Raw genomic sequence first — 72089 nt, forward strand, 5'->3', positions numbered from 1 at the left:
ATCGATGTTGGCTTTTGAGGAGCTTTGTTCTTTGTGACTAGCCATCAGTGCTAGTCTGGCGTATGCTTCCATTTCTGACTTAGATGACGAGCTTTCTTCCCAAGTGACTTTGAGATTCTTGTGTTTGTTTTGCTTGGGGCCTTTGCCTTTTGCCTTTTTGAGCTCCGGACAATCCTCCTTTATGTGTCCTTCTTTTTGACACTAGTAGCATCTAACCTTCCTTATATTTATTTAATTTGTTATGTTCTATAATTCTTTAAATTTATTATACTTAAATATTTTTTTTTAACTTTCTTACCATATACGCTTCTTGGTCTCCTTCCAGATTTGAGTCTGACTCGGGTTCATCTTTCTTGGTGGCTCTAGTGCCAGATTCTGACTTGACTCTACTGTTGTATCTGTACATCGAGTCTCATGTAATTCTAAAGTTGAAAATAATTTTTTTAAGGTACTTACCTCTAGGTCCTTCGAAATGTAGTAGGCGTTTACAATCGAAGTCCATTCAGGGATTCTGGGAAAGGCGTTTAGTGCATAGAGTATAGAGTCCTGATTCGTTATTGTTTCACCGAGGTTGCCTAGCCTGGTGATCAACTCCTTGATCTTCGTGTGTAGTTCGGCTACCTTCTCACCTTTTTCTAGACGGATGTTCATCAGTTTGTTCCAAAGAATGTCCCGTCGTGCGAGTTTCGCTTCAGATGTTCCTTTGTGGAGTTCTAGGAACTTCTCCCAGAGGTCTTTTGCCAATGTGTAGCTTCCGATACGATTTACTTTTTGAGGCGGTAATACACTTTGATCCGACGGTTAGAACAGGGGACCCCCATTCTCAGGGGTCAATGCCACGCGGGAGTCAAAAAGCCAAGTGGCCGATCGGAGAAGGAGGGGCCGACCTCCCGGCCGGCCGACCGGTGAATAGCCGATGGTAAAAGTCGCCCCAACAGAAGTCGAGGTTCCGACGCTCAATTGAACAGTAACGAGGGGCCGAGCGGAAGTCATGCTTGGCCGAAGATATAAGGTAACATAGTGCTAACAGTCCTTACATAGCACCCTACCGAAATTCTCCTCAGCATATCGATGCAAGTGGTAGTCCGGACGTGATGGGGGTTCCGTCCGGCCGGCGCGTGAGATGAGGGCCGTTCGGATGGAACTCCCCGTCCAGCCGGACGGACGGACGTCCCGGCCTGTGGTGGGTATAGAAGGACAAGAACATCTTCTGACAGCTGCCAAGTCTTATGGCTAGGCCATACTTCAAGCCTGACAACGAGGTGTTCTATTGTCCCATCGAATACGTGCTTGGACTGTAGCAGTATGGCGTCAGGTAAGCTTTCTGACAGACACATACCGAGGTATGGGCTGCGGACACGTATGCGCCTCGGTGGACGTGCAGGGGCTCTCTCACCACTCTATATAAAGAGCCTCATACTTCGCCGGAGGTACGCGTGGGACAACTTTGGAGCCATTGTTTTCACTACTACCTGACTTGAGCGTCGGAGGGTTGCCGCCGGGAACCCCTTCCCAGCCCGACTTCTGTGCAGGTTTGCCGGAGGTTTGTGCAACCAGTCGAAGATCCACGTCAGCAGCCGGGGAGCGCCACGTGCCCAGCGTCCATTGATTCAACATTCGGACATGATCAATTTGGCGCCGTCTGTGGGAACGCTCCTGCATCCGAACGGAAACAATAGACGAGACTGGACGACAACACACGGTGACGCTTTCCTCGGAGGAACTCGACGCTCTGATCGAGTTGAGGGCCGCCAAGCTTGTGGAGCAAAAGCAGAAAGTAGCAGCCGAGCGGCCGGAGCAGCAAGCAACGTCCGCATCTGGTGGCCGAGCAGAAGCACCGCAGGCCACCGTTGCATTTCATCGGGCCCTATTCCACACCCCCGAAGCTGCAGCAACCAATAGAGATCGGGGATCTTCTTCGGATGAAATGCCTAGGAAAGATAGAAAAGGAAAAGCCCCTCAAGCGGACTCATCGCCCGAGCGGATTAATCGCCAATTTTCAGAGACTATTCTACGAGACCCTCTGCCCAAGCACTACATGCCTCCGACGATCGGCGAATACAATGGAACCACTGATCCGGATGATCATTTGGGCAAGTTTGATAACACGACAACCCTGCATCAATACACAGATGGGGTGAAATGTCGGGTTTTCCTTACCACCCTCTCTGGGTTGGCTCAACGGTGGTTTCGAAGATTGCCAGACGGATCCATCTCAAGCTTCAAAGACTTCCGAACGGCCTTCCTCCACCATTTTGCGAGCAGTCGGCGCTACCAGAAAATGAGCGTGAGCCTGTTCGCCTTCAAACAAGAAGCCCGTGAATCGCTCTGAGCTTACATCCAGCGGTTCAACAAAGTGGCCATGGACATTCCAACGGCCACCTCGGAGACCATGATGAATGCCTTCACACAAGGCCTCGTGGATGGGGATTTCTTCCGATCGCTCATTCGGAAGCTGCCCCGAGACTACGATCACATGCTACACCGGACCAACGAATACATCAACGTGGAAGAAGCGCAAGCGGCCCGGAAAAAAGAAACTCCAGCCGAGCGGGCTCCCCCTGCTGAACGGAAGCCGCACGCTGCTCATCAACCACCCAGAGGACCGCGGGCCGAAACAATTCGTGCTCATCCAAGACCTCATGCTCAAGAAGTATCAGCCGAGCGGCCCAGGACAAAGAAGAGATGGACTCCGATGTTCTGCTCCTTTCACCGGACGGACACACATAACACCAGGGATTGCCGTAGTCTTCCACTAATCGCCCACCCCATTCCCAGAGGTGGCGGGCGTCGGTCGCCATCAGCCGACAGACGACAGAGGCCTCGCGAAGCCGAACGGACAGTAGCTGACCGGCAACAACAACGGACTCCCGAGCGGCATCGCTCTCCGAGACGGGAGAATCTCCGGATGTCTAGGGAACGTCCCCGTTCGTCCGCTCGAGAAGAAGAAAATAGAAGCAATGCTTCCCGAGGCGAGATCAACATCATAGCAGGCGGACCGACCGGAGGGGACTCTAACCGAGCAAGGAAGGCGAACGTCTGGCAGCTCCAAATCCATGCAGTCGGCTGCAGCCAAGAGCGAGCGGGCGGACCCGAAATCAGTTTCGGGCCTGGGGACTTGGAAGGAGTTGAAGTACCCCACGACGACGCTCTCCTCATCAAAGCGGTAATAGCCAATTACACTATTCACCGCGTATTTGTTGACACAGGAAGCTCAGTCAACATCATATTCAAGAAGACGTTCGATCAACTACAAATTGATCAAGCCGAGCTGCTACCCATGACAACCCCTCTATACGGGTTTACGGGTAACGAAGTTCAGCCGGTCGGACAGATCCGGCTGGCTATCTCGCTGGGAGAAGAGCCGCTCAGAAGGACGAGGACAGCAAACATCGTGGTGGTCGACTCTCCCTCGTCCTATAACGTCATTTTGGGACAACTTTGGAGCCACTGTTTTCACTACTATCTTACCTGACTTGAGCGTCGGAGGGTCGCCGCCGGGAACACCTTACCGGCCCTACTTCTGTGCAGGTTTACCGGAGGTTTGCGCAACCAGTCGAAGATCCACGTCAGCAGCCGGGGAGCGCCACGTGCCCAGCGTCCATTGATTCAGCATTTGGACAGAGTGATGGCGTTTACCTCGATCCGGGGTGTCTTCCGAGCGGAATTGGCTTCTGCTCGGACCATCTCGACGTAGCATCGCTGAGCTGCTAGTTGATCTCCCTGTACTTCACCCACTTTATCCTCCACGGGGAATTTGATCTTCTGATAGAAAGTGGAAACGGCCGCTCGAGGAGACGCATAAAAAAGAAATGCTCCTTCCAATGCTTATTGGAGCTCGGCATGTTGGTAAATAAAACGAAACCTGACCTAGATTGAAATATGAAGGTCCCCCACTCGGATTGTTTTGGGTAGAAGAAATAGTGGAAGATTTAGGGGTCCAAGGGGATATCGTTCAATTTGAAAAGGACTATCACCCCGCTCAGCAACCTAATCGAGTTCGGGACTAATTGGCCGAGCGGGAGGCGAAAGTGGTTGCATATTTTGACGATGAACGGATGTGGAGGAAAGCGCAGCCCGACCAAAAATTGATCACGGAAGAAGCAAATGGTGCCGGGCGGCGGATCATTAGGCCAATCGGAAGGAGTGGCTACAACTATTTCGTGGTCGGCCGGAATTTCATACGTCCGAATGAGACGCAATGCGTCTTCTTCATCGAATCGGCTCTCCATAGTCGCATACCAGAGACTAGGAGCGCCGACTGTAGGCGTAGAAGTACTCGCCATGGCCGAAACAGAAGAGATATTGACAGAAAAACTAAAGGAAAATGCCAACAGAATGAAAAGGAAAGCAATACAGGATATGGGGAGCTGAAAAGGAAGGCTTACGGGTGCTAGAAAGATCAAGGAAAGGAAGAAGATGGCGAGCGCACCAAACATGCAGGGAATGAGGATCGTCGGAGCAGAGAGAGCAGCGTGAGGGCGAAGTCGATGAAACAAGAAGGCGGCGGAGAGAAGTGGCCGCGAGATTTATAACGTTAGCGTCGAACGGACGTGGCCGTCCGATTCAGGTCACGAAGAACGAGGTCATCATCCAGCCATTCATTTCAAACGGCTGCTGTCTCATCGGAGGTAACGCCACCGCCATACGCTGACAAGAGCAGGGCCACCACGTGTCAGCAAGACACAGGTCGCATTTAATGAGCGCACCTTACCGTGCGCAGCGCACGTGATTGGCAGTAAGGGAAAGGATTTGATAAGAATTTCAAGGGAATACAAGGCACGAGCAAGACACCGCCGACCGGATGTGCATCTCTATGCCTAGCCGAGCGGATTAGTATAGCGGTCGTTATCCAGTCAGATCGGCAGTCCAGTCAGTCGGACTTCGCCTCCCTCGACTAGACTTGAGGGGGAGGCAAGTGATCCGGCGGTTAGAACAGGGGACCCCCATTCTGAGGGGTCAATGCCACGCGGGAGTCAAAAAGCCAGGTGGCCGATCGGAGAAGGAGGGGCCGACCTCCCGGCCGACCGACCGATGAATAGCCCATGGTAAAAGTCGCCCCGACAGAAGTCGGGGTTCCGACGCTCAATTGAATAGTAACGAGGGGCTGAGCGGAAGTCATGCTTGGCCAAAGATATAAGATAACATAGTGCTAACAGTCCTTACATAGCACCCTACCGAAATTCTCCCCAGCATATCGATGCAAGTGGTAGTCCGGACGTGATGGGGGTTCCGTCCGGCCGGCGCGTGAGATGAGAGCCGTCCGGACGGAACTCCCCGTCCAACCGGACGGACGGACGTCCTGGCCTGTGGTGGGTATAGAAGGACAAGAACATCTTCTGACAGCTGTCAAGTCTTATGGCTAGGCCATACTTCAAGTCTGACAACGAGGTGTTCTGTTGTCCCATCGAAGACGTGCTTGGACTGTAGCAGTATGGCGTCAGGTAAGCTTTCTGACAGACACATACCGAGGTATGGGCTGCGGACACGTATGCGCCTTGGTGGACGTGCAAGAGCTCTCTCACCACTCTATATAAAGAGCCTCATACTTCGCCGGAGGTACGCGTGGGACAACTTTGGAGCCACTGTTTTCACTACTATCTTACCTGACTTGAGCGTCGGAGGGTCGCCGCCGGGAACCCCTTCCCGGCCCGACTTCTGTGCAGGTTTGCCGGAGGTTTGTGCAACCAGTCGAAGATCCACGTCAGCAGCCGGGGAGCGCCACGTGCCCAGCGTCCATTGATTCAACATTCGGACAGGATCACACTTAAAAGGTGATATTCTACTATGTTGTTGGCTACGAAATTGCTTTGTTCCTTTTTCATCCAGAGGTACTTTTCTTTCTCTATGCCTTGTTGATCTTTTGGAACTGCAAAATCATACTTAATTATTAATAGAATTTCAAAGTCAATTTTTAAGAATACCTCCATTCGGTGTTTTCAATGTGCGAACTCCCCCTCAAACTTTGGTGGGATGAGGCTTGGTCCAACCATTGATTTTGCTTTGGTTGGTAGTTAGTCCTTCTGAAGCATCCTCGCTCTAATACCACTTGTTAGGACTCGTGCGATCGACAAGAAGGGAGAGGTGAATTACCTGTAAATTACAAATGAGCCTTTCTCAATCTTTCAAACAAGATTAGAAAAACAATTAACTTAAAGTAGTTTAACAACTAATAAAATAAAGAGGTATAGAAAGTTACTTGGTTATAATCTAGGTGGTTGTTAATCCAAAGTAAAATAAAGCACTAAAAGATCTCTTTCAGTGAAGGCGGAGAAGCCTCTTACACTCGTTGAACGCTTAGAAAGTTACTAGAAAATGAATACTTGAGTTGTTGTCTATTTCTTAGGTTCAGGGGTCTTTTTATAGCCCTTGAAAAATCTTATCCAAGACTGGAAGCCATCTCCAATAAGGTGAAAGGCGCCTCCAGCAAGGCAAGCGAAAATAAAGTTTTATCTTCGCCAACGATTATATTTTGCCTAGTCTAAGGCACCTTCAAACGGTTGAAGGCGCATTCCATGGGTAGTTAAAGGCGTCTTCCCACAGAAAGATACGGAGGTGCTTTCAGCCACATTAAGGGCGCTTCTAGTAGCTCCGCAGTTCCCCCTTTGGCTCTTCCACTACTCCGATCGCTTGGGTGATTTCGTACATCTGGAATTGGGCTCACCCGAACCCATCTTCTCTCCTTCTCCTCGAGCAGGTTTCCTTCCCGGCTTCTTGTCCCTCGAACGTCGCTCACGTCCTTCTCAGCTACTAGTGTACTCTTTCGCATCACCTCATCCCTCGGATGCATCGAGCCCGTTGGCTCTCTCCCGTGCCGTCCTTTTCGCTAGACGCGTCTTTCGCTCGATTTTTTGTGTTCTTAAGCTCCTGCACACTTAGATATAAGGATCAAATACAACATGACCTAACTGAACTTGGTTGACTATATCAAAACTATCTTAGAGTTCTAACAAATAACTCATTAGTTGATACATTATCTAGACTACTGCATTAACTATATGTGATTAACTTTGGTGACTCCTGATAGGATTATGTACAGACCAAGAAAGGTTTGTACTTTCTCTACCAAAACTATGCGGTTTGGTAACCAAGACTTGCAATTATTTACACAACCTGAGGATTAATTTCATTTCATTGCAAGAGATAAACTAGACCAAACTGTCTCCTTGACAATATTTGGCATATTCTCACTTTACCTAGAAGCTTCAGATACAAAATTACTACCATTAATTCGGTTTCCAACTATTTCCTTACTACTATACAAAAACCAGCAAGAAAGAAGTTCTCTTGTTACATGGTTTTCTCAGGTCCAGCGGTCTACTCTACTTTGGAAGAAATTAACTTGGCTATACAAGACTTGGAACGTCCCTACTTTAAGGGTTTTTACTCTTTGGAAGAAGCTTTTACAGCTGCCAGGGTTCAACTTGGTCCACACTTCTTTATCAGTTCCTTACTTAAAGTAATTCCATTACAAGCTACTAGCTCAGACACTCACACTCTACCAATTTATACTCAAATATTAGGAAGTGAGCTCGAAGACAGTTCTGCTCACACATCAAAAGGTGCTATAAAAATCCATAGTCCTGACTATTTGACTTTAGCCCAACTCAAAGAAAAAATAAGGCTACAGCCTTACAAAGGCCTTTGAAACTCGTTTAGTAGGTTTTCTAAACACTATTCCTGAAGATATTACCACATATGTATGAAGTTTGGCTGAAAGCTTTTTACAAAACTCCTCCTAAAGGTATGATAATAGTTTATGAGGCTGAGTTCAACTCCAAACTCAAATGCCAAAAGAAAGACCCACCTTGTATTGGCTCTGACAAATATGATTGTCAATGCCAATTTATTTACTCTTTTCACAGAGCCAATGTGGATTATGAAACTTACACAAACACTGCCTACAAAGGTGGATTATTACTTCTTTTACTTTACTAGACTATAGTCTCCTGCATAAATTATAGATCCATGATCCCGATTCAGTTAAAGACTTTCCCAAGAAATTGGACATTGCTATTTCTACAGCATTAGAAGAAGAAGACACATTTGTGATATGCACATTTAATAGTACTCCACCTGAATGGCTGGAACTGAAAATCGAACCCGCTCGATATCTAGCCAAAATTGACGTTAATGAGGTTGGTGGTTACCAAGAAGAACTAGAAGACTACTCGTCCGACCCAAACTTTGATTGGGAAGCTCTTCCCTCTTTTATTGATCAACTCAAATATTGGCGTGCCTCTGTGAACACATTGGGACTAGGACAAAATTGAAGACTCAGATACTTATTTTCTTATAGGAGAATCTTTCACAAAGAAAATTTACTGGGCAAAGGAAATGGGTACTAGATTCTGTTGGTGCGGTTAGCACTAACGATTTAACCCAGGTTTTGATGAATGACAAATCAGGTTAAGTTAGTCTGTTGTTGTCTAACACTCTGATCAAGTGTGCAGGAGAAGCCCAGACAGGTCGACGGGCTGACCGGATGTCTGGCACGAAGCCCAGCTAGGTCGACGGGCTGACCGGATAGCTGGCGAGAAGTCCAAGCGGGTCGACGGGCTGACCGGACGCTTGGCGAGAAGTCCAGCTAGGTCGACGGGCTGACCGGATAGCTGGCAAGAAGTCCAGACGGGTCGAAGGGCTGACCGAACGTCTGGCAGGTAAGTGAGGTAAGTCACTGGAGGGGAGTGACTGCGAGGACGCGTTCCCAGGAAGGGAACATTAGGCGTCGATCCGGCTTAGATCCATTTCGGATGTCTAAGTCGAGATCGTGACTAGATTCCGGTCTCGGAAAGACAGAATCTAAGTCATACTATTTGTGCTAATTCATACTATTATAAAATGTGCTAACAATCTATGTTGCAGGATATATATTGCCTCGGACTAACTTTGTTTTGCAGGAAAAGAGAGTTTTCTGGAACAATGTGGTCCGGGCGCCCGGAGGGGATCCGGGCGCCCGGAAGGCAAATTATATCCAGCCAAGTCGTCGCCACGTGGAGCATCTCGGTTTGAGCAGCTACGTCACATTCCAGGCGCCCGGAAGGAATCCAGGCGCCCGGAGCAACATATAAAAGAAGCCCCAGGCAGGAGCTTCAGAATCAATAATCAATCTAAGAACTCAGAATCCAAGATCTGCTGCTCTGTGCTCTTACGACGCCACGAAAAGCTCTCTGACTCAGTGCTGGTTTTGTTTTAATTCTATTGTCGGTATTTTCTTTATCTGTCAATTCTTGTACTTAACTCTGTAATATTCGAATTGATAGTGATTGCCCAACGAAAGTGGTCAAGGACCACGGGCCTTCGAGTAGGAGTCGTCACAGGCTCCGAACGAAGTAAAAACAATTGTGTTCATTTACTTTTCCGCTGCGTATTTTTACTCAACTTTTCGAATCGATATTCACCCCCCCCTTTATCGAATCTAACGGTCCTACAAGTGGTATCAGAGCAGGTACCGCTCTGATTTGGTGTAACCACCAATCAAGCAAAGGGGGGTCGTTTTAAAGAAAAACATTAGATATTGTTTGTCTTTTAAATACATCGTCATCTTTTCACCATTGTTTAGTATTTAAAAAATATTACATTTTCAATATTTTGAAATAATATTTTTTAAAATATTTTATTAATATTTTATTATTTTTTCCGAAAATAGTGAAATATTATTTTTTTTAGCACTGCTAATCCAAGACCAAGTCTTGGGATCTTTTGTTTGTTTCTCTGTGTGCAAGAAATTATGACTCTTCTAGAAGGACGGAACCCCTGCGAACCACCACCATACGATCATGAAGACTTCAACTACTGGAAGCGATTAATGGAATGCTTCTTAGGAAGCGTAGACATCGATTATATGCTAATTTTGAGGAAACCTTCTCAAAACTCGGAACTGAACAAAAAGGTAAGTAACATTATTTGTAATGTTTTACCTAACAATATTTTATGCAGATTAGAAAAGTACAAGAATGCATATGAGCTGTGGACCCAGTTGATCAAGCTTCACGAGATGCCGATGGAGCTAGAAGATCAAGTTAAAGTCAAATATGGACTCGAATCAAATCCAACGGAGAAGCCTACTGAATTAGGGGTTGCGCTCAAGGTTAGTAATATTTACCAAAATACCACTGCTAATAGTAGTTTAAATAATCAGCATGATGATAAGTATGAAATTGGTCCAAGTATGGTGCATGATAATCTAGATTTAAATTCAAAATCACAAAATAATCTAGACTCTGATCAAGTCAATCAAGACTCTGATCAATTTGGCATCAACCTTGACTTGGTCAAACAGAACAATGACCAAATCAATTCAAATAATTTAATTAATTCATAAAATTTGAAATTAGGTGAGCATTTAGACATAAATAAGTCAAACATTAAAATAAATTTGAATTTAAATACTAAAAATGAGAAAATGGATAAAATCAATAAATACCTTGATAATCAAGATAAAATCAGTCTAGAGAATGCTATCCAAAACCAAGATAATTTAATTAATAAAAAATTAAACTTTAAAGATAAAAATAATCTAATAAATTTAATTAACAATATCAATTTAAAAGGCAAAGAAAATATAAGGATAAAATCAAACACTTTGATAAAATCAAAACGGAATTTAACAAACTTAAAATTAAATGTTAAAGATAACATATTAAACAAAAATAAACTAGAAATTTCAAAATTAACAATTAATAAAAAGCTAAAAGATAAACCGTTAAGAAAATATAATTCAAACAGTTTAGTTAATTCAAATTTAAAAATAAATAAAAATTTAAACTTTAAAAATAAGCTATTAAAGAAAGATAATTTGACCAATTTAATTAATTCAAAATTAAAAACTTAAATTTAAATCACAAATTAAACATTAAAACTTAACTAAAACCAACTCTAATTATACAAAAATCTTAAATTAAAGGAAGATAATTGAGGGGGAGGCTCCAGAATAGCTGGCACCTCCAAAACTAACTTACCCGACAGGATAACCCAAATAAACTAACCCGGCAGGGTAATTAGGATTAGTTAAAAAGGGACCCAGTTTAACTTGAATCATGGTACTGGTGAAGTTTTTGGATGATAGTACGTTAGGGAAGCTTGGGCATCGCATGTCTAGAAAGATATGGCTTCGATCTGGTGCATTTGGCCAAGTGGAACTGACCGAAGCTACCCTTAAATGGATCCTAACTAGTTAGACCAAGGTTTAGTACTAAGCTCCGTGGATAGGACTATTCGGAAAACATCGAAAGGTTGGTTACTTCTAATGACGTCCAGGTGACTCACCAAGCTTAGAAGTTTATCCGAAGAATGCCTATTTGTTGAGACCAAAGCTAAACCTGAATCTAACACAAGCTAAACCAAACTCTATAATTAAATCTAATTCATCTCACAAAATCATAGGATTCCCTAATTGAAAACTTAGATCGGGTGAGATGAATAAGGATTAAATTAATTAATTTTTAAATTAAATTTTGAATTTTAAATTAAATTAAATTAATTAAAATTAAATTTCAAATTTCAAATTGAATTTCAAATTCACATTAAATTTCGAATTAATTAAAAATTAAATTAAAAACTAAATCATTTTTAAAAAAAACTTCTTTTAAAAATTATTTTAAAAACTCTTTTAAAAATCATTTTAAAAAAAACTTCTTTTAAAAATTATTTTAAAAACTCTTTTAAAAATCATTTTAAAAACTTTAAAAAATTCTTTTAAAAATTATTTTAAAAACACTTTTAAAAATCATTTTAAAAAAAAACTTCTTTTAAAAATTATTTTAAAAACTCTTTTAAAAAATTATTTTAAAAACTTTAAAAAATTCTTTTAAAAATTATTTTAAAAACTCTTTTAAAAATCATTTAAAAAAAAAACTTCTTTTAAAAATTATTTTAAAAACTCTTTTAAAAATCATTTTAAAAAACTCTAAATTTTTTTTTAAAAATTATTTTAAAAACACTTTTAAAAATCATTTTTAAAAAAAAACTTCTTTTAAAAATTATTTTAAAAACTCTTTTAAAAAATTATTTTAAAAAACTTTAAAAAATTCTTTTAACTTAAAAAAAAATAGTAATAATAATAAATTATTTCTATAGACTATTTTCACTTTAAAAATTATTATTTTGACTTTAAACTCATTTTTAATATTAAACATCATTTTAACGTTAAAATTATTTTTTAATTTAACTTAACTGAAAATTAGATCTCAAATTAAAACTCATTAAAACTTAATTTAAATATTACTTTTCAACTTAATTTAACCTAACTGAAAATTAAAACTTAAATTAAAACTTAAACTTAAAACTTAAACCTAAATTAATCACTGATATTAATCTTAATCTAAAATCAAAACTGAATTGAACGTATATTAATCATTTTAAAATCTTGTTAGAAATCCCTTAAAAATAATAATAATTATAATTCTTTTAAATTCATTTAAAACTTAGACACCTAACTTAAAAGCTTAAATTCCGTTAACTTTAACTTTAAACTTAATTATGTAATTAATAAGTAGAACTTAACACTTTATTTGAGAACTAAGCTTGATTTGATTAGAACCTAGGTTTAACCTTAGTAAAAATATTAAAATTACTCTAACTCATTTTTTTTATCAACCTTTAAAATATTAATAATTAAAGTTTGACTTAAATTGAACATTCCTTAACCTTATTTAATAACGAGTTTAACTTCAAATTACTACTAACTTTAAACTAAGTTAATCCAACTTAAAAGGAAGTAAATGAAAAGTTAAATTATAACTAACACCTTCATCAATTAATACAAAATTTAGATTATATTAAATTATTGAATCAAGCAAAATTTAATCAATAAATTATTAATATTGATTAATTATTGAATTAATAACAACTTATCTTACTTAACATTACACTAAAGGTTAACTCATTTCAACTGAATCTAACGTTAATTACGTTCAGTCAAATTTAAATGAACAATTTTATAATGATAATTATACAATCGCCTAAAACACTTAGGTACGAAAATATGTTACGGTTGTAAAATTTTATATTAAGAGGGAGTAATAAATAAGGAGGATTAATAAATTAAAGGAGTATCAAATTAAAGATTTTTATATCAAGTGTTATTTTTTTAATCTTCTCTTTAAAATCTCTCTATAAAATTCTACCTCAATTTTTTTTCTACTTTGAATATATTTAGCAAATATTTTCAAAATTTTATGTCAGGTTCAGGGGGAGAAATAAAACTAATTCAGTTTTTTCAAATCGAATTTAAACTTAATTTTGAAAATCAAAGTTTAAAAATCAATTTTCAAAATCAACCTGTTTAAAATTGTGAAAAATTTCTTAAATCAACTCACAATTGTTTGTTTTAAATCACAAACTTTTTATCCTTTTTACTTAGTCCTTGAAAACTGAACTTTTCTAGTATTTTAAACCATGGTTTTGAAACTAGTACTTTTCTAGTATTCTAGAAAACTGAACTTTTCTAGTGTTTTTCAATCAGTTTTGAAAAATAAATTTTTCAAACTCAGTCTTGGAATTTTTGAAAACTTATTTGAAAAGCATTTCAAAATTGAAACTTGAAAATTTAAAATTTGATCTTGAAATTTAGAACTCCCCCAGATTATCTTAACATTTTTTTTACTAAAGTCTATGCTTACTTAATCCATGCTTATTTTTGATGAATGCCAAAGGGGGAGGGTTAGGTGGTTAAGTTAGCTAAACCAGAATTGAAAATATAAACTAACTTAAAAACCCTTTAAATGCTTGTTTTTTTCTTGCATATATTCACTAACTTAACCAGTTGTCATTCCATCAAAAGGGGAGATTATTGGTGCGGTTAGCACTAACGATTTAACCTGAGTTTTGATGAATGATAAATCAAGTTAAGTTAGTTTGTTGTTGTCTAACACTGATCGAGTGTGCAGGAGAAGCCAACAGGTCGACGGGCTGACCGGATGTGCAGGAGAAGCCCGCCTAGGTCGACGGGTCGATAGCTGACGAGAAGTCCAAACGGTCGACGGGTGACCGGACGCTTGGCGAGAAGTCCACTAGGTCGACGGGCTGACCGGATAGTGGCGAGAAGTCCAAGCGGTCGACGGGCTGACCGGACGCTGAGGCACGAGGCTGACCGGACGATAGGCAAGAAGTCCAGACGGGTCGAAGGGCTGACCGGACGTCAGGCAGGTAAGTGAGGTAAGTCACTGGAGGGGAGTGACTGCGAAGACGCGTTCCCGGGAAGGGAACATTAGGCGTCAATCCGGCTTAGATCCATTTCGGATGTCTAAGTCGAGATCGTGACTAGATTCCGGTCTCGGAAAGACGGAATCTAAGTCATACTATTTGTGTTAATTCATACTATTATAAAATGTGCTAACAATCTATGTTGCAGGATATATATTGCCTCGGACTAACTTTGTTTTGCAGGAAAATGGAGTTTTCTGGAACAAGGTGGTTCGGGCGCCCGGAAGGCAAATTATATCCAGCCAAGTCGTTGCCACGTGGAGCATCTCGGTTTGAGCAGTTACGTCACATTCCAGGCGCCCGGAAGGAATCCAGGCGCCCGGAGCAACATATAAAAGAAGCCCCAGGCAGGAGCTTCAGAATCAATAATCAATCTAAGAACTCATAATCCAAGATCTGCTGCTCTGTGCTCTTGCGACGCCACGAAAAGCTCTCCGACTCAGTGCTGGTTTTGTTTTAATTCTATTGTCGGTATTTTCTTTATCTGTCAATTCTTGTACTTAACTCTGTAATATTTGAATTGATAGTGATTGCCCAACGAAAGTGGTCAAGGACCACGGGCCTTCGAGTAGGAGTCGTCACAGGCTCCGAACGAAGTAAAAACAATTGTGTTCATTTACTTTTCCGCTGCGTATTTTTACTCAACTTTTCGAATCGATATTCACCCCCCCCCCCCTCTATCGAATCTAACGGTCCTACAGATTCTTTCCGTTCAACTTTACTATCCAGCATACTACTCTCTTTCATCATTATCAAAAGAAGACAGAAAGAATGAGTAACAAACTACTAGCAAGTTCAACACTTTCATCCAGAGCCTATCGGGCCGCCCTAGCCAAGCACAAAGCACTAACCCAAGCGTTAAGCTCACAAGCTTCATCTTTGGATTCCACAGGAGAACAAAATATAGATAACATGATTGACTCCTAAAAATTCGACCCACTCTATAGTAACTCCACTCAAATAACAGTCCCTCCTATCCTAAGCCATCCTCCTTATCTGCCACCCATCTTCCTTTCCTAAAAGTAAAAGCAGGACCTACTCTTTTTCCTACCACCAGTCCTCCTTTACCTCCTCCTTTTCTGCCACCTATCTTCCATTCTGAAACGAAGGCCCTTCATTACCTCCTCACCTGTCTACCATTCTAGCAGACCCTCTCTTTTCAAGACGCTTTCCTTCTCTTGCAAGAAAACTTTTCTTCTCTCTGAATTACCTCTAAGGTCTTCTTCAGTCCTTTTTCAAGTAGCATGATGGTGAACAGTAACTGTAATTGATGAGTAGGCTAAGGTAAGACCTATACTGGCTTAGAAAGGACAGCAAAGAGACAACCATATTCCTACATAGCTGGGGCATTAGCCTTCTTGTAGATATTTTACAGGTGAGGTTCACTAGAAGCCATTAGAAAGAAGTAAGGAAGCAACCAGACCTAGACCTAGTATCTGTTAAAAAAAAGTTTAGTATAATAGCCTCAAGATCCTTTGAAGACCCAATATTGAATGAACAAAATACAATTCACAAATACGCATTACGAAGAAATTTTTAGATTTTCTCAACAATTTGTTAAAAATAAAGACATTGGCTATAGTAATTCTGCCTTAGTAAGCCAAGAAGATCAAATTCTGATATAACAAAATAACATCATATTAGATCTATTGACGTTTTACATTATAGACTTATTGTATTAGAAACTCAACTCCTCACTCTTGAAAATCATATCTATAAAAATAACCAAACAAAAATCTAAAAGAAACTCTAAAAAATTTAAACAAAAATCTAGGTAAACTAGGAAAAATCATTATTAGACAACCACTAATTATCTATAAATTTTTAAAGATCCAAGATATCCCTGATGGTCTTACAAATAAAAACACAAACTAATTTTTTTTTAAATTATCACACACTTTTAAGACAATTCAACAGAAACGATGCTTAAAGGTCTACCTCTAATATATATATATATTAAAAAGTGAACCTATTATATAAAATTAAATAAAAATAATATTAAAATATTAAAAAATTATGCGCCCCAATTAAATTGGGCTGATTATACATTACTTAAACAAGAATACAAAGGCCTTTTACGATATATAAAACAAACCCTTCCATGCCCAGGCGGATCCTCATGCAGACGAGAGGTCCCATCTTTCTTGCCGCCCGCTTCTCGACTTCTCGGCCGCCACGTCATCGAACTCCTCGATAGATGCATGCAGAAACGAGAACGTGGCGCAGAAACATCGAGACCTCGTTACCGCCTTAAGCGGTGAGAAAGATTCCTTATCGAACGGTATCCGTTGGACCAAGAAAACAGTTTCTCTTTTATGACCATTTTAGTTTTTCAAGCATTGTTCTTTTTATTTTTTGTGGAAGAGACATATCCTTGTATAGTTTGCTTATTCAAGGAAGATCAAATGTGCCCTGTCATTTGGTATTAAGTTTTCCCCTCTGTTGAAAGGCAAATGATCTAATAGGGCACTGGTTATGATGATCAATATCCCTGCGTCTTTTTACAGATCATTATTGCTGAGATTAATCAGAGAATTGGAGCTGCTGGTAACGTTAATCAAGCGTGCAAAGCAGTTGTTGTCGAATACGGACAGCTAATTCTCGACCTGTTGTTGGCACAGGTTTGCAGAAATTATATGATTATTTAAAAAAAACAAACTTGTAATTACTTTATAGTATTACAAATAACTCTGGCTTATTTTACAGGCACAACCTGGCAAAATTTGTGCTCAGATTGGTCTGTGTAGCTTCGATGGAACCCATGGCATTAGGTCTGTGTATAAATGTTTGAAGAAATTGAATTGCTTAGGTTCTTCTAAAAAAGCTTATACTTTCCTTATGTGCAGTATTGGCATCGAAAATGTTGTGTATAGTAATATATAGAGATTCATAGAATAGACTTCAGGGTGATGCAATGTGCACTGCCTGTGAGATGGCAGTTGTCTGGATGCAGAATCAACTGCAACTGGAGGAGACACAAGAACGCATATTAAACTACATCAATGAGGTCAGTCCCCTTTGAATCATATGACATCATCGATAAGAATTCTTGTATTCGTTTATTCATGTATTGAGTTGAAATTTTAGCTGTGTGAGAGGCTGCCTAGTCCTATGGGAGAATCAGCTGTAGATTGCGGAGCCCTTGCATCCATGCCAAGTATCGGGTTTACTATCGGGGATAGAGTATTTGAGCTCGAACCAGACCAGGTACTATCCTTCGTAAAGTTGCATATAATTTGTCTTTGTTTTATCTGGTTAACACCAATGATCTCAATCTGCTTATGACCTTTCAGTACGTTCTCAAGATTGGGGAAGGAACAGCAGCACAATGCATAAGTGGCTTTACTGCCTTCGACATTCCACCACCTCGAGGCCCTCTTTGGTGTCTATTCTCGTCTCCCCATATTTTCTTTTTGGGGGTTTGTTTAAAATCTTTGTAACTAATGAATGAAAGTGGTGCAGGATATTGGGGGATGTGTTCATGGGAGTGTACGGTGTACCACACGGTGTTTGATTTCGGCAATCTCCAAGTCGGGTTTGCTGAAGCAGCATAGTTCAGAGCTTGGGGCCTTGGGTTGTCTCATGTCTGGGAGTGAAATACACGAGGGCAAACTGCCTGTGTGCGTAAACTGGACCTCTGCTGTGTTTTTTCGTTTCTCTACTACTGCTGTGTTTAAATTTGCATTTTGGAGGTTGATTTGATAGATTAGGCTAATTATTTCTTAGCAGAGTAGACATGAAGATCAGGTCAATTACTTCTTAGAAGAGCAGACATGAGCTAACCGGGAATAGTGTGTATATGATAGTGGATTCGATTTGACCCAGCTGGAAAAGGCTTATTCCTGACATGTCATGCGACAGCTCTTCCCCTAGGCCCCAGATCACCGAGGTTTGGCGACAGGTGATGTCCAGAGATCTTAGGTTGTCATTCAATTAATGATAAATGATTGGCAATCAGCAATTATCAATTGACAAGTACTTCGATTATGTTTCATGACGCGAAGGCAACCGCTCTGTTTTTTTTTAAAAAAAATAATTAGAGGAAACATATTTGAATCAGTTTTCATTTACGGCTCTAATTCAATTCCAAATCGTTCTCTTAAATCATTAAAAATCTATAATTTAAATCTAACGCTTAAACAACGTTCCGCTTACGACGGTTGCCCAGTATTTTTTTTTCCAGGGCGGCGGTAAGTGTATGGGATAACGACGATAGCAGTGGTCCTATGGCCAAAATTCTAGTATAACAAAGTCTAACCTTTGTAGCAGCTGAATCAATCCAATCGGATGGCGGATCACCAAGTCCACAGCATTTTCTTCTTCCCTCTCCCTGCCGCCGGCCATGTCATCCCCATGGTCGACGCTGCCTCCGTCTTCGCGTCCCGCGGCGCCACCGCAACCATCCTCTCACCTGACCCCGCCCCGCGGCTCCTCGCCGACCGCCTCCGAAAAGCCCGCCACTCCGGTCACCAAATCGACCTTCTCCTCCTTCGTCAAGCCGCTGATGGAGACGTCTCTGGTCGCCGCCAGCCCCCGTTCCTCGCCTCCCCTGCATACTCCTTTGACCTCTTCCGCGACCTCGAGAAGCGGTTCGCAGAGCCGTTGGAGATCGCGCTCCTGCGGCACCGACCGAGCTGCCTAGTGTCCGACATGTACCTCCCCTGGACCGCCGACTCCGCGCGGCGGCTCGCGGTGCCACGCCTCGTGTTCCAGTCGATGGGTTTCTTCCCTCACTGCGTCATCGACGCCGTGGAGCGCCACGCGGCGGAGCAACGCGAGTTGGGAACGTGGATCGGAGAACGCGTGGCGGTGCCCGGCCTGCCACATCGAATTGAGATGAAGCGGTCGCAGCTCCACGATTCGGCGGGGTTGCGCACCGAGTTCAGCGAGTTCTTTGACCGGGTGGCCGAGTCCGGGAGGGCGAGTCACGGCGAAGTGGTGAACAGCTTCTACGAGTTGGAAGCGGAGTACGCGGAGCATTACCGGAGAGTGATGGGGAGGCGGGCGTGGCACATCGGACCAGTCTCGCTTGTACACGACACCGCTGGCATCGCCGGAGCTAAAGAAGCGGCAGCGATTCTAACGTGGTTGGACTCGAAGCCTACTGAAACGGTTGTGTATGTGTGCTTCGGGAGCATGGGGCGAATGAGCGAGGCACAGATGGGGGAAATTACGGCGGGACTATCGGCCGCAGGCCACCCGTACATCTGGGTTACTGGCGGCGAGGGAGAACAGAGGAGCATCGTTGAGGAACAGAGGAGCGTCGTTGAGGAACAGAGGAGCGGCCTCGGGCTGGTGGTGCGCGGGTGGGCGCCTCAGGCGGCGATCCTTGGCCATCGCGCGGTAGGGGGCTTCGTGACGCACTGCGGATGGAACTCGGTGATGGAGGCGGTGAGCGCCGGCGTGCCGATGGCCACGTGGCCGCTTTTCGCGGAGCAATTCTACAACGAGGCGCTGGTGGTGGATGTACTGCGCGTCGGTGTGCGCGTAGGCGCGGAGGTGTGGGGGATGGCGGAAGAGGAGAAGCCGGTGGTAGCGAGAGCAAATATCGCCGCGGCGGTGGCGCAGTTGATGGAGGAGGAGAGGGGTAGCGAGGAGAGGAAGAGGAGGGCGGCGGAGATGGGGCGGAAGGCGAGGGAAGCCGTGGCCGTCGGCGGTTCATCCTACAGCGAAGTCGACCAGTTGATGTCCGAACTGTCGCGTCCCCAATTGGAGCGAAGTCAACAAAACCTTTGATCCATGACGACTTGGTGCGAACTCTCGAGAATTGATCCTTTATACATGTCCTTGCATGTTATGAAAGTCTATCCAATAATTTTAATTTTAATTTTTATTTTAATTTTTATTTTGTTTCTACATTTTCTTTCTAATTGAGCAAAATTCAGAACAATATTACATCTATCGCATTGTTAGTCATATCAATAGTCATTGCTCTTATGATAATTATAAAAAAAAAATATATATATTTTTTTATCTGTTTGCTTTTCTATGTTCTGACAAAAAATCTAATAAAGAAAGTCTTCGATCGCTCGATAATAGCGACTGCATGTGAATCGGTATTTCGGATCGAATCTATTCAAATATTTATAGCTTTTTAATTGTTCTGGTCAACTAACTTGGATAATTAAATAGTCGTCAAGGAGACATGTCAACGAAGATGATGATAGCTCTAAAATATGGTTGAAGATGGGAAAAAACAAGTTTATAATGGAAACTTATTCTTGGAAAACGGAGAGAGTGAGGGTGAAGAAATCGTTTTCTTCCATTATTTATTTATCTTAATAAAAAAAAGATAGATAGATATATAATATAATTTTATAAATCAAAAAAAGATACATAAGTTAATGATTGAAACATGATTTAATTTTATGAGTTTATTAAAGATACATATATCATTTTTTTTTATTATGTGATGTAATATAATGTATTATTCGTTGGTTTTCTGTCCAATTTTAAAACTATTAATTTTGATTTTAAAATTATATATTGATGAATTACGTTTCTTTTTCTCCTAAAAATTTTAATGAAGTATGTAATAAAATTTTTCTAGTGTAAAAAATTATTTTTTTAATTTTACTTTCCACTCTTCAATTTCCTAGAAGATTAGAAGGACACCTAGGATAACAGAAGATTAGAATGACACCTAAAATAAATTTTGACAGGCCGCTCCAACTATTAAGTTAGAGTTTATTAAGATGGTTGAATTGTCTGCTCAGAAGTATGATTATTTTTTCGTGCGTGCCTGATGTAGTTGGAGTGGGCGACCTTTCAAAAGGTTATAAATGTACACGTTCTCCATAATATTTGCAACCATTATCCATGTTCATAATCGAATATTTGCAACCTTTGTCCATGTTCATAGCGTTGCCCACGTCTCTTAGAATGTTCGTGGCCATTGTCCACGTTTTTCGGTAGACTGAAGCTGTATCTAAGTTGAGGTCGGTGATGGAGGTCGAGTCGTGGATGATGTCGGTGGATGAGGCCAAGTCTGAGATGATGTCGACCACTAAGACTAAGCCAACGATAATATCGACAACTGAGGTGGAATAAGAGAAGATATGAGTGATTGAGACCGAGTCGTCATAGCTAACTTATCCAATGCAAACTGTATTCCTTAGAAATATGAGGATATTGAGTTAACACGGTAAGAAAATATGATCACTTTAGAAATATATCTGTGAGACAGAATTATAATCTCTTTCATATTTAAGTAAATTAGAAATGAATTTGTTAGAGAATTATTAATCTATTTTATTTTAATAAAATATAATATTTAATATATATATATATATAAGGAATTTGAAATGAATTTAAGACAAAATTATAAATAAAATTTTAAAAATAAATATGAATTACAAACAGAATTTAAAATCCTATAATTTTTGTAAAAAAAAATATTTAAAATTAAATAAAGAATTGGGAAAAAAATATTTTAAATTTACATAAATTAGAGATAGATTTTGTAGACGAAAATAAAATCTATTTGAGATTAATGAATATAAATTTGAGATTGCCCCCACTCTACTCCCTTTGTCATCTCCGCCCTCATCTCAGTCTACTCCAAATGTGCTAGATCTATTTTCATCTACTCCAAGTGTACTAGATTTATTAAAGCATGCTATGTCTTCTTCTCTGATCTATTCTAAATCCCACCTCTTTGTATGGAATGTCACCCTATGCTCTTACCTTAAATGCCCACTATTAAAAAAATATAGTCATTGTGATACTTAGTTTAGTTGAAGAAGGCATAGTCCGACTGAATAGACTATGTTGAGTTGTTATCAACCTACCAAACTTATTGTTCAGAATGTTGAGCCAAGATGTTTGTGTTTTGTTGGGATAACTGGTCGGATTTTGATTGTCAGAGAAGTAAGACGTCACATTTAATGAATGTGATATGCGAGATTGTATATTCCCTTTATGATTAACGCGTTGTTCTGCCGCATTAATGGCTGGCAAATGGTATTTGTCCCAAGCCTCAAGAGCACCTTTCTGCATTAATTGTGAAGGCTCGTTATTGTTGACACGACCCTTGATCCGTCGGTGGTGTCGCATTGCCACTTATTTGGTCTCTACATTCGATGGTTGTGTTTAAACTGTTGCGGAGATTGATGCATCGCCTCATACTTTGCCACTGTCGCACATTAATGCGTGTGTGTGTGTGTGGGGGGGGGGGGGGCGATGAGATTGTGTCGTGACCATCACTGTTCGGTTGAGCAATCTGATGGCTGTGATGAGATCTCGTCACTCTTTTCCCACCATCCAATGGCTTAGCAAATCGATGCAACAACCCTACTGTGCGGCTATCAACATATATTAGGTCATCGAAAAACGATGTTGCTTCCATTCACTTCTACCAATACCAGTGTCTTTGTCTTTTTTCAACTTTTGGTGACATATTAAGTTAGTCATCATTTTCCCTTCTATTAATGGTCTTTTCATTCTCTCCTTGCTTTTCTATTTGAACCTATGGTTGTCGCCGACCCATCAGACCTCTAGTATGAGGCTCAACCAACCATATATACTAGAGAAACAAGAGCATCTCTTTGGCTATATTTGAGCATCTCCTCTAATCACAATATTATGATTCTGACATCGGAGCATCGGACACATAAGCCGCCACCAAGTTACATCACCTGCTTTCATAAAAAATGTGGAACCGCCACATCAGCGACCCCCCTAGAGCCGGTCTCACGGATATGGAAGGAGGTAAATGCAGGTACACAGCTAAAAGCACATAGCCGGGATGCTAACCCCAAGCAATGACACCCCGAGAATCGAATCCTGGACCTCTCGGCCACGCAACCATGTGCCCCCAGCTGTGCTACGCCCTGGGGACAACATCACCTGCTTTCATGGCTAGCTAGCAGGTTGCCTTAGGTTTCCTATGCCCTCTTTTCTTCAAGATCTCATCACCTATTTCCATACATTGTTATCCCAATTTGCCCCCAATTTCTATTGTTTGATATGCAGTGCAATTATTATTTTTCGATTGTACCAAGTTCCACTCGACCCTATTATCTTCCACTATTTCTTTTATCCCATATGAGGAGAGTCCGGGGTCATCTACTTTATGGCAAGGCTGGGTGCAACTTCCTCGGTGAGTACTTGACCTCGCACAAGGGGTGGAAGGGTCACTCTTTCTTTGTTAAGATACCTCAGTCGTACACCTGGCTAACCGCCTAGCAAGTCAAGCTCCCGACTCAGTGTCACTTGGATAGTGCAGACTGGAGTGGATGTACTTGGCGGCAATCGAGATCTTGGGTGGCTTGAAGTTTGATGTTAGCATGTTGGTGGAGAATGAGTCATTACTCTATTGGGTTGGGCTAGGCTTGTTTTTCTTGTCGTTGCATATCAAATCATATTGAGCGCCTCAATTAACAAGAGTTTCAAGTGGGACCTGACGACTATGGAAGGCTTGTGGGCCTCAAAGGATGCGACCGTTGGATCCTCAGAATTGTCACCGCCTCGTCCCTCTATAACGGTTGAGTCCTCTATGACTGTGGAGAAGTCTGAAGTCCCTACTTCTATAGTGTCAACCCTTGTCGTTATTGTCACGCCCCAGAGGAATCCCCGTTCGATAAACGGACAACATCTCTCTTGTAACTATGACAATATGAAGCATATATACATGGCTACTTACAAGCAAATAACAACCCACACAGTTGGATATAAACACAACCACGTAATTTATAAGCAACACACACGGCTGAAAGTAAACACAACCACGCAGTTGATAAATAACCCACACGACCAGAACATAACACAGCAGAAGTCACAAAATAACGAACGTAAAACCAACAAAACAACTAACTGCGAGCCCGGCTTGACACGATAACATCAAACCAAATACAAGAAAACACAAAGTTGAATTCCATACAAAGATACATATACATAAATAAGTCCAAAATCAATAAAACGAATGAAAGCAATAACGGAAGAAATCGCTCGATGTGACATGGGACTGGCGGACAGGATCTCCAGTCGACTCCATAAATCCTTTACCTGCTACCTAGCGAAATAAATCAGTTCATGGGGTGATGAGTGTTAGGACTCAGCAGGTAATAGACAGATAGTGTATGAGTATAATATAGAACTAGATATACAAAGGTATACAGTCTCATACGAAAAATCGTAGATACTACCATGATATCATAGTAAATGTCCATACCTGAAACCATATCCTAGGCTAGAAATAGAAGGTCAGGAGTAGTAAGGATCTGCTACAGTACTACTCATAATTACAAGGGTAACATGTGAGGTATATACATATTACCAATAAGTAAGTCAGTGTTTACACACATACCATAGGTATGTAACTCAACATATGTAAGCATATCTATCATATGGATATACTAATACCATAGCATAAGTAAGCAAGAGCAACATAAATAAACAGCAACAACAACATAAATAAGCAACAACAGCATAAGTAAGCAACAACATTAGCAGATATAATAATAACAACATATGCACGGATGATCACCCCACCCACCTCTCTACACCACGACCCTTGTATGGTCAAGAGGCCAGATCGATAACAACTGTACCACTCAAAGGCCACCACTACTCTCGAGTGACCGAGTGGACAAGTGCTGAGTAGCTATCTAGCTACAAAGCGAAGGGGGTCCCTACTGCTCACAACTTCAGCTACCACTACCCATGAGTGGCTAAGTGCGGCACGGCAGGACAAGCGACATCTTCTCTAGCTACCACTACTCATGAGTGGCCGAGTGTGCAACGCGGCACGATAACTCATTCACCCACAAGGGAGATGTGGCCGCCTGCATGCATGCAATGACATGATGTGCAAGATACAGCAGTCATAACATATATAAATAGAAATCAGATATGCTACATGAAACCAGCATGCTCAATAAGATACATGAGTAAACAACAATCACAATAGGTAAACATTATATATATATATAACAACGAGAGACTGTATAGATACGGATTTGATTATCACAAAGATCGAGTGGATAAGTATCAAGCACAGAAAAAATATGAGTGGAGTCAAGGTAAATACAACAACTATCCGAATATCGTTCATGCACTAAAGTTAAAGTATTAAAGAGAAACAAAGTGGAAGTACTCGCCTTTATTTGTTGTTCGTGCTAAATAATCCCATGTCGAGACACTCGTCTCAAATCAACGTCATGCAAGTCATATGATATACAATTTAGCTAATCACATATAGAACAATTAGCTAAACCCAAAACCTAATCTTAATTCGAATAGGTAACCACGTTCAAATCCAGTTAACTAATAAGTCCATCCTTAATCCACTAACATGTTCGTTTATAGGTTTGCGAGCTCGGGTTTGAGCTCGGCTCGTTTAAAGGGCTCAAGAACATGTTCGTTTATAGGCTCATGAACTCAATCTCGAACTCGACTCGTTTAAAGGGCTCGAGAACATGTTCGTTTATAAGCTCGTGAACTCAGACTTGAGCTCGGCTTGATTAAAGAGATCATGAACATGTTCAATGGTGTGTTGAGTTTGGAAGTTTAATGCAGTAGTTTGGGATGTTCAATGATGTGTTGAGTTTATATTATTTTAGTTGTTAGGTTTGTTGAATATTTATTCAAATGAGTTTTCAAGCCCGTAAAACAAGCTTTAAAATGAGCCCAAAAATGAGTTTTAAAACTAACTCGAAAATGAGCTCGAGCTCGCTTAACGAGTTAGGCTCGTTAATTATGATAATCGAGCTAATAACGAGCCGAGCTCGAATTGTTCGTGAACTTAGTAATTCCAAAATGAACCGAGCTCAAGCCTTGTGATAAAAGTTTGATTCGAGCTCAAGCTCGAATATGACTTAAGCAAGCTGAGCTCGAGCTTAATATTGTTCTGCTCAGTTCGGCTCATTTACATCCCTAATGGAGATTCAATTGATTTCGATAAAGAGGTTAAACTCCAGCAAATGCTAATAGATTTTATTAATTTGGTGTCAAATGATCTTCCTTCTGGGTTATCACCTAAGACTACCCTAAACTCTAGGATGAGATCTCTCAACCTAGGGTGACTAATACAGGAGGATACTAAGATTATTATTATTATTATTATTATTAGTAGTAGTAGTAATTTCATTCTTTTGGTATTTAAGGTATTTTTGATAATTTAAGTATTTTTTATAATTTCTATCTTTTGTTTTTTTTTTGTATTTTTATATTTTAAGTCCATTTAAGAATTTAGTCATCACACACACGTATTGCATGTGTAATATAATACATGTGAATACGCTTAACTTAGTATCTCAAACCCATAAATTGGAGTTGGTAAGGGTACGTCAAGCTTATGCAGTAGTGTAACGTTAGGACGACTATAGTATAACGCGAGGACAACGCTCAAGAATCCCAATAGTAAATTACTAACGGGCTCTTCCTGATAAAAGTTTAATTTAATTTTTTATTTTATATTAGATATTAAATTGATAAGAACATATACTATATTTGATCTTAACCAAAAGATCGAGAAATGTATGTTTTTTAATGCCGCCGGCCCAAGGTAATTATAGAAGCTTCTCCGCTCACGGTTTACCAATCTTAAGATGTGGGACTAAAGAGAACCATGATAGTGCATATTATTTATATAAAAAATAACCAGAGAAAATTACTAATAAATTTTAAAATTATTTTCAATGTGAAAAGAAAAAATCGCATTGACATAATTTTACTTTAGACTTCACCAAAATTAATTAGTAAATAGTCTATATTTTTAATAAAATAATATGATATATTTGGCTAAACAAGGGATAATCCTCGAATATTAATTAAAATTTTCTTTGTTTTGAAATTCTTTTTTAAAAAATAACGATTATCTCTTCTTATCTTCTTCTTAAACCCCTGCGCCAAATTATTATAATACTACTAGTGTGATCGTGCACACGTAGAGAATCTCGAATCCCAGCAACAAACTACTGTAACGGATTTCCCTATGCAAAAAATTAATATTATACTTGTCTTAGTAAAGAAAACTAAGAAAAATATATTTTTTAATATCGTCGGCCTAAAATATTTATAGAAGCTTCTTTGGTCATAGTGTTGTCAATTCTAAGATATGGGACTAAAGTGAACTATATTTTTTTTATATAAAACAACCAGAGAAAATTAATGATGAGAAAAATTCATAATAATACGCTATAGCTGAGTCTCGAACCCTAGATCACTGATGTTTCGCTTGTGGAATTACTAATAAACATTGGAATTATTTTTAGTGTAAATAAAAAAAAGGACATTAACGTAAATGTATTTTAGGCTTCACCAAAATTAGTTAGTAAAGGGGGGAGATTTTTAATAAAATAGTAAAATTAGTATATATTTTAATTGTTATTTTATTTTTTTTATTGATCAATTTTAACCGATCAGGAAAAGTTTTGATACAATAAATAAATAAATAAATATATATATATATATATATATATATATATATATATATATATATATATATATATATATATATATAAATCGAACCTGGATAACGTGAGTTTGCAGTCTAGCTTTGGATGTTCTGATGTCTTCTGTATGCGATTGGATTTTTGTAGTCCGGGAGGTTGCCTTGGATACGATTGGAAGATGATGAAAGGGGTTTAGGTTATATTTGGTGAGTGTAATTTATCTTATAATATAATTAAGATTATATTATAAGATTAATTATTTTATTTAGTTTAATTTTAAATTTGTAATATAATATGATCTCGATTATAAAAGGTAGTGAAATTTTATAATTGGATTATAAAATAAATACTATGTAATCCGATTAATTAGGTTACTGTTAATTAAAATTTGAATATCGAATATATCCTTAGTCAGTCTCCGTCCATCGTTGCTCGCCCGCCAACCGGTGGTGACGATCACTGGTTGTTGGTGGCTGCCGCAAGCTCCGATAAAAGTGCGGCAGCTGTCGAGTAGAAATCGCAGAATATTTTTATCATTTTATAATAATATAAATTATATTTCTTATAAAATATAATGATCACTAAAAATATATATATATATATATAATCACACTTATAATCAAAGATTACATATATTATATTATAACACATAATAAATTATGTAATCAAAATTACATTATATTATATTATATTATATTATAAATTTAATTATATTACCAACTTAATTATATCACACCCAATAAAATATAACCTTAATATACTGGAAAGCAATTAAAGAGCGTAGAGGGAGAATAATTATATCCAAAGAAAGATACAAATTTAGAGCTCTGTTTTTTCTCCACCGTTAATTTTTTTTAAAAAAAAAATTATATAACCAACACCGACCACTAAAGTACGAACGATATATCACTTCGCGGCCAACGTTTCATGATTTTTTCCTATCAGGAAATTAATTCTAAAATGCATCATAAAAAATTAATCCAGCGTAGTTTAAAATCGATTCATGAATATCTGATTAACTGTGGAAGCATGATTCCATCGTGTGGCAAACACAAAAAGGGAAATTTATTAATTAAATGGTACAGGCAATGGTACAATGGTGGATCATCTTTTTAATTTATCAGATATCTAAAAAATCGAGTCATAATTTTAGTAAAATATTAAATTAATTTTTTTAATGGATGATTAATCTAACAATATTAGGATGATGATACTTCTCGATTTATCCTGATAATTGATGAAAAATATTTATAAGACCAAATTGATCACCACTAAAATTAATCAACTTAAATGAAATATCTTATACCAATTAAAATTTGTTTCTACGCATCATTTGGAAATGGAAAATGAATTAAGAGGAAGTGATTTTGTTCCCTTTTCAAAAACGCAATAGCAAAAACTTCTCTCTCTTGTTGGCCATCTTTCAATTTCAAGTCACGTCCTGCCCCCACGGGCTGGATCAGTTGGTAAGTTACTTGGTTGTTTGTTCAAATGGTCAAAGGTCGAGGGTCACCAGTTGCACACGAGAATAATATTCCTGGTCTGTTGGTCAAAAACTCCTAAGTTCCCAGTCAACTTTCCAGCCCAGCACTTACCGTGATTTACTCTCTCTGAAATCCTGGGGGGCCAGGCTCAAGGGGCAGCTAGGATGACGGTTCCACCTTTTACTCAAATTTCAAGTCACATTCATTTGCACTCAAACATCAAGTTGTTTATAAATGATGTGCTTAGCTTAGTAGCCTCTCTCACGTATTACGGGTTGCCTTCATGATTTTTACTGTGATTTCCCTACTAGGTTATTGCTCTATTTTTGCTATTATTGTTCTATTTTTACAGTTATTGCTATGTGGCTACTGTTATTGCTTTGTTTTCTTATGATTGCCCTAATATGTTATTGACATTCATGATTTTTACTTGTTTTATCCATATTTGCACTCAAATATGGAGGTTGATAATAGTTGTTCAGTACCACAATCTGATATCGATTCTTCAATGATAATAAAAAATATATAGATTCTAAAGGAAAGATAATTAAGCAAAAAGTATTGATATCTCAAGGTTGTTTTGATGTAATCAAACAAGTTAAATTAGATTTTGCTATGTTTAACCTTGTGTCTAAGTGTGCAGGAGCTTAGGAGCACAGGAAGTCGAGCAAAAGACGCAACTAGTGTGAAGGATGGCACAGGAGAAAGTCGACAGGCTCGATGCGTCTGAAGGACAAAGTGCTATTAAAGAATACGTGGACAGACGAGAAGAATATATGTAACCAACACCGACCACTAAAGTACAAATGATATATCACTTCGCAGCCAGCGTTTCATGATTTTTCCCTATCGAGGAAATTAATTCTAAAATGCATCATAAAAATTAATTCCGCGTAGTTTAAAATTGATTGATGAATATCTAATTAACTGTGGAAGCATGATTCCATCGTGTGGCCACTAGAAAGATCAGAAGTAATTAGAGCTGTAAACACAAAAAAGGTAAATTTATTGATTAAATGGCTCAGGCAATGATACAATGATGGATCATCTTTTAATTTATTATCAGATATCTAAAGAATCTGGTCATAATTTTAGTAAAATATTAAATTAATTTTTTTAATGGATAATTAACCTAACGACATTGGGATGATGGATTATTAACTGTGAACCTTCTGGATTTATCTGATAATTGATGAAAAAATTTTATAAGATCAAATTAAAAAATTTTAATCTAACATCATTTGGAAATGGAACATGAATTAAGAGGAAGTGATTTTGTTCCCTTTTCAGAAACGCAATAGCAAAAACTTCTCTCTCTCGAATTCAATGATGAGTGGGCTCAACAAAGGCCTTTTTGGGCCAAAAAAAGACCAGCTTAGATAGTCCATACAATGTATCATACATTTAGGAATAAATAAAAATTCAGTTAAACTAAATTAATCGACTAATTCAAAATTAAAAGTTCGGTTCAGTTAAAAGAAATATCAATTATATTGATTTAATATGTTGGGTTTCGATTTTGAAAATAGAAATTTCATTAAACTGATTAAATAGATATATTATCAATGAACCGAACCAAATCAGAACTTAAATTCTAAACCAAACTGGTAAACCCTAATTTCATTCGCTCCTCACCTTTCGCTAACGCCGTGACTCCCATCTCCGTCGTCCTCAGTCGACCCTCCCCCTCCTCCCATCACACAGCTACTCCACAAATTCGTCTGCCATCCCCTCATCCCGTCAATCTCACCATCGGTGAGGCTTTTTGTCCTCATGCCCCGAAGTGAAACATCTTAGAGACTCGGAGGACATTCAATCCTCCTTGTTGGTCTCTCCATCCTCACCTCATTGGCCATCTTTCAATTTCAAGTCACATCCATTTGCACTCAAACATCAAGTTGTTTATAAATGATGTGCTTAGTTCAATAACCTCTTACGTATTACAAGTTGCCTTCATGGTTTTTACTGTGATTGCCCTACTAGGTTATTGCTCTATTTTTACAGTTATTGCCCTAATAGGTTATTGCTCTGTGGCTACTGTTATTGCTTTGTTTTCATGTGATTGCCTTAATAGGTTATTGACATTCATGGTTTTTACTTGTTTTATCCATATTTGCACTCAAATATGGAGGTTGATAATAATTGTTCAATACCACAATCTAATATCGATTCTTCAATAATAACAAAAAAACAAAATATAGATTCTAAAGGAAAGATTCATAATAAGAATTTTTTTATGATCCATACAAAAATAGAACAATGAGCTTGAGATCTCATATTAGCTCATGTAAAAAACACCCTCATGTTGTTCAAACAACTCAAGCACAATTAAGTTTACGACTAGGTTCAAGAGAGGGAGAGGTGTGTTTGACTTCTTGGAAATTTGATCAAGATGCATCTAGAAAAGCATTAGCTAGAATGATAATAATGGATGAATTCCCTTTCAAATTTATAGAAAGAGAAGGATTTAAAAAATATAGAAAGAGAAGGATTTAAAGCATTTATGGTCATGGTATATCCAATGTTTCGAATTCCTTCAAGATGGACGGTTGCACGTGATTGTATTGAATTATATACCGTTGAAAGGGAAATATTGAAAAGTTTGTTGCATAATTCAACACAAAGAGTTTCTTGGACCACTGATACATGGACATCAATCAAAAAATCAATTATATGTGTTTAATAACTCATTTTATCAATACAAATTGGAATTTACAAAAAAGGATTCTCAATTTTTGTCCAATTACAAGTCATAAAGGTGAGACAATTAGTTTATCCATTGAAAATTGCTTGAGGGATTGGGGAATCAACAAAATTGTCACTATCATAGTTGATAATGCAAGTTCAAATGATATTGTTATCAAATCATGTAGCTGTTGGTTGCTACTCGGAAAACCTAATGGTTCCACTGTACAAAAATTTTGTACAAAGGTCTGAACTTTTTTCCTAGCTACCATGTATTCTTTTAAATTAAACTTGGATCGCCTGCGGAACTTAACACGTTTGATCCAAATTTAATCTATTTGTTCTTTTAGGTTTTGACTTGGATCTCCTGCGGAACTTAACATGCTCGATCCAAATCACCTAGGTTATTAATTCCATTAAATATTAATTTCCAAAATTAGTTTTCAGTGCTGACGTGGCGAGGCACATGACCTTCTTGGATATGGGAGCAACCACCACCGACTAGACAAAACCTTTTAAGGAAAACTAATATTTAATTTCCTAAAATAACTTTAGGTCAACCGAAAAGAACAATCAAATCACAAGGAAAAGAAAAACAAAAGAGCATTACATCGAAAACAAATTCGAAACACTAAAATCGTATGCATCTTGTATTTGGTATTATTTCCAAAAATAACTAGTATGATGCGGAAAGGAAAAATACTAGTTATACCTTCTAGAAAGACCTCTTGATCTTCTACCGTATTCCTCTTCTAACCTCGGACGTTTTGTGGGCAACGATCTTCCAAGATGAGGACCACCAAAGCACCTTCTTCTCCTCCTTGCTAGGTTCGGCCAAATCAAAAGCTTTACCAAGGATGAAGAAAAAACATCAACCAAACTCCAAGGGATGAAAGCTTTCTCTCCTTCTTCTTCTTCTTCTCCAAGTAGTATCCGGCCACCACAAGAGCTCCAAGCAAGAGAAGGTTTCGGCCACCACAAAGAGGAAGAGAGGGAGAGAGGATGGCCGGCCACAACACCAAGGAAAAGAGGGAGAGAATAATAGAGGTTGTCTCTCATGAAGGCACCTCAATCCCCTCTTTTATATTCCTTAGCTTTGGTAAATAAGGAAATTTAATTACAATAAAATTTCCTTAATTTTCCTTGACATGAATTAATTGAGAAAAATAAAATAAAATTTTCCAATTAAACTTGTAATGGCCGGCCACCTCATGGAGAGCAAACAAGACAATTTTCAATCAACAATTAAAAATTCCTTATTTGTCTTCGGAAATTTTAAAAAATAAAATTTCCCTTTAAAATCCCTGCATGGTTGATAAAAAGAAATTTCTATAATTTTAATTTTTCAACATGTGAATAATTTTCAAAGAGAAAAAATAAAATATCTTTCCTATCTACAAATAAGGAAAGAGATCTAATCTCTTTTCTTAATCTTTTGTAGAAGAGATATTTTAATTTTAATTCTCTTCAATAAATTATATCTTCCACATAAGAAAATTTTAAAATTAAAATTCTTTTAAATTTAATGGGGGCCGGCCACCTAAGTTTGGGTTCAAGCTAGGGCCGACCACCCATGAACCAAGGCTTGGGCGGCCCTAGCTTGAACCACAAGCTAGCTTGGCCGGCCCCCTTATCATGGGTATGAAGGTGGGTATAGGTGGGTATAGTACTCTATAAATAAGAGGCTACGATAGGGACCAAGAGGAGGAATTGGTTTTGGTCTCCCGATAAAATTAAGCATCCCGTGTTCGCCCCGAGCACAACTTAATTTTATCAATAATAATTCATTCCACTAGAGAACTATTATTGAACTACCACACCAATCCCAAATTACATTTTTGGGCTCATTCTTATTATGAGTGTGTTAGTCTCCCTGTGTTTAAGATGTCGAATGTCCACTAATTAAATGAGTTACTGACAACTCATTTAATTAATATCTTAATCCAAGAATAGTACCACTCAACCTTATCGTCATGTCGGACTAAGTCCACCTGCAGGGTTTAACATGACAATCTTTATGAGCTCATCTTGGGGACATTATTAACCTAGATTACTAGGACACAGTTTCCTTCTATAATCAACAACACACACTATAAGTGATATCATTTCCCAACTTATCGGGCTTATTGATTCATCGAACTAAATCTCACCCATTGATAAATTAAAGAAATAAATATCAAATATATGTGCTTGTTATTATATTAGGATTAAGAGTACACACTTCCATAATAACTGAGGTATTTGTTCCTTTATAAAGTCAGTATAAAAGAAACAACATCAAATGGTCCTACTCAATACACTTTAAGTGTATTAGTGTAATTATATAGTTAAGATAAACTAATTCCTAATTACACTACGACCTTCCAATGGTTTGTTCCTTTCCATTTTGGCCGTGAGCTACTGTTTATAATTTATAAGGTACTGATAACATCCTCTTCTGTATGTGGCACCACATACTATGTTATCTACAATATAAATTAATTGAACAACTACAACTAAATGTAGACAATTTGACCAAATGTGATTCTTTATTCAAAATAAATGTTTACAAAAGCTTAGACTTTCAGTATACACTCTAACAGTAGCTTATCATGCTAAAACCTCTCAACCTAGGTTTAGAAAGGTAGATAGGAATTTAGGCAAAAACCCTAAGGATCCTAGGTATTTGCCTAAGAAGAAGAAAAATCAAGGTTTTAGTGAAAAAACCTAAGGTTGAAGAATTATGGAAGGAAAATCAAGTCTTGAGATCAAGACTTGACAAATTAGAAAGGACTCTTAGAAAAATCACAAATATGACACAAGGGTCCAAGAGTCAAAACCTAGGTCTAGAAGTATCAAAATCATCCAATGGTCATAAGGGTTTGGGATACAAACCTAAAACCAAGAAGGATGTAATTTCTTACCATAGAGTTCCATATAGTTATGGAACCAACCCTAGGTCTAGTGATCAAGTCAAGAATACTAGGGAGGTCATCCCTAAGAGTATTTTTGCAACAAATGTGACTAAGACTTCTAAGAAGTCCAAGAAAGTCACCAAGAAGGTCACAAGGGAAGCAATCCCTAGGGTTGACCTAGAAAAGGTGATCAAGGCTTCTAAGAAGCCAAACAAGATCACTAGAAAGGTATCTAGGGAAGTTATCCCTAGTGAGTACCTAGAGCATCCAAGGAGCACCAATAGATTTTGGGTTCCTAGGAGCATCTTCTCTACCCCATAGATGGGTTAGAGAGTGTCAACTCTAAGTGGAAGGGTAGTTAACCTAATCATGATGAAGTTGACACTCAAGGAGCATTTTCAAGGTTATTATTAACCTTTGAAAATGAAAAAGATAAAGGGTTTACTCTTGGAAAGAGTAAAATGTGTCATATTTTGAGAAATTGGATGAATTTTAAATGACACAATTTGAGAAAATCATAAGAACTACCAAGTTGGGATTTTGGTATGCTCTTAGGAAGTTAAAGGCAAATTTAAGCCTTAACTCAATTGATTACTCTTTAAAAGAGTAAATTATGTCAAAATTTGAAGAATATGCTTAATTTAAATTGGCACAAATTAGGAAAAGCAAAAGAAATGTCAAATTTGATTTTTGACATTTTCTTGGGAAAATTGGGCAATCTAGGGTTTAAGTTTTAGGATTAGCTATGTGCTTAAGGATACTTAGATAGATAATTTAGGTATATTTTATTTATGCTAAACCTTACCATGATTGTTTGCCCATTATATGCCATGACATCATGTTTATTTTTGCATTCATATTTTATTATGAAAAACACAAAAATACCATGTCATGACATACATACATCGTGTAGTTATAGGAAATTTTCTTTTGAAAATTATTTCTTTTTGATGTATGCCATAACATTATCATGCATTATGTTTATTTCTTTAAAATTAAGGACAAATGACATTTATCAACAGGTGATATCAACAAATGATATCCTAGGTGGATGTTCAATATCCATAAAATGTCTCGATAGATATGCATGATCCCTAGATTAGGGCAAGACCAAGTTTTTACATCTCACAAAGACTCATAAGATGACTTGTATGTGTTTTAGTACACATTTGATACAAGTGAGATGTTAGGATGATGAACAAAACTCAAGATATTGATTTAGTGCATTCTTTTGAGTTTTAAGTTCATCAAAACACATAGTTATGTGTTTTCCCATCATTGGGAAAGCTAATGTACAAATCATGTGCATTAAGCCCAAGGAACATGGTGGGATATTAGTTTTAAAAATGATTTTAAACATACTTTGGAAAACCTTTATGAAGACTATCTTTTGATAGTGATCATCATTAAATAGTTGAGCACAAACTAGAGGAAAACGCTGAAGTTTTTGCAAGTTCTCTAGTTTATGTCAATCTTTGAAAATATGAAGTATTTTATTAGAAAACTATTTTTCTATGATAATATATGCCCTAAATAATATCTACACAAATTTTCACAATTTTTGGGATTTTTTAGAATTTTCTAGGGGTTTCTAAAGTTGACTGAAATGATATTTCAGCAACTATCAGAACTCCAATCGATCACCCGATCGATTGGAGTGCCTCAATCGATCAGGCGATCGATTGAGAAGGCAAATCTCGCGAGCAGAAGCTCACTGGATCGATCAGTCGATTGATCCAGACTGGCTGAATCGATCAGTGGATCGATTCAAGGCAATTCAATCGATTGAGACCCAACTCCAATCAATTGAGGAAGCTGATTTTGGCTGGGAAAGCCTGATTTCAGCATTCCAAACCAAGTTTAGTCTAGGGAACCATTCCAAATCCATCAAAATACATTTGTATACATAAAAAGTGTATTTTCATGTTGAAAACAAGGATGGATTAGTTGAGGAAGACTAAATTGAAGTTTAGGTTGAGGTTTGCTTCAAATTTTGAATATTTGAACCTCTAAACTTCTAAATTTGGGTTTCCTAAAGGTTTAGGGATTCCAAGTCATTGTTGGTACAACGACAGAAGGTACGACCATGTCTTTAGGGGGAGGTACTCTTTAAGGACATGAAAATTATTTTTCATACACCTTGGAAGGTGGTTAATCTTCTTTTAGAGAAAATGCTCAAGGTTGGACATTGAAATTAATGGGAAGTGGATATCCTCATTGTTTAAGTAGAGGTTGCTCATGGATGAGCATTTGATACAAATGAAGGGTATGGGACCTTCATTTGGGTTATTCAAGTGGTTAATGCTCAAGGGTGAGCATTGATGATAATGAAGGGTATGAGACTTTCATTATTGTGTTGTGAGCAACGAGTGAAGTTGTAAACAACGTTGGGTAACTCTTCAGAGGGAGAGTTTGTTTTTGATGTGTGCCCAAAGATGGGGGTATGTTTGTGATGTGTGTCAATAGGGGGAGAATGTATGGTTAAGTTAGGCCTTCAGTACCTAAAGAGATAGTTTGCCTAACTTAACAAGTAGTATTATCAAACATCAAAAAGGGGGAGATTGTTGGTGCAATATCCTTTAGGTCAAGGTTGACCTGGTTGACCAAGCCTGATTCTTGGTTTGGGTTTCGATGTTTGACAATATATTGGGTTTAGATGATATGGACAATGCAGGTGTAGTTGTTTATTTGGGGAGATTGTTGATACAATTTCCGTTTGGTCAAGGTTGACCAATTGAGATGTGAAGAAAAATCAAGTAGGTCAAGGTTGACCGGATACTTGATTGGAAAGTCCTGGTGAGTGAAGCCAGGCAGAAGGAAAGTCCTGGTGAGTGAAGCCAGGCGGAGGAAAGTCCTGGTGAGTGAAACCAGGCAGAAGGAAATCCTAGTAAGTGAAGCTAGGCAGAAGGAAAGTCCTGGTGAGTGAAGTCAGGCAGAAGGAAATCTTGGTGAGTGAAGCCAGGTGAAAATCCTAGTGAGTGAAGCTAGGTGAAAGTCAGGCAGTTGGAAAATCCTAGTGAGTGAAGCTAGGTGAAAGTCCTGGTGAGTGAAGCCGGGCAGTTGAAAAATCCTATGAGTGAAGCTAGGTGAAAGTCCTAGTGAGTGAAGTCAGGCAGATGGAAATCCTAGTGAGTGAATCAAGGTGAAAGTCTTGGTGAGTGAAGCCAGGCAGTTGGAAAGTCCTAGTGAGTGAAGCTAGGCAAATGTAAATCCTAGTGAGTGAAGCTAGGTGAAAGTCCTGGTAAGTGAAGCCAGGCAAGGGAAATCCAGATGGGTCAAGGTTGACCAGACATCTGGTGGAAGTCCAAGTAGGTCAAAGGGATTGACCGGATACTTGGCACAAGGAGAAAAGTCCAAGTGGGTCAAAGGGATTGACCGGACACTTGGTGAGGGAGTTCTAGCAGGTCAAGGGAGACCAGATGCTAGGTATAATGTACCAACAGGTCAAGGTTGACCGGATGTTGGTTTGGGGGGCTTGGGACTTGGTTTTGGGCAAAAACCAGTGCTGGATCGATCAGCCGATCGATTGGCTGGAGCCCAATCGATCGGCCGATCGATTGGGGAGTCCCCGTGAGAAGCCTTCGTCCCAATCGATCAGTGGATCGATTGGGAGGCAGTCGCGAGCTCACAGAAGGCTGCTGGATCGATCAGCTGATCGATCCAGAGCCCCCAATCGATCAGTGGATCGATTGGGAGGTGCGACTTCGCGCGATAAGCTCTGGATCGATCAGCCGATCGATCCAGGCATTTTTCCAAGAGCACAGAGGCGCTCTGGATCGATCAGCCGATCGATCCAAAGCCTCCCCGATCGATTGGGAGCAATCCAATCGATCGGGATTCGACCGTTGGCGCAGGATATAGCTGTTGGCGTGCGTCTTCTTCGGAAGCTCTCGCAGAACTTCGACGGCTTTCATCTCCGATCCTCACAGCGACTCCAGCCACTTCTCCACAGTTCTCACGCCAGATCTTGAGGGTTCTTGGAGGCATTTCCAAGTCAAGAGGCGGATCTACAGTGAAAAGAAAAATTCTAGGGTTAGGGTTTTCTTGTGCAAACTTGTAAGCTTTTGCTTGTGTTTTGTTTCCCTTTCCCTTTCTTCTTGTAGTGTGAACTTGTAGGGCTTCTCCGCCTTTGGTAGTTATCATAAAAGAGTGTTTTATTAGTGGAGGGTGTGTGAGTGTGTGGATCCTTGGATTAGTCACCTCCTTTGGAGGTGGATACCAAGTAAATCTACTTGTTAGCGTTGTGTGTTGTTTCTTGTATATTTTCGCTGCGCATCTTTGAAGAAACAAGCAACGCTGACCACGAGTACGCGACGAGCTATTCACCCCCCCCCCCCTCTAGCTATATTTGGTCCCAACAAGCATGAGAAGGTAAGTCCAAGTTAGTCAAGGTTGACCGGACGCTTGGCACGAGGAGAAAAGTTCAAGTGGGTCAAAGTATTGAACGGACACTTGGTGAAGAAGTCCCAGCATGTCAAGTTGATCGGATTCTAGGCATGAGGAGTCCTAGTAGGTCACGATTGACCGGAATTGGGTTTGAGAGCCCTAGACTTGACTCGACAAGCTAGGATTAGTCAATTTGATCAAGTGATCAAATTAGACCAAGCTCAATCAATCAGCTGATCGATTGGGCACAGTGCTGCGATAAATGGCAACCCAATCGATTGGGAGCTTATATCGCTCGCACAGTAGCTTCCCCAATCGATTAGCCGATTGATTGGGGGCTAGTTTTCTCGCGCAGATGTGAGAGCACAGAAGAAGGCTGAATCGATTAGCCGATCGATTCAGTCTCTCCAATCGATCAGCTGATCGATTGGGTTGTGACCGTTGCACATGATAAAGCTGTTGGCGAGCGATTTCTTCTGTATTTCTTTGTGAGCTTCATTCCCAACCTCACGCGACCTTCTCCACCGAGCTCACCGACACACACCTGATCTTGAAGGCTTAGAGAGGAGTGTTGGTACATTTCCAAGCAAGTCAAGAGGTGTATTTAAGCAGGAAGAAGAAGTTAGGGTTTTGGCTTCATGTTGTAAATCTTGTAAGATTTTACTTGTATTTGCTTCCCTTTTTCTTCTTGTTATATTGTGAGTGTTGTACAAGGCTTCTCCGCCTTCAGTAGTTACCGAGGAGTGTTTTCATAATGAATGAGTGAATGAGGGTCAGATCCTTGGATTAGTCACCTCTTCTTGAGGTGGTTACTAAGTAAATCCTCGTGTTAGCGTTGTGAGTCTTGTTTCGAGTCTTTTCGCTGCATATCAACAACAATGAAGCAAGCAAATGAAACGCGACGAGCTATTCACCCCCCCCCCCCCACTCTAGCTACAAATCGACCATAACAGCATTATCCGAGGATCCAGAACTAGAGAGCATATTATCTTCGACCGCCGAGGCTTCCAAGATTGGAGCAGCAACTTGAGATGATTCTGATGGTATAGAGGAGTTATTAGAGAGCTCTAGAGCAGGACCTAGGATGACATCACTTCTGACAATATTAGATGACTTTAAGAAGGTGTCACTTGTATCTGGAGGAGAGATTGAAGAAACTACTGGAAGAGGAAATAGAGACTCATCAAAAGTAACATGTCATGAAATATAAATTCGTTTTGTTGGTATATGCAAGCAACGATAACTATGGTGCGAATTGCTATAACCAAGGAAAACATATTGTAGTGAACAAGAGTCAAGTTTGTGTTTAGTAAAGGTGTAACCATGGATAACATGGCAACCAAAAATTTGAAGGAAAGTGTAATCAGGAGTTTGATTATAAAGTTTTTCAAAAGGACACTTATGATTGAGCAATGGAGTAGGAAGTTGATTTATGAGATATACGACAACGTTAACAACTTCATCCCAAAATTTACGTGGAACTGATGCATGATGAAGAAGAGCTAAGGCAGTTTCAACTATATGTCTATATTTTCTCTAACAAAGCTATTTTATTTTAGAGTGTGAGCGCAAGAAACTCGATGAACAATTCCACAAGAGACAAGATGACGATGGAGAGTTTGATATTCGCCTCCCCAATCAGAATGAAAAGAGAGTATTTTATGATTAAAATATCATTCAACTTGAATTTAAAAATTATAGAATATATCAAATAAATCAAATTTTCTTCTTATAGGATAGAGCCAAGTATATTTACTAAAATGATCAATGAAGGCAACATAATATTAGAAACCTTGATTATACAAAATAGGTACAGGGCCCCCAACATCAGAATAGATTATTTCAAGGGGAAAATTAGAAACATGATCAGATAAAGAAAAAGGTAGCTTATAACTTTTAGATTCCATAAAGGCCCTACATGAATGAGATGGAGAGGAGGTAATGGAAGTAGGTAAACCATACCTATTGATGATTGACTGAATAATACAAAGGGAAGGATAACCAAGTCGAGCATGCCAAGCTAGTTTATTTGTGCGTTCACTAACAAAAGCTTTGATTGAAGAACTCTGAAAATAGTAGAGGTCATTTTTGATTTTCCCATAAAATACAATAGCATTTGTTCCTTTATTTTTTATAAGATAATGATTATGATGAAACTAAAAAATGACATTGTTTTCAAAATAAAACTGACGTGTAGAAAGTAAATTTTTAGTGATAGATGGAACATGAAAGACATTGCGCATGTGAAAAGTACAATTAGATAAATGAACATATGTGTTTCCAAGATTAGCAATTTGCAAACCTAAACCATCACCTACTTGAACTGTATCTGAGCCATAATATGACATTACGTCTATAAAGATATTATAATCTGATGTGACATGATGAGTCGTTCCAATGTCAATATACCAATCAGTAGATAAAAACTCTGAGGTTTTACCACAAGTAGGCATAGATGAGAGGACTTTAGGATATACTTGTGAAATAGACAATTGTCTTAAGGTTGTATGACCACCAATGAAATTTGAGTCAAATTGACTAGGACATTGAATACCAAAATGTTTATTTTAGAGATAAATTTAACTTTTTACCCGAGACCAATCAAGTCTTTTAGAACATAGATTTCTAATATGACCAATGATGTGACAAATCTAACATCGGTTTGAACTTTACTTTTGGCCTCCATGATGTCGTTGAGTATTTGACATCTAAAGTAAAAATAACTTGTCCGGTGACAGCTGTTGGACGACGTCACAAGAAAGAGCTTCTACCTCGTGGTTGGCAACTATGGATTGAAGAGCCGATAGGGGAGGACCAACGACGATCGGTAGCCAGGCGTCGGCGCCGACGATCACAGGCTGAGAGATACAACAGTGTGCGGTAGCGGCTGCTGCGGCGAGGAGGGCTACTTGCGGCCGGCAGTAAGAGAGGCTGGAAGCAACAGTTGGCTGATATCTGGCAACAGAGCACGCGGCTTGTTTGGCGATGCAGCAGCGTCGGTGTTTCACGTGCGGGAGGAAGAAACGACCGCGGCTATCTCCATTGTGCTCCGACAGCAAGGAAGGCGGCTATGGATGTGCTGTCAGCGTGGTGACAACGACATGAAAGGATTCGCCGTATCTTTGTCTCAGCAACAAAACTTGCTACTGCCAAAGAGCTCAGAGGCAGCAGAAGAAGGGTGGAGAATGGTCGACGCAAGGATGAGCGTGGGTTGTGGTGGCAGTGGGAGAAAAACCACAGAGACAAGAATCGTTAAGGAAACTTAAAAGTGTTTAGGTTTTTTTTTCAGAAGAGAAAAAAATAGATATTAAGGAAGACGAAAGAGAAAAATAAAGGGATTGACGGTGGAAGAAAACAAATATTTTTCGTTTGCTCTGGAAAACAGAGAAGAACAAGAAAATCAAAACATGTAGGAGAGAAGAGGCCTGAGGGGAAAATTAAAAAGGGTTCGTCGTTTATTGGATATCCGCCTTAAGAAGTTGAGAGAAGATAAAAAGATATGGTTCTAATACCATGTTAGAAGAAGAACAAGGAAAGAGCAAGAAAATTTATTGTTCATTGATTTTTACCCGAAGGACAATACAATATATAATGTTCAGAAAGTACTTGGTCAATTAACCAATTAATAAATAACAAAATTATTCTAAGAATAATTCTGAGAATTATTCTAAGAATAATTCTGAGAATTATTCTAATAATTATAATAGAATTATTAGAATAATCCTAATACTAATTTGATTTGATTTGATGATTTGATCCAGTCGATTCTGGTAATTCTCTTTTATCTCTTTTAACACCCTCGTTGGTTTAAACTATAGCCAACGAAGCCTCCACAAATGGTGGGGCACCAAACCCTGAGGAGGAGGGAGCACACTTGCTAAGGGAGGAGGGTCTCCCACTGGTGGCAATTGTAGGAACGAGTGTCGTTGTAGCACTTCTTGCACCATCTTGGAGACCAATTGATTGATGTTTTCTTTTGTCACAACCACTACTTTGTCGCGGTTTCTCTCTTCAACGGAGTCACGGTTATTAATAATTCTTCTAGTGTTAAGCAACGCATGCAAAGTCTTGGCTCATATACCCCACTAGACAATGCCAATTTGTTCCAATCAAATACCTCCCCAAGTTTTCTATGGACGACATAAGATGTGGGTCTGATCCAAGTACAAATAAGGAGGTGAGGTTGATGTTGGGTAACCCTAAAGATAGAAAAAATTGATGACTGAGATCGGTGACGGAGGTTGAATCAGAGATGGTGTCGGTGATGAGGTCAAATCCAAAATGATATCGATGATTGAGATCAAATCCAAGATGATGACGATTAAGATTATTAGTCAAATGACTAAAATAGTATGATAATAATTTTTTATTATAAAAGTAGTCAAATGACTAAAAACATTGTATTATAATAATTTTTTATTAAAACTATTATACCAAATTTAAAAGCGAATCCATCAAAATAAATGATTTAAAAGTCTATTACATCCTTATTTATACTGTTATATATATATATATATATATATATATATATATACCAAGAATTATACCGCGAGAGTTGTTCCTTGACTGCCGGCCGTCCAACAAGTTGGCAGCTTCATTTATTGTATAAGATTGTAACATTAAAGTCACCAATCACGTCCCATTTGGATTTTTTTGCCTACATAATAAAAATAATAATAACCTTCTTAATCACTTAATCATCACTTTTGACGTACAATTTTGAAGAATTTAAGAAATTAGTCAAAAATCGATTGCTTTTCTAAGAACTTGAAAAGGACTCCAAGCATGAGTCTTATTCCTACTAGGATTTTGTAGGTCAATCCAACTCGATCGATCAAGCTCATTCATAGGCATATACTAATGTGTATCCATCCAAGGCAAACTTTCTATTAACAACGCGAGATGCGAGTTCAATCTAAACTCCACTGAATAATAAATCTAAATTTATTAACATGTGCAAATTTCAAATTAAAATAATTTATTTTATAAGTTGGAGTCTTGTAGAAAGAAAGAAGACTATTTTGACACTAGCGGACTAGTTTAGAATTGTCTAAAGAAAGTTGATTTGTCAAGTCATCAACCAAATGAAAAGGGGCAAACACACTTATCTGAGAACTTTTCCACAATTATCGATCATAAAAGTGTTAAATCAATTTGGTATGGTGTTGGTCGTCTTCTTCTGAAATTTTCATAATTTTAACAATAGATTAATTCTTTTTTTAATTATAAGGTTTTGCATTAAATGCCCTTTAATTTAATCAAAATACACGGATGAGGTTATAAATGAAATAAAATGAAAACATAAAGAGTAAATTGAAATTACGTTTACTTTTTTCGATGAGGCTACCGCCGCCTAGTATTCTGGGGAAGCAACGTGTCAGCTCGGCGTTGAGACACGTGGACCTGTGGGTATTATGTGTCTTCCAGCCACTCCGTTTGCGCGTGACGGAACCCGCGTCGAAGCAGAGCCCGAAGCGAATCGGGGAGCTTCCGCCTTTATTAACGCCGCCGCTTGTCTTCTCTTCACTCCTTCCTCTCCTCGAAGAGAGACGATGGACGGAGACGGCGAAGGAGAAGACGAGAGACGTGGCGGAACCCTAGCTACGCCTTCGCCGGAGGAGGATGAGGAGGAGAGCGTCTTGCCCGCAACCGACTTTGGTGGCGTCCGTCCTTCCTCGAAACAACAACAACAACCGACTTCTGTCGACGTCGATGGCAGCGATAAGTCAGATGAGGACGACGGGGATTTGGAGTTTTCCTTCGTGGTCGAGGACTCCGACGCCGCCCCGGACGTCACCGCCGACGAGATCTTTTCCAACGGATTCATCCGCCCCATTTACCCCGTGTTCGATCGAGCCCTCCTTTTCTCCCCCTCGACCGGGCCGGCTCCGGCGTCGCGGGGAACCCTAGGCCGCCTCCTGATAGAAGAGCGGGAGGCGGAGTTGTCCCATGAACTCGAGGGGATCCCGCCAGGAAGCTACTGCGTGTGGGCGCCGAGGTCGGTGGCGAAGAATCCGGGGTCTTCGCACTGCAGAAAGAGCCGATCCGCCGGATCCTCCTCCCTCAGGTGGCGGATCCGGGACCTGGTGGTCGGGCGGAGCCACAGCGACCGGAAGGAGAGGTTCGTGTTCCTCGCGAAGCGAAAGGAGAAGGGAAACTCTGATCCGGTGGAGGCAGAGAAGGAGGGCGCTAAGGTCACCGATGTCGATATGGTCACCGCTCACCGGATATACTTCAGGAAAGACGGCGACGCCGGCAGCCGGAAATGTGTCCTTCCAAACAGGCAAGAATTACTTGCTTTCTTTGCTAATATGAACTCCATTACAAAAACTCATCATCCTTTTTAACTATTTCCCCCTTTTTTTTACTACCCTTTTTCTTCTTAAAAAAAAATCTTGGTTGTGAATTGTGATGATAAAGTTGGACTGGAGGAGTTGCGATTGCTGTTTTTGTTTTAGTTTTGTGCTTGGTAATCGATGTGGTGTTGAGTAATGTTAGCTATAATTGCAATCTCTGTCGACTTATCTATTGACTCCATCTTTAAGGTTGCTTTGCACCTTTCTATGATGATGCTCGACGCCTCAAAGAGATTTTGGCAAGCGTACTATAATGTAGGCGTTGTGAATCTGCCAGTTTACTCTAGAATTTAAATTTGATCGACACATTACCAATAGAACTTTAAATCGTGTTTAATATTATCAGTTTTGGATATTATTTTCAATCTCAAGACAGCTTGGAATCTTTGGAAAGTGAAGAGTTCATGATCAAACCCATGCCCCCAAGCTTTGTGGGGTTTGTTATTGGTGCTCGATGAGAGAGACACATTTTGCCTTGACACTCGACTAAAAGTCTAGAAAAGCAGAAATTAGCGAGAAGATTGAGGTGGTGAAAACAAAGTGGAAAAGTGACGGGATAAGGACACATACGAAGACTCCAAAACACAGAAAAGAAAAAGAAAAATAAAGAAAGAGAAAAAAAACGAAAGTAAAAGGAGTGAGTGTCATCCAGCAAGCACCACTTGGATGAACATGGTGAAATGGTGGTGGTATTCAGGATATGGATCGCCAATTAGTCAAGGTGACGTGTAACTTGGAAAGTAAGCCTAACACTAGCGCTCTGCCTATTAATCGAAACAACTCGGGCTGCTAACTTCCTGTCGCCAGCTGTCAGCGTGCCGACGTAACATCCCTTCTGTTTGGCGCCTTCTTTTCGGATCCATCCTCTTCGATTTTCCGTTTTCGAGTAACTCAACAAACTAACTAGTTTAAAATTGAATCGCCAAATGGATGTTCTCACACAAAAAAAATAAAATAAAATAGGGCCGAAGCAATTAAAGGGCAGTATGATAAATCTGACAACAGGCATTGTCTGCACATAGTTTTATTGTCATCATACTCCACCCTAGCACACAAGTTTACAAGTTTCTAAATTACATAGCACAACACACTGAGCTTCATTGAGTTTCTTCGTTGTCTGGCACACGAGGAATCAAGCCACAAATTTTACACAGCAGTTTCAGAATCCATTGTTCATCGCGTGCGGAACAGTTCAGGCTGGAACAGGCTCACGCAGCTTGTTGGCTTCGGGCGGAGCCACACTGTCATAGTAGTCAACTAAGACTTTCCATCCGCCTGGGCACATGAAACCATCTGGTGGGTTCTCTCTGTTCTTGGCGAGAGTTCGCATCTATGGACAAATTTGAGGCATTAGTAATGATTCCGTAGCGTAGGAGATGATATCAAGCAAATTGTTTGTTTGATTTTTTTTTACCTTTGTGCCAGATATGAAGAGGAAATCATCAGGTCTTGATGGATCAAAGAAAGCCATTTTTTTCTGTGTTTTGTCATAGGCCGCCACCTGAATTCATATCGAGAGCAAAAGATTTAGAAGAAGTAATCTTCACGACATTTCTGAATTCCACTGTGAGATACCTTGAATGGCAGAATGTTTAGCTTTTGAAGACCTGGAGCCATACTTAGGACTTTCTTCCCGTGATCAGCATCATAAAGGTCCCTCTTCTCCACGGGATGACTCATACCTGCTGGATCTCGGCCAACAATGTAGAAATTTGCACCGGCATTTATGCGAGATTTTGCATGCCACTGAACTTCAGTTGGGCCAGCATAGTGCATAGGAGAAGGGAATATAGCAACCACTGTTGTTTCCGGGTTAAGCACGCCATCCTCAAGAACCTATAGAGGAAAAAAAACATAAAGGAATATAAGCAAAAAACAGACAAACTTAACCCAATATAATCAACGATATCATAAGTTGTGTAGTATCAATTAACCTTCTCATGTTGCTTCATTCTCCAACTAAGTGGCACATCATCTGCTTTTGTGTAGCCTCCCAGAGGATGAAGCAAGAGGACAGGGTTTTTATAGCCCATTTCAAGAAGGCGTCTACGAGTGTCGGTCATGAGCAAGGCATGGCCATTGTGTACAGGGTTACGCAGCTGGAAAGCAAATACTGCATCTGCGTTGCGTCGGGCAAATTCTGCACGGAGTTCACCAGGTGATAGCCGATATTGATCAAGACCATCGTTATACTTGACACGTTCTATAACCTCCAAGTCTCCACCAATTAGCCAATTTCCAGCTTTTGCTATAGCTTCCTGGACGTACGGCAGCCCAGGAGCTGTGGTACCCCATGTTCTCGCGATTCGTTCTTCTTTGTTATGCTTGTAGATTTCGATGCTAAATGAGAAGACAAAAAAATAAGGTCCCAAAATTCCAAAGTGGTGTAAACTTTACAGTGTTTATTCTCCTCTGTACATGATGTGTGTTAGAACACAATGCTCAACAAATGTATCTATCAGAGGACCAACAAGAATCATTTCACATGAGAACATCACTAGACATGCCAAATGTTTTGAAATTTAGCTGAATAGGGTGAAAATACACGGCTAAGAAAATTGTGAAGTGTTACACATAAAGAAGCCTAGAAACAAAGCTTGAAGTCTGAAAATGGGTAGTAGTTTCTATGTCATCTAGATAACATCATATTGTTGCTAGCCATTCACAAGTTAAAGATTTCTAAGGTATATGCATAGCGAATTTTGAATAAGACTAGAAATTCAAAAATCTCCTTGAGTGAATGCATTCTCATAATTGAGATTGCAATTCAGATAAGTATGCATTTATGTGATGATAAGTTAAGATTCTTTGGAAACAGAGATATTAATGTTAAGTTAATGGAAAACTACAAAGGATCATGCATCAACGTCCACAAATAACACGAGGTCAGAAATGTTACAACATGATTCTATAATTTAGGGTATTTTTATGAAACGAAGGAGGCGGGAGAGTCCCTCAGTAACATTAAGTTAAGAAGAAACTGTAAAAGACATGTAGCTCTAGAAATCAACTCATGGTTAGAAAATGTTGTAGAAAAGATCTATAATATAGAGTTGGCATAGTACAACATGATAAAAAATAAAAAAAATCTTCTCAAAATCCTAAGTACTTTCCTAATCATAAACCTTTAAAACATGAACGAAAGCATGTTTCCTCTAATACGAGTCTCTGTTTTAGTCAACTTATGGACACTATAGAGTTGACCTATAACAAGGCCATGAGTACACCATTTTAGTCAGCATATCTATACTATGGAACATTGGAGCTGACCTATAGCAAAGTCGAGTGCACCACAGACAAAATGATCAACAAAGATGAACCTGGATAGTTACACAGCAAACTGAAACAACTGCTGCATTACTAAATTTTCTAGATTTTGCAGAAATCAAAAGGACCAGAAAAAGTCACATGAACACATAAACTAGAGGCAAGAAACTTTCAGTGATCTATTGGTTTAGTGTTACCCGATTCATTAATTGAACCATGCACAGTTATTTTCGATTCCAAGAACATATTAATTAAATATCAGAGTGGCAATTTAATTACCAATAATCATCGAGCAACTAGTAGCAATTAATCATCGAGCGATTACCAATATCAAGAACAAAAATGCGTTTTACGGTTCAGAACAAGACAAAATAAATCTAATAAATATAGCAAATGAAGGATGTTATTAGGTTGAACTCACTCGCTCAAGATGGCGACAGGCCTGTCCCGCGCATCGACAAGCGCGACCCTGCGCCGGTCGCCAATGGCCCTTTTCTGCGCGTCGTCGATGGCCAGCACGATCGGGACCGACATGTTGACGACGGAGCCGTCTCCGAGGCGGAGACAATTAAAATGAAGTGTTTGGAGGAACTCGGCTTCCCTCATGAAGCCGCCGAGGGGGCTCGCCCACCCTTCGCTGAGCACATGCACCCACTCCAGGTCGATCCGCGACAGCCTGATCTGCGGGCACCGCGCCGCCTCCCGGCGGAGCGCGTCCCGCGCCGGCCCCTCGGGCGCGACCAGGTCGACCAGCCTCCCTCCGTCCGGCTCGATCAAGCTGCATGATGCGGTGGCGGGGGCGAAGGTGGCGCGGAGGGGGGCGGCGGCGGTCGTCTGAAGGCGGCGGCGGATATGGAGGCTGCCTGGGAGGAGCGGCGGGTGGATGAGATTGTGGGCAGGATTTGAGGCGGGGGTTAGGGATTTGACGACGAAGGCTGCAGCCATGGAAGCCATGGAGGAGGGAAAAAATAAGGCGATAAAAATCGGATTTTTATGCCCCTTTTGTTCTTGGATTTGGATTTGGATTTGGATTTGGGGGTGGAATGATGCGTCTAATCTTCTGTGTTATTTATAGTTTAAAATGAAATAGTGGAGCAGTTAGTGGAGGGGGTCGGCGGGATGATCCTGGACAAATTTAAGTCTAGATTCATCGGTTGAATGTGGCAAGGGAAGCGCAATTTCATGTTATCAATTTGATTTCGAATGCTTTCCCTGCTTTTTGTATTTTCTATTTATTTATTGATATTTTATTTTGCTTTGGATTATTCTTTGATGCTTCTTCGATGGTTCCTCTGTTGACGCTTAGATATAATGTTGACTTTGGTCAAAATCATATCAGTTAGATGGTTACATCATAGATGATCTCTTTTTTCCGTCGGCTCTCGCTCCTCCTCTCCAGAAAATTGAGTCGACTTCTCCATCTAATGCGGTGATAAGGAAGATTCACCAAGTGTCGCTCAGGACAAAGATAGTAGTTAATGTAAAGATCAAAATTAAGATGATCAATATTAGAAAACCAATGCGCTCATCAAAAGTAGGCCGAGCGGAAATCAACTTCAGATGTCGATCGAGCTTGAAGAGTCCGATCGGCCAAGAAGTTTAGCAAATAAATTGCTCTCCCCAACGAGTCATATAGAGAGAACATAAGATGACGCACAACTGATCAAGTGAGTATTGGACTGACCGGAGGTCATGTTTAGTCGAGTTAGAGACAATCGGCTGAACCAAACTGCAACGAAGAAGGGCAGCTAAGATTGACCGCAGCTGAGATTGACCGGGCGGGAAGTCCCGACAGAACGGCTACCCCGCTCAGCCAAATAATGGAGCCCCTCCCATATTTCATAATATCTATTTGGGAGGTAATGTCGCTGACAACAGGACATGATCAACAGACAAATCATACAACGGAAGTTTCTACGGTTATGTCAGGGATTTGCATACTCTGTAAAAGTATGATGTCAGGGATATTTTCTGACATATCCTTTCATACGACGATTGGAAAAATGTGTCCACGCCTTGAGGAGTGTGCACGTCGCTTACTGTAGCACTATATAAAGGGGGTCTATGCACCGACAGAGGGATGTGCTATGCATTATTCACGCTTGTGCTTTCACTGTTGCTCCACCTTCTTCTACTATTCCGATGACTAACTTGAATGTCGGAGAGTCAATGTCAATGACTCCTTCCCTGACTCGGCACTAACGTTTCTAGTGTTGCAGATATAGTAGAGTCTTCACAAGGTCAACAAAGGAGTCATATCCCCAGCTAGCCTTCTTCCCAATTTTCGGACAGAATCACCATCCATAAGATCTAACACCCTGAGAGATAACATAAGACGTTCAAGTCAGTGATCAATGAGAGAGAGAGAGAGAGAGAGGAGGAAGAAGAAAAAGGGAAACTTAATAGAAAAGAACTACCTCTACTGGTAGAAACAAGAAAACCAACTTATATGTGGCTTATCTGTTCTAGTGTTTATATATCAGAAAAATATCTAAAAGTTAAATATTCCGTGACCTTTCACTTCTTCCTGTGTGTTTTAGTGAAGACGAGACTTCTGACAATCTGTTATTCGCTTTTCCATTCGATCTGATACCTACTATTTACTTCTACATTCATTGATCCCCACGTATTGGAAGGAAAAAAATTAAGGAAATCAGATCTGATATACACTACTCGCTTCTTCATTTATTGATCATCATGTATTAGGAGAAAGGAATTAAAAGAATTGCTATGTAGATCTTAATCATATTGCTCGGTGGATCTCATGCATGTTACTTGATCTTATCCATATTACACGACAGGACTTAACCAAGTTGCTCGGCAGGACTTAATCATATTGCTTAGTAGGACTTAACTATGTTGCTCAGCAAAACCTAACCATATTATTCGACTGGACTTAACCATATTACTCGTGGATGTCAACCATGTTACTCAATGGACCTTGTTGTTGCAGTGGAGGCCAATAAGAGGAAGTAAATTACCTACAAAATAAAATTCAAACTCTTTCTCGATCTTTGACATGATTAGATTAGCACAATTAAATTAAACAATAATAAAACAAAACAATTAAAGAAAATAAAATAAGAGGATAGTGTATTTACTTGATTACAATATAGGTGATTGTTAACTCAAGGCGTTGAACAAAGCTCCACTAGAAAGTAATCTTTTGTTGAAGACGGAGTAGCCTCTTACATACTTGTAAGCTTATAAAAGACTAGGAAAATGAATACAGGATTTATAATTCAGTTGTTGTTCAATTCCTAGCTCCAGAAGTCTTCTTATAGCCCTTAGAAAAATTTATCCATTACTCGGAGGCGCCTTCAATAAGATAAATTTTATCCACTGAAGATAAAAATTTATCTTCGACTAACGGCTATTAAAGGCGCCTTCTATGACGTATATCAACCTTCTATACAAAGGCGCGAGGGTGCCTCCAAGCCTCTTGCAGGCGCCTTCCATGAGACAGATCAGCCTCTAAACTGATCTTGTTTGTATAGGTGATGCTCCGGTTAACCAGAGTTGGACTCACCCACACCCAACTCTGACCTACTCCTCGAGTAGACTTCCTCCTAACTTCCCTCCCCTCAAACGTCACACACGTCCTTCTCGTACATCAGTGTACTGTTTCGCGACATCTCATCCCTCGAATGCACCGAGTTCGTTGACTCACTTCTCGTGTCATTCTTCTAACTAGCTGCATTTTCGGCTCGACTTTTTGTACTTCTAAGTTCATGGGCACTTAAACACAAGGCATCAAACACAAATATGACCTAACTTAACTTGGTTGACCACATTCAACCTACCACGGGATACTTAAAATCTCTCCCTTTTTGATATGTATCAACCCAAGTTAAAGTTAGGGTTAAATAAAAACATAATAAAATAAGTAATTAAGTGAAGAAAATTTGCACTAATTAGTTTTCACTTTTCACTAATTAGTTTTCAACTTTGACAAAAAATAATTTAACAATTATTTTTCAGTTTCGAAAAATCTTAGAAAAATCTTAAAAAAATTTATCGCACTTAAATAGAATAAATTAGATCAGCAAAAAAATCACAAAAAATATATTATTTAATTTAACAAAAATAATATATTTAAATAGAGCAACCTAATTTTTAAAAATAAGTCTTTCAAAATATATTTTCAGCTATAAAATTTTTACTAATTTTCCTAGATATATAAGACAGATTGTTTGACAGTATAAAAAACAAAGTTTTCATATTTCTATTTTTCTTAAATTTTTAATATTAAAAATTAACTTCTCAGAAAATAATTCATAAAAAATTTATGTTATATCAGAAAATTCAAAAAAAAATCTCAACAGGAATACTACTGTTCTATTAGTTTAGAAATCTTGAACAGAAAATTCAAATAAAAGATTATTCAAAAAATATTTTTCTAAGTCAAACAATTTCTACCCTAATAAATTAATAAAATGAGAAATTTAATTTACAAAGGATTTCAGAATCCAATATAGTTTCTTCTCTACTGAATTCATTAGAAATTTTAGTGATACATAGTTTCTAAAAAAAAATCTTATTTATCCCTTATAATTTCTAATGCACCAATTAATTTTAAAATTTGATTTTCAAAAAATCATTTGAATTCAACATGCATCATTTTTCATTTTCTCTATTTATGCTTTTAGTTTTTTATTTTCCAGATTGAGGTTATAATATATGTCTTAAAGGACAAGAATTTGCTAAGCTTAATTTTAACTTAACATTTTCTTTTTTTTTTTTCTAATTTTACTATATTCTTGGAAAGTATTTAATAAATTGAAATGATTTTTCCTGAGGTAACGCATGTACCTTACTTATCTCGTGGTTTGATGCTCCCCTTTCGTCACTACTTTCTTTTGATATACATCCCTCTTCGTCGATGTTCATCTGTGAGGAACTTTCAGCGTCTCTCTAGTGGTTTGCCATCAGGACTAATATGGCATGCTCTTCTAGTTCCAATTTTGATGACGATGATTCGTCCCATGTCACATTCAATTTCTTGTGCTTTGATTTTGCTGGTATTTTGCCCTTGCCTTTCTCCTTCTTCAGCTTAGGGTAGTCGTCCTTGATGTGGCATTCTTCTTGACAGTTGTAGCATCGAACATTCATTTTGCTCCGAAAGTGCTTTTTTGCCTGCGGCTTGTTAAATTTATTAGTTTTAATAAATTTATTAAACTTTCTTACCATTAACGTTGCTTCATCTTCGTCAATTGACGCTTCGGAGTCTGGGTTGTCCATTTTGACTTTTTGGACAATATTATGACTCGGCTCTTTCCTTAATTCTGCATATCTAAATTCTTGAAGTTCTAAAGTGGAAAATAAACTTTCTAATGTACTTACTACTAGATCTTTAGAAATATGGTAGGAGTCGATTATTGAGGATCATTTAAGTGTCCTCGGAAAAACATTCAATGCATACCTTAGAGAATCTCGGTTTTGTTACCTTTTCTCCGAAATGTGTGAGTCTAGTAATCAACTCCTTTAGTTTGGCATGCAGTTGCGCTACTGACTCTCCTTCTTTTAGCCGGAATTTCGCCAGTTGATTTCGGAGAAGGTCCCATCTCACGAGCTTTTCTTCTGACGTTCTTTCATATAGTTCCAGGAACATTTTGCAAAGTTCCTTTGTTGATTCATAGGCGTCGATCCTGCAAATTTCTTGAGATGGCAGCACACTTAGCCGGTAGAATTTGGCTCGTCCATTCGCCACAAAGTCCACTTGCTCTTTCTTTGTCCAAAAGTACTCTTCTTTTTCTTAGTCTTTTTGATCTTTTGGAGCTACAAAATCGTATTTGATTATTAATAAATCTTCAAAGTCGGTTCTAAAAAATATCTCCATTCACTTTTTTCATATGGCGAACTCCCCCTCGAACTTCGACAGGTAGATACTTGGTCCGACCATCGTCTTGCTGTTTCAGTCGATTGTTAGTCCTTCTGAGACGGTTAGACTTTGATATCAATTGTTGGTGCAGCAAAGGCCGACGAGGGGGGGTGAATTGCCTACAAAATAAAATTCAAACCCTTTCTCGATCTTTGACGTGATTAGAATAGCACGATTAAATTAAACAATAATAAAACTGAACAATTAAAGAAGGAAAGTAAGAGGATAGTCTATTTATTTGGTTACAACCTAGGTAGTTGTTAATCCAAGACGTTGAATAAAACTCCACTAGAAAGTACTCCTTTGCTGAAGGCGAAATAGCCTCTTATACACTTTTAAGCTTATAAAAGACTAGGAAAATGAATACAGGATTTGCAGTTCAATTGTTGTTCAATTCCTATTTCTAGGAGTTTTTTTATAGTCTCTGGAAAAACTTATCCATTACTTGGAGGTGCCTTCAAGATGGTCCAAGGCGCATTCAAAACGATAAGTTTTATCCGCTGAAGATAAAACTTTATCTTGGCTAACGACTATTGAAGGCGCCTTTTAAGTGGCTAGAAGGTGTCTCATATGAACAGTGCGAATGCGCCTTCCAAGACATTTGAGGCGCCTTCTATGAAGTATATCAGCCTTCTATACGAAGGTGCGAGGCCGCCTCTAAGCCTCTTGGAGGTGCCTTCCATGAGGCAGATCAGCTTCTAAGCTGATCTTGTTTGCATAGGTAATACTCCAGTTAGCCGGAGTTGAGCTCACCCGAACCTAACTCAAACCTTCTCCTCAAACAGACTTCCTCTCCAGCTTCTCATCCCTCGAACGTCGTGCGCATCTTTCTCGTCTACTGGTGTACTCTTTCGCAACACCTCATCCCTCGGATGCACTGAGTCGATCGACTCGTTTCCCGTGCCATCCTTCTCGCTAGTTGCATCTGTCACTCGACTTCTTCTGCTCCTAAGTTATTGCATATTTAGAATCTAACTTAACTTGGTTAATGATATCAAAACTAACACAGTGTACTTTGAGACCTGACTCCCATCAATCATCAATTTTGGATATTAATTATTATTTCATTTTGTTGAAATACTTTAGGGATTTTTTTTTTGGGATTATTACTAGGAAATCTTGTGAATGTAAGATTTTTTATTTTTTATTTTTTTAAAAATCCTTATATTTATAGTCATTCATAAAAATTGTCTATTATTATTTTATATAAAAAAACGATGTCATGTATCCACCGTTTGCGCTACGTCCTAGGGGCATTATTTTATAAAAAAATATTTACTATTAGAGGATTTAATATAATTCATGAATGTATTTTGAGAACACCTAGTGAATCTAAGATTTTTTTTTAATAGACAAACAAATCATTTAACATATAAACTTTCCTAAAAATTTAGATTATATTTTAATATATATTTTTTGAATATTAAGATAATTAACTACCAAAAAAAACTTTGGTTAAATAACAATAAATATTGATAACATATTTGGATCGTTGGTAAGTAAAAGATGAATTTTGAGAAACGATTAATTGTATATTAGGTGTAATATAGCTTTTTCTCCCCCCAAAAATGGATTATATAGAACATAAATGGAGAAGAAAATGAAAGGAAATCATTCCTATAATTTATTATAATTTTGTATATAGTATTAAGCGTTTAGCACCTTGACAAAGAGCCCAATAAGAAATTGAAAAGGCGGCAAGACAAAGTTCTTCCACCACCTTAATTGTTTTTCTCCTTCTCTGAACCATCCACTTATTTTTATATTATAGTTTCAATATAACTCTTTTCCCTTAACTTTTTTCAATAATTTTTAATTTTTCATTGAGATGTAATACTTTCACTAATGACTCCATAAAAGCAAAAGCAGTGATTTTCCCCGTACATTTGTAAGAATTTTTCTTTCAAATACTAAACTTCTAGACCGTTCACCATGAGCACTTTCCGATTTACATGAAACCAGATCGGTCACCCAAATTCGAAATTACTTTCAACATTTTTTTTTCCTTAAAAGCAAAGGCTACAGAGCACACAGATTTTTTATGCTGTTAAAGTTGGACTCCTGGCCATAGCACCTTAGAAGCGGTTACTTATGTGAATAAAAATAACAATTGGCACATATGCAAGTGCCAAGCACAGATTATGACTAACGATTCAATAGAAGAATTGGGAACACAAACCTCACAAAACCAGTTATATTAACAAAGACCATGTGATCTAAAACTTCCAACTTCCTTGTTGGCCTACTTTAGCTATTATAGTTGTATAGATGAGAACAATCATGCTTAGTTAATATCACAAAAAAACAGTAAAATATTGTAATAAACTAAAAGAACAATGCCAAAATTCAGGCAAAAACTTATGAGCTATAAAATCAGAACTTAATTTCAGATTGTAAGCAAGATGCATTTACTTGGGTTCTTAAACTGTCTATGCACTTGTTCTTAGAAAATCGGCAATGCACAAAGCAATGTCAGCAGGAACATGTTTCTGACCTTCTTCCCTTAAATGATTTAGATAAGTCTGCAAAGAAAAATATAAACAAATCAGTTTAGCCTAAAAAATATCATGGAAGGATAGAAACAACCACTCAAAAAAGTTGATCTGCCTTTAAAGAGCCACCGTTCACATACTCCATAATAATCATAGATTGCCACAGCCTGTCCCCTTCTTTCCCATCTAGTGCTGGAAGCCACTTACAAGAAAGCTGATGACCATAAATATTCACTATGTGCTTGTGATTCCTCAAAGCACCTAGACTCCTTACTTCCCCTAGAAGAATGCACTCAAATTCCTTTACTCCATCAGCAGATGTCTGATCTGCTATTAAATATTGAACCAGCACAGTTCAGGAAATTACTTAAAATATTATTGTAATCTATGGACAAGGGAATATAGATTATATCTACTATTGGCCAGCAGATTTCATATGCAATCACCTTCACTGCAGCATCAACAGTTCCAAATTCGCAATGGATAACTGATCTGGAGGTGCTCTTGGTTTCATGACTCAATGAGAGAAGGAAAAAGCGATGTAGGTAATGGTAGAATTCTCAGTTTCAAGTGGCACGAGAAGCCGATTAAGAGGAATATACCTGAATAGAATAATGCAACAGGAAAACGGTTGTATCAGTTAGATTATATGTTGCAAGAATACAGCTTCACAGACAAGCAAAATCATAAAAGTATAATGTTTCATTCATGTTTTGGATTTCTTTTCCTGCTTTCAATGTGGATAACTGACCTGGAGGTGCTCTTGGTTCATGATTCAATGAGAGAAGGAAAAAGCGATGTAGGTATGGTAGAATTCTCAGTTTCAAGTGGCACAAGAAGCCGATTAAGAGGAATATACCTGAATAGAATAATGCAACAGGAAAATGGTTGTATCAGTTAGATTAAATGTTGCAAGAATACAGCTTCACAGACAAGCAAAATCATAAAAGTATAATGTTTCAATCAAGTTTTGGATTTCTTTTCCTGCTTTCAATGTGGAAGTACAACATTGAAGCACCAGATGAGTAAGAAATATACATCTTACACAGTTTCTAAAGAAAATTGACACACGAACAAAGGATATGCCAACTATCTTTTTGTGAAAGCCAATGTTTCCTCATCATGACTCATTACCTCGAACAATCTTTTTGTGTAAGAAGCTATTTCTCCATTGTTCCTAAACCATAAGTGTTAATCTGAAGCAATGTCTAATTTGGTTGAGATGTTAGTCCAATGCCCTCATGTTAGTCCAGAGATAATGCCTAATTGAATTGAAACCTCGATCGAAAAGTCAAAAACAGATCAAAAACTGATCTAGTCAGGTAGATATTTCAGTGCCAGACAGAAGCAGTTGATTAATATTTTTGTTTGTTTATTCTATAAATTCTTGTAGTCATCGTGTTAACTGGTTAAAGCTAAAAAAATCTAGTAAACTGATGGGTTGTCCAGCATATTTTCTGTCGTCTGTTTTTTTAAAAGGCAATACATTACCCTATGCAAAACATAGAAAGGCAAGTGTAGGCTATATAGCATCCATCAAACATTGTATTCTAAGCAAACGTCTTAGATAGAATCAGTCCATTTCTTGCAACCATGTTTCAGATGTATGTTTCATGCCTCGGTAGCAATTAAACAATTAACTAAAGTTACAGGGAACAAGTATGGGTAATACATGTATTTCGTCTTAGTATTGGACTAATTCATAACTGTCAAACAACTATCACAGCCTGTACAGATTTGACAAACTGTGAACAGATTGAACAGCTTGTATAGCTGTGTACCGAAATAAAACAGCTGTGAGCACAAAGTAGGATTTAGTTAGAAAGATATTAATTTCTTATATACAAAATAATTAAGTTCCTATTCTCTCTTCTATGGTAATGTTGTATATAATGGATATTCTCATTCTGAATGTAAGAAAATTTTTGGAGTAATATCAATTATATCCACATTTTTTCACTTAGTATCAGAGCTTTAGCCTTCATTGCTAATTCTTTTTTCTATATTTTTTCATCATGGCCGATTCTCAAACAACCATTTCCAACAACTCTAGCCAATCTATTATGTTTGATGACAATAGTTTAGTCTAGAAAATTGATGATTTGCATAATATTCAGGCTTCCAATCAACTCAACGGGAAGAACTACTTGAAATAGTCTCAGGTTGTTCACACATACCTCAAAGGCAAAGGGAAACTTAGCCATATCCTTGGGACAGGACCTGTCACGACTGATCTAGTTTTTGAGGCATGGGATGAAGAAGACTCTATGATTATGTCTTGATTATGGGATTCCATGAAGCCATCCATTAACGATACATGTATGCTTCTCTCTACTGCTCATGAAATTTAGGATTACATTACCTACACTTATTCAAAAGCCCGTAATGCTTCATAAACTCAAAGTCAAATCAGGTGCTACTAAGCAGGGAGATAAATCAGTCACTGAATATTCCACGGCTTTGCAAAATTTGTGGCAAAAACTCGATTACTACCAAGTAATTGAGATGCAATGTGCTTCAGATGCTATTGTTTTGAAGAATTTTATTGAAAAGGCGCGTGCATATGATTTTTTTGGCCAGCTTAAATCCTGAATTTGATCAAGTTCGAACCTCCAAATCATTGGAAAAGACTGCATACCGTCCCTAGCATAGGTAATCTCTCTACTCCGAGCTGAGGAAAGTCAACGAAGTGTGATGCTTGAGCCCCAACCCATGGCTAGATCAGCCCTTACTGTCAAAACTGACTCGCAGGAGAAAGATAAGTATGGTGTGACTCTAATTAAAGACAATAAAGTCCATCTTTGGAGCAACTATGGTAAGAAACCTCGCCACACCAAAGAGACATGTTGGAAACTACATGGTAAACCACTAAGTCGAGAATGGGGAAGTCGTGGGGGGTAACACAAATCTCAAACACACCTGATCGAGCAATCCCATATTGAAGACAACTCAATCCTTGGTAGATTCAGCGGTGTAGAAATTGAGAAACTTCAAGGATTGTTGGGTTCTTTTGATAAACCGTCTAGCGCATGCTCTTTGACTCTCTCAGGTATCCCCTCACTCTCTTCTTGTATGAATACCTCAAATAGTTTGTTTGATAACTCATGGATAATAGACTCCAATGTCACAGACCACATGACCCCTAATTCTCAAATTTTTCACACTTATAGCCCGAGCCCAAGTAATAGAAAAATTATAATAGCCAATGAATCTTTAGCCACTATTGCTGGTTTTGGAAATGTTCATCTTACTCCTAACCTTATCCTCAAAACGTCCTCATGTACCAAAATTGTCTACCAACCTTGTTTCCATTCAAAAATTAACTACTGAACTTCACTATCATGCCATTTTTTCCCCTTTTTATTGTGTTTTCCAGGATCAAGACTCGGGGAGGAGGATTGGACTTGCTTAGGAACATAGTGGTCTTTATTACCTTGAATCCACTAAGAAGAATAATTTGTCTTTGCCCTTTCACAGTTCTTCCAATAAGGACAATATTTGGTTACATCACATATGTCTTGGTCATCCCTCTTTTAGAGTTTTAAAGGTCATATTTCCTCATCTTTTTCAAGGATTGGATGTTTCTGAATTTTAGTGTGATGTTTGCAAATTGGTAAAATATTCTCGTGTACCCTTTCCTATTAGTAATAAAAAAAATTCTACTCCCTTTCATTTAATTCATAATGACATATGGGGTCCTAATATTCCCAATGTTTCTAGGGCTCGATGGTTTATCTCCTTAATTGATATTGCACTCGGGTTACATGGATGTTTCTCCTCAAATAAAAATCTGATGTCAATATTATTATTCCTAATTTTCACTCAATGATTCAAAATCAATTTGGAGTGAAAATCAAAAGCGTCAGAACCGATAATGCTAGAGATTACTTCAACCAAACTTTGTCCTCCTATTTTCAATCCCAGGAGATTATTCATGATTCATCTTGTGTTTATACACCCCAACAAAATGGAATAGCAGAAAGGAAAAATGGGCACTTACTCAACACTACTCGTGCTATTCTTTTCCACAACAATGTCCTTAAATCCTATTGGAGAGAGGATATCCTTAATGCCGCATACATGATAAACAGACTTCCTTCACATATCCTAGATAACAAGAGTCTCATGCAACTCCTCAATGAATTTTATCCTCATTTTTGAACCACAAATGGACTTACTCCTAGGATTTTTGGGTGCACTGCTTTTGTTCATATCCACAGTCCACTTCGAGGTAAACTAGATCCTCGTGCCATCAAATGTGTCTTCCTTGGATATTCATCCACTCAAAAACGGTATAAGTGTTACCACCCTTCATCTCAAAAGTTTTACATCTCGATTGATGTTACCTTCTTTGAATATACCCCCCGTCTTCTCCAAGTCTTATCCTCAAAGGGAGATTTCGATGACAAAAGATAACACTTGTGAGTCATTTGAACCCATTAACGCTCTTGATCTTCCTCCTACTCAAGTTCATATCGAATCACCTTCTATTCCATCTAGTGAGTCTCCTCCTAGTGATACTCTAAGTATCCCTCAAGTGTATTCAAGTAGAAAGGCTGCTCCATAAGCGATTCAAGTACAAGAACCTCAACCATAAACCTCCAACCTTGATGCTAGGATCATGGTAAGTTCTGATCCACCTTTACAATCTACTAAATCACCCACTGACCTAACAGATAACCTTGACCTTCCCATTGTTGTTAGAAAAGGTACTAGAGAATGCTCCAAACACTCTCTTTATCCTCTATCTCACTATGTTTCTCTTAAACATCTATCACCAGCCCACAAAAGATTCATTGTGAGTCTAAATACCAAGACTATTCTCTAAGGCATTGTCAAAAAGGGAATAGAGGGATGCCATGAGAGAGGAAATGGATGCATTAGAAAAGAATAAGGCATGGGAGGTTGTTGAGAAGCCAAAGGGGAAGAACATTGTTGATTGTAAGTGGATTTTCACATTAAAATACAAAGCAGATGGATCGCTTGAGAGATATAAAGCTAGGTTAGTGGCAAAAGGTTATACTCAGACTTATGGGTAGATTATCAGGAGACCTTTGCTCAGTTGCAAAAATGAATACTCCGAGTTCTACTATCTTTGGCTGCACACTTCAACTGGCAACTCCTACAGTATGATGTGAATAATGCATTTATTCATGGAGATTTAGATGAAAAAATTTATATGAACCTCCCACCAAGATTTGAAGGGGATAGTAGTAACAGAATATGTAAACTGAGGAAAACTCTTTATAGTCTAAAACAATCTCCTAGGCCATGGTTTGAAGGATTTACAAAAATCGCGAAGAAATCTGGGTATAACCAAGACCAAGGGGACCCTACTCTCTTTGTTAAGCACTCAACAGCAAGGAAGGTGACCGCTCTCATAGTTTATGTAGATGATATCATTGTGACCGGAAATGATGAAAGGAAAAACATGATCTAAAGTAGCAACTAATAAAGGAGTTTGAAATAAAGGAATTGGGCAAACTAAAGTACTTCCTTGGTATTGAGGTAGCATACTCTATCAAAGGAATTTTCATTTCTCAACAGAAGTATGTGACTGATTTGTTAGCCGAAACGGGGAAGATTGGGTGTAAACCGATTTCTAATCCAATGGATCCAAATCACAAGATACGAGAAGCTAAGAACCAACTGTTAACAAAAGAATGTATCAGAGGTTGATTGGTAGGCTCATATAGCTTGCTCACACTCGTCTAGACATTGCATATGTTGTGAGTATAATCAACCAATTCATGCATGATCCAAGAGAATCTCACCTTCAAGCTGCTTACAGAGTATTACATTACTTAAAAGGCACTCCGGGAAAGGAAATTTTGTTCAAGTGATATGAGACACTAGCTTTAAAAGCTTACACAGATGTAGACTATGCAGGTTCTCTAATAGATAGAAGATCAACTACAATATTGTACTTTCCTTGGTGGTAATATGGTGACATGGAGGAGCAAGAAGCAAAATGTGGTGGCAAGATCATCTGCAGAACCAGAATTTAGAATCATTGCTCAAGGATTATGCAAACTACTCTGGCTGAAGATTATTTTGGATGATTTGAAAATCAAATGGAAATACATAAAACCCTATTGTGTCCATAAGTCAGCTATAAATATTGCTCATAATCCTATTCAACATGATAGGACTAAGCATATTGAAATTGATAGACATTTCATCAAGGAAAAATTGGAAGAAGGATTAGTGTGCATGTCATATGTCCCGTCAGAATTACAATTGACTAATGTGTTAACAAAGGGACTGAACAGTTCTAGATTTCATGATCTCATAATCAAGTTGGGAATGAAAAACATCTATTCCTCAGCTTGAGGGGGAGTGTCAAATAGCTGTCACAGCCTGTACAGATTTGAGAACAGATTTCACAACTGGTATAGCTGTGTCAAACAGCTATGAATAGATTTCACAACTTGTACAGAAATAAAACAGCTGTGAGCACAAAATATGAAATCAAGGGATTTAGTTAAAAAGATATTAATTTCTTATATACAAAATAATTAGTTTCCTATTCTCTCTTCTATTGTAATGTTGTATATAATGAGTATTCTCATTCTGAATGTAAGAGAATTTTTGGAGTAATATCAATTCTATCCACATTTTTTCACAATAACTAATTATCAAAAACAGTAGGAATGACACTAACTAGAAAAATAATTAAAAGAATGGACTCATGTTAAGCATACAGTAACTAGAAAAAAAAATCCAAATAAATCAAAAACTCTGAGAGATCTTTAACAAGTATCAACAACACCGTTCAAACATGATCTAAAAGCACATTTAAGAAGTTTACACTTATGTGGTACCTGAAGATTCAAAAGTTGAAGAGCATGCATAGAAGAAAGTCTGAGTGAAGACAATGAAGTTAGCCTATTATTTGACAAATCGAGCATTTCCAGGTCAGCCATTGAAGAAAGACATGATGGAGGATCAACCAGCTTGTTGTTAGCAATTTTCATTGATCTAATAGAACTAATCTCAGATATAGCAGCAGGTGAGCAATTCAGCTTATTAAATGAGATATCAAGCTCCTGCAGCCTTTTCAGATAGCTGATCTCTGGAGGAAGATATCTGAAAATAAAAGGCGATTATAAATTGGTGTCAAATATAAGCATACATACAATTCCTGGACAGAAGAAAATTTGTGAAAAATAACAGCATCTCTAATCATAAGGAATTCAAGAAAGGAATTTATGTATGAAAACTTAGCTATCTAGGATTTTTAAATGAAACTAACAAATACAAATAAAAATACAAAATTGGATTCTACTTTAGTTACAAAGTGAATTTTCTATTTAGAAAAAAAATGGGAATGAAAATGGTAATGAGATTCTCCATGTCAAAAATTGCTTTAAATTTGATGAAGCACCAGAAATTGAGTTCCAAGACCTTGGGTTACTTCATTCTACCGTTATACTCAGAAGGAAAGGTGGAAAGAATGTCTTTGAGAGTGTAATGTAACAAATGAGAGTTCTTTTTCCATACAATGCTATTTGATAGGAAACGTAAAAGATTGGATTTAAATCCAATGTCACTTTCCCATACTTACTACTTAATTGAACATTACTATTTACTGATAGTGTGTGTGTGCGCTGGATTTATCTTTCCAGAAATAAATATTCAGGTAACACCTTTTATGATATTTTGAATTCTACCACCAAAAAGTTCTTAACAAATAGGATTTCTTGTCCCCGAGGCATTGGTTCCAGAAAAAGCGTGACTAATAAATATCAGCAGAACACCTTTTGCAAATGTGTTGTCTAAATGCCACTGTCACACCTCTAATGGAATAGCAACTGTTAAAATCTTGACTGTATGAAGGGATAAACCATTAAAACAGTTAATTTTTACCGTCATAACCAAATTTTGATAAGATTATTTATTTCAAGGAGACAAGGACCAACAGGGGTTCCGAAGACATCTTCCGACGCATTCTCCGTAGAGGGCAACGAGCCATGTTCGAAGTCTATAGGGATGCTGACCTCGTCGATCGAGTCGTCAGCCGCGGAGCAAGGTTCCGTCGATTGGGGCGCGCCGCCATCGGACTACGGAAACGCAAGAATCAAGCGAACAGAATGGAAACTTGGGAGCGGAAAGTAGGTGAAGGCCGCATTGGCAAGGGGAAGGATCGGCCGAAGACGGCGATTGCTGCTGAATGTTGCTGCTGCCTAAACCCTAAATCGATGGCAGAGGGAGATAAATATGCGTAATGATTAGAAAAGGAGGTGAAGAAATTATTATTTTATTGGAAATGAATTAGGGATTGAATAAACTCTGTAAAATTGGAAATTGAAAAGGATGAATATTTACCCTCTGTTTAGGAGGAGGTGAGTAAAGGGGAGGGAAAGGTAAACATGGGTAAAATAAATTTTTACCCTTGTTTGGGAGAGAGTGAGCTATGAAGGGGAAGGGGAGAGAAGGGTAAAGCCTCCCCTTGCATGCTCGGGAATAAGCGAAATTCCTTACACCCCAAATTGGGGTGTAAGGAAGGGTAAGGAGAAATTATTACAATTATATCCTTATTTATTTTTTCACATGCAGATTTATTAAAAAAATAAGAGGATATTTTTATAAATTTGTATATTTAACCTTCATTCCATCCCTTTCCTCTCACATAAACTTTCCCTCCCTTCCAAACAAGGGTAAGATAAATATATTACTTTCCTTTCCTTTTCCTCCCTTCCCCTTCCATCCCCTTCCATTAATGAACCTTACCTCACCCCATCCAAACAGAGGCTTAGGGGTGGGCATCGGCCGGTTTGGTCCGGTTTTACCCTATTACGGTTTTATTTTTTCGGTTTCGGTTTTAAAGATTTTTGATCCAAAACCAAACCATTTTATTACGGTTCGGTTCGGTTTTTATGTAATACGGTCCGGTTTATACGGTCGGTTATATACGGTTTATACAATGAATTAAATTGATTTTGTGCTACTACAAATATTAGTTTAGAGACAAAGAAAAAGTATCAATTTATTAAAATAATTATGAATTTAAAGTAATATTAAAATTTTGTTATCCGGTAACAATAAGTAAATATAAATATATAATTTGATTATGCTATTATATTATAAATAATTAGAAATTAATCCACTTGTATGATCAAATATCTATAAAAATAATGTTTTAAGTATAATACGGCCGGTTCGGTTTTTTCGGTTTTTTGGGAGTCAAAACCGGAAACCGAACCGAATAACCGAATTTTAAAAAACTTAAACCGAAACCGGCCGAAACACCGAAAAAACCAAACAAAAAAAACCGAAATTTTTCGGTTCGGTCGGTTTTTCCGGTTTGAACCGAATTTTGCCCACCCCTATGAATATTGTTGAATCTGTGATCTGAAAAGATGAACGGAACGGGAATTCACCGGGGCGTACGAAGTTTGGGAATTTACGCATCATATTTTTAAAATAATTCAATAGTAATTGATCCGGCCCATAAAATTTACTGGAGTATAGGCATATTTAGTGGAGTAGTAGATGGTGTCTTAGGGCTTTATTAATAATCATATTTATTAAATGAGTTTTTTTTTAATGGTATGAAAGTTATTAAAATATTTTTAATAATTAAAATTTTAAATGAATTTTTTTAAATTCATCCAGAATTATCAATAAAAATTATGTTTAATTTAAATAATCAATAATTTTCGAATAATGATCATATCTGACACGTCGACAAAAAAGACATGCAATCCAAATCGAAAATTTTTTAGAAAAATGAAGTTTTTCTTAATTATGAAGTTAACAAAAAATTTTAACCAAAAATACCCCTAAAATTTTTTATAACACAAATTTTATTTTAAATTATAAAAATTAAATAAAAAGAAAAATATGATATTTTATTTTAAAAATAAAGTTGTATTTTTGAAAAAAAAACCTTAACAAAAGGAAAAAAACATAAAAGAAAAAAAAAGGAAAACGTAAAAAAAAAATGTAAAAACAAACGTAAAAAAAAGTTAAAAAATGTAAAAGAAATAAGACTGAAAACATAAATATTAGAAAAAGTATGGTTGATTTTGTAATGGAAGGTAATACTGTAAATATTAATCTAAGTTATATAGAAAAATTTTTAAATAAATAAATTTTTGTTATATTATCTAATTGAGCTAAATATTTTATTCCCAATAACTTTAGTTATATGATTATATATGATAATCATATAATCTTACTTAATCAAATAAATCTAATTAAAATATAAATCTTAAATTTTACCTTTATAATGGTTCGAAATATTTTTATTCAGTTTTCTTTTTATTTTATAAACCTCTTATAAATTTAATAATGGAGATGCCATAGTGTATATGCTTTTTATAATATTAAAACTAAAACAAAAAAAACTAAAGAAAATAAAACAAACAAAAAAATAACACGGTAATTATATAAAAATATACCAATAATTATAGTTGGCTATGGATAGGCACACTATTTTTAATATAATAATTTCTATTATTGTAAAAGGGGCACACAGTCATCTTCCAGATTGAATCTCTAAATGAGATTTTTTTTTTATAATTCATAAATACCATATCAACAATATAAAATTTATTATTTTCTTCCTCATAAAAAAAAAATCTTCATACAACTTTTACAAGATCTTACATTACAAATGATATATTTTTATTTATTTATTTATTATTTAATATTTCTATATAATTTTCATTTAATATTTTAATTAATTATGATTTTTGATTTAATTTGTTTATAATTTTAATTAATAGATTAATTAATTTATGATTTTTAATTTAATTAAATTTACAATTTTTATTTAATATGTAATTAACTTATGAATTTTAATTTAATTATAATCATTTATATTTTTATATTTATTTTTAAAATAATAACCTGTTAACCATATTATTGAAAGTTTATCTTTATATATAAAAAAGGAATTATTATGGACTAGAAATAAAACATTATGATTATATACTTTATGAAATTAACTTTATTGCTAAAATAATTTATAGATAAAATAATTCATTTAAAAATTGTTTTGAAAGGTCAAATATGCAACAATATTTCATCGTTAATCATTGGATTTCTCTTCGTGAGAAAAAACATGTTTTACAAAACTTTTCTTGAACTAAAAACCTCAAATTTTATATTCACAATGATTAAATTTCGTTGTTAAGTTTTTTTAATTTTATAAACCTATTAAAAAATTGGCATCGGAGATGCCTTAACTTGCTTGACTTCTTATTTTATCCTTTTCACCATAGCTGACTTTTTAATCACTTTTCTCTCTTTCTCTCATCATTTTTTTACATTCAATTTTTCTTCTCTTTTCTCTTCCTCCAATTAAATTTTTCTTTTTTTTTTTTTTTTTTTTTTTTTTTTTTTTTTTTGCTCTTTTACATATCCCATGTACGTTTATTCATGTAGCAAATTTAGGGAGTTCAAAATAAATGATGAAGGATATATTTAAATTTTTTACAACTTCAAAAATCTATAAGATCTGAAACGAGGACAAGTTAAGTTTTTTAGGTCAATTAGTGGATTTTAACTGAATTAAGTTAGATCATGCAGATTTGATATCTTGTGTGTAAGTGTATCGGGACTTAGAAATACAAGAAGTCAAGCGTAAGGTGTAACAAGCAAGAAGGATGGCATGGGAAGAGAGTCGATAAGTTCAGTGCATCCGAGGGACAAGGAGCTATAAAAGAGTATACCAATGAACGAAAAGGACACGCGTGCGACACATCTGAGGGAAAGAAGCAGGGAACTACTTGAGGAAAAAGGTCGGAGTTAGATTCAGGTGATCTTAAATTCGGACGACCGGAGCATCACCCAAGCGAGCGACACAATGTTTCTTTGATCAAAACTAAAGTTTGATATTATATCTACCTTCCTCTCATTTAATTCTATCGAATCAATGCAAGTTTGTAGAAATTCAAATAACTTAGGTCCATCGGTGGATTTTGATCAAAATCCACTGATTGATTTAGATAACTCATATTGCATCTATTTCAGGTTATGTAGATTTCTGAAGTTGTAAGGAGTTCAAAAGTATCTTCAATTACTTATTTCAGGCTCTCCAGAGATGCTCTAGGATTAAAATTTAGTGGCACGTGTAAAAGAGGAAAAAAAAGAAAAATTTAATAAGAGGAAGGACAAGTGAGAGAGGAAAGTTGTATGTAAATGAGAGAGGAAAAAGATTAAAAAGTCAATTTTGACAGAGGGGAAGAATTGGCAAGCCAGACAAAGTTAGCGCACCCATTGGTAATTATCAAATGATGGTGCAACTTTTGGTGAATTCCCAAACCCATATGCACCCTTTGGTAAATTCCTAAAAGATGAATATTGTTGTCGTGGAAATTTTTGGGACGATACCGATCACCTCCAATATTAATATCGACTTAACGAGTTAGATACCTAGATTTTAAAAAATGACGAGAACATATAGGGCATGGGGCATGGTATAATGATAAAAGGTAGAATGAGCTCTCATATAACAAGAGATTGAAATTCACACAACTAATCACATGTGCTTATATGTTCAAACTATTCAAGATGTTGAGCCGCCCGTCAAGACTTATTTCCCCTTCTTGAATTTTCTCAGAGTTGATGGTATCAGGCAGATATTGGTTCATCGTATTTATACTTCTTGAATTTACTCTGATCTATTAAATCGGTCATCTTTGATATTAATCGATTCAAAATATTAATATCTTAATTTAAAAAAGAAAAATTAGTGAGAAGGTGAAGAGGAACCAGAAAATATATACGCGTGTGGCTGAGCTAGTTGAGAGCAGTCCTCCCCAGTTTGCTCTCTAGTTCAGGTGCGGCGGACGATCGACGTCGACCCCAGGCCCTTGTACATTGGAAGTTTGCTAATACACCGCTACTTCCAAACTCCAAGCTACTGGATTAATCATACAAGCTGTCTCTCTCTCCCGGCCAAAAGTAATATCCTTTGATTGACCATTTGTTGCTAAAAAAATTATAAAAGGCTCCCATTCGAAATTCTTGATTAGCAAGGGGCTCACTCTAGTCTTTGTCCTTAATTTATTCTTATTTACTTACTTCGATCACATGTGTATTTATTTATTTGGGTCAAAGGAAACGGCAAGAAATGCTTAACGTTGTAGTCCACAATAGCTTCCGATTTTTTTATCAAACAAATTTAAACACATCAAATCTTAACTCGACTTACCTCGGCTCGTTTACACTCCGTGGATATCCACGGGACCACAGCACCACGCCGAAGGCGACTTCTCCATGCGCACTTTTGCTAGCTCAAACTCCACTACCTCCTCCACCTTCACCTGTTGGGTCTCCATGGACGGCGCTACTCGGTCCACCACATCCAAATGCTCCCCTTCCCCATCATTGCTTCACTAGACCATGAAATGAAAGCTCCACCCACTCGTCTCCACTTTGCAGCCAGTCTGCGACCAGGAGGTCCGTCATAAGCATTCGTCAATAAATCTGTAGCGATTCAAGAGCAGCAGCCCCGTGCGCTTCCTTCACCGAAAGGAGTGAGCTTTGGTCGTGGATGCCATCCTATCTCTGTCCTCAACCCTACTTGTGAAAAAGATCATCTTTGGCTGATCTCGCGCCTGGTGAGTTGTATTGGTAGTTCCTGGATAATTAATGGGTAACTGCTGGGTCAGAGGGAAGACATCCGTCTACGGAGTGTCATCCAGTGCCAAGTCAGGTGGGTCTCCTCTTTTTTAACTCCAGTGATTTGGTTGTCTCTGAGAGTTGATTTTTTGTTTCTTATACTTATTTTTTAGTTGCTAAAGCTGTGATATTTTTCTAAAGAGCAAAGTAGATACGTGCTAAGTTTGATAAAGAAACTTCCTATTTGTTCTCTGGGGGTTTGCAAGTAAGGAATAGACACATGGTTTTCCTTGTATTCTTTAAAGTTTTGAAGTTGCTTGTGAATTTTTGGCCTGAAACCATTATAGACTTTGTATCTTTTGGGGGAAACAGATTTAGCAATGTTTTCTTTTGATAATCGTGCTTATGCCTTAGTACAAATAGTCAGGTTTTAGCTTGTGCTGTACTGATGCATGTTAGATACACCAAAGGAAGCATGGGTTGTAAAAGCTTGTTTTGTCCATCAACAGAATGCCCAAGACTCCAGACACATGTTGTGAGACAAGAGGAGAAGGAAGGTAGCAAATTGCCTTCAAACCCTGAGGAAGTTGAGGATTTGCGACGGGATACAGCAGTAAATCCCCTCATAGCCTTCACTTTCAGTGAGCTGAAGCTAATCACAGGGAATTTTAGGCAGGATCATGTTTTGGGTGTTGGAGGATTTGGTAGAGTTTACAAAGGTATGATCAGCGAAGATCTCAGGGATGGGCTGCAACCCCTTCAAGTAGCAGTGAAAGTCCATGATGGTGATAACAGTCATCAAGGTCATAGGGAATGGCTGGTATCCATCTCCAATAACTCAATTGTTGGTTCTGTCTCACTACTGTATTTTTTGCTATAACAATATGGTGTTTACAGGCTGAAGTTATATTCCTCGGGCAACTTTCTCATCCAAATTTGGTCAAGTTGATTGGTTACTGCTGCGAAGATGAGCATCGAGTCCTAGTTTATGAATTCATGGCTAGAGGCAGTGTGGAGTCCAATCTCTTCTCAAGTATTTCTTCAGGCGATCCTCATGATTCTATTATGTTCTTGTTTGCAAATGAGATGGACCTTTTTTGTCTGGTTAATAAAGATTCATGAACAGTCTGAGTGTGTTTTTTGGTCAATGCTGTTACCTTATATCTATATGATTTTGAACCAATGTGCACTCCTATGCTATATATACAACACATTTCCCCCAATTGTCACACCTTGTTTATTTGCATCTTTTGATTTCTTCTGTCACTTATGAATTTCATGATGAATTTTTAATAGAACTTTTAGATAACTAATGGATTATATGCTGTTGTGCAGGAGTACTGCTTCCCCTTCCTTGGTCTATCAGAATGAGAATAGCATTAGGTGCTGCAAAAGGGGTTGCTTTCCTTCATGAAGCCAAGAAGCCAGTCATTTACCGTGATTTCAAGACATCAAATATTTTGCTAGATC

General features: G+C 38.1%; 3 protein-coding genes, 1 long non-coding RNA gene and 2 pseudogenes across 10 annotated transcripts in view; 3 read left to right on the top strand and 3 right to left on the bottom strand.

Annotated features, from left to right (window-relative positions):
- The first annotated feature begins 16406 nt into the window (after positions 1 to 16406).
- Positions 16407 to 17760, top strand: LOC122048739 (annotated as a pseudogene).
- Positions 17761 to 18458: 698 nt separating this feature from the next.
- LOC122049563 (scopoletin glucosyltransferase-like) lies at positions 18459 to 20102 on the top strand. Its single transcript, XM_042610936.1, has one exon. The coding sequence runs from the start codon at positions 18493 to 18495 to the stop codon at positions 19939 to 19941; it is 1449 nt and encodes a 482-aa protein (XP_042466870.1). The 5' UTR covers positions 18459 to 18492; the 3' UTR covers positions 19942 to 20102.
- A 6404-nt stretch (positions 20103 to 26506) lies between these two features.
- LOC122049739 lies at positions 26507 to 26686 on the bottom strand (annotated as a pseudogene).
- Positions 26687 to 46354: 19668 nt separating this feature from the next.
- Positions 46355 to 49731, bottom strand: LOC122047324 (ATP sulfurylase 1, chloroplastic-like). The gene is made up of 5 exons (XM_042608510.1): positions 49093 to 49731; positions 47339 to 47744; positions 46980 to 47240; positions 46819 to 46905; positions 46355 to 46734 (listed from the first exon to the last, which is right to left on the bottom strand). Exons 1-5 carry the CDS (start codon positions 49623 to 49625, stop codon positions 46597 to 46599), a joined length of 1425 nt encoding a protein of 474 aa, XP_042464444.1. The 5' UTR covers positions 49626 to 49731; the 3' UTR covers positions 46355 to 46596.
- A 7033-nt stretch (positions 49732 to 56764) lies between these two features.
- LOC122047325 lies at positions 56765 to 65267 on the bottom strand. Of its 3 annotated transcripts, none has more exons than XR_006130523.1 (6): positions 64967 to 65267; positions 63869 to 64133; positions 57796 to 57903; positions 57491 to 57646; positions 57185 to 57374; positions 56765 to 57074 (listed from the first exon to the last, which is right to left on the bottom strand). It is a non-coding gene; the product is annotated as an uncharacterized LOC122047325 (long non-coding RNA). The 3 variants fall into 3 exon arrangements; XR_006130522.1 differs by having other exon boundaries at positions 57185 to 57371; positions 64914 to 65267; XR_006130521.1 differs by having other exon boundaries at positions 57185 to 57371; positions 64967 to 65266.
- Positions 65268 to 70310: 5043 nt separating this feature from the next.
- Positions 70311 to 72089, top strand: part of LOC122047327 (probable serine/threonine-protein kinase PBL16) — a 4126-nt gene continuing 2347 nt past the window's right edge. The window contains exons 1-4 of one of the 5 annotated variants that reach the window (XM_042608513.1): positions 70311 to 70713; positions 71129 to 71439; positions 71517 to 71664; positions 71955 to 72089. The exon at positions 71955 to 72089 is cut by the window's right edge and continues 2 nt beyond it. In XM_042608513.1, coding sequence (XP_042464447.1) covers positions 70650 to 70713; positions 71129 to 71439; positions 71517 to 71664; positions 71955 to 72089 — 658 coding nt within the window. In that variant the 5' untranslated portion in view covers positions 70311 to 70649. The other 4 variants (XM_042608514.1, XM_042608515.1, XM_042608516.1 and 1 more) reach the window with 4 other exon arrangements.

This window comes from Zingiber officinale, chromosome 2B, assembly GCF_018446385.1.
Source record: "Zingiber officinale cultivar Zhangliang chromosome 2B, Zo_v1.1, whole genome shotgun sequence".
NCBI classification, from domain to species: Eukaryota; Viridiplantae; Streptophyta; class Magnoliopsida; order Zingiberales; family Zingiberaceae; genus Zingiber; species Zingiber officinale.

What these genes read in the sequence shown, in the direction of transcription:
- LOC122049563 (XM_042610936.1), top strand. Translation starts at nt 18,493, where the DNA reads ATGGCGGATCACCAAGTCCACAGCATTTTCTTCTTCCCTCTCCCTGCC.
- LOC122047324 (XM_042608510.1), bottom strand. Translation starts at nt 49,625, where the DNA reads ATGGCTTCCATGGCTGCAGCCTTCGTCGTCAAATCCCTAACCCCCGCC. An exon ending in GAATGAAGCAACATGAGAAG is followed by an intron (nt 47,241 to 47,338) that starts GTTAATTGATAC and finishes TTTCCTCTATAG; the next exon opens with GTTCTTGAGGATGGCGTGCT. An exon ending in TAAACATTCTGCCATTCAAG is followed by an intron (nt 46,906 to 46,979) that starts GTATCTCACAGT and finishes ATATGAATTCAG; the next exon opens with GTGGCGGCCTATGACAAAAC.